Here is a 72,089-nt window from a genome sequence, read left to right as displayed (position 1 = left end):
AATATTCCGCTATTTCATAAAAAAAAATTAGGTGGTCTGTCCATTTCCAGTTTTGCCTTCTGGTTTCCTACATTCAGTGTTGCCTATTTGAGATAAATGTTAAATTCGTATTGGCTATCTAACTTCACATAGATGCAGTGTAATATTCTTAAAAATGTTCTTATCCTCTTGTCAAAATGTTGTCATACGATATGAGATTAAGTATCATGGGAGATGGATATGGAATCTATGGTGAGACTATCTGACCTGCACATGTATTGGTCATATAACATAATACTGATAAGGACATGCCTTTCTTCAAGGCACAGGGTGAATGACCCTGTCACTATAAGACAAATGGCTGACCCATACAGCTAATAGAAGATCGAGAACAGGCATGTGCGCATGCATATGCTCTTATATAGTGACACATTGGATTAGTGGACCTGTTAGACAGGAGTTATGAGGGGCTTTTTTCTGCATGAACAACCAGAAGTTCCCTCTGGACTGGTTAGTTGGCCTTCAATTCTGTCCTGTCTCTTAAATATAGGGTCAGCATAAATAGGGTCAGCTTTCAGAATGGTAAAAAAAAAAAAAAAGCATTAAATTGTATATGGTGAGATGTATGTTGTGGTATAAACATGTTGCAAGGACATTATAGAGACCCTTCTCACGTATATTAAGGATAATGCATTTAGGTGTCAGCCAGGCATGCATAACACAATTTTGGGCCCATTTTTTTACTTGCAGACAATTTCTGGAGATCACCTAACAAAACCTGAGATTTGAGGCAAATCTGTGCTCATTTATGTCTGAGAGAAGGGCCGATGAGAGAGCAATGAGAGAGCGAGAGACAAGGCAAGGGCAATTTCAGGGGCAGGAGTCTTACATCACTTCTCATGAATGTTTTAGGAAATTGTTCTCTTATTAAAAACAAATTCATAATACTCAAAACAGTTGTGCAGTGTGAAAGGAACAGCGATCCAACAACTTTGAAAATCGTATAGTGTAGACCAGGCATAAATTGCGTTGTTTTTCTAATGATGTAAATTATACCTCGTAACCTATTAACTTAACATTACAAAATATTACGCTAATTTTATTTATATATAAATATATATTAATATACAGTCACGTGCACACATAGACATCACAGGGGACTTGAGCACCTGCCCTTTTTCTACCTCGAAAAAAGGTGCCCTTTTTTCTGGGGAGAGTTACAATATATATATATATTGTGACGAGTGGGGCGAGGCCGAGAGACGTGGGAACAGGAGCGAGGCCGGTGGAGTGATTGGAGATGAGCGACACCTGCTCGACCCACCGGTCTCGAGTCCCATGGAGGAGATGGAGGGATATACAGTACAGGCCTCCTGTAGCAAATCGATGCATTTTTGTAAGAAAAATAACCATATTCAAAACATAATAATCACTTTTATGTAGCTTGTGCTCATTGTTGTACACAGAAGCAGCTTTGGGAGGATGACGTATGAGTTTGGCTTTTTACGAATGTCTGTGCACATCACTGTTAATATATGTATAAAACAAATGGCTAATTACTTTAAATGAATTTCTATTTAAATGTTTTATCTCTGAAAGTCACTCTTTAGATTTTATAAATAAATATTGAGAATGTTCAAATTAAGATTGCAATTGTTTAGAAAATCAATATTTTTAACTAGCCCATCACATCTTCTAGTTTTAGTAAATAATATATATTTTTTTTTACTTTATTTTTGATGATTATTATTGAGATACACTATTTGCAAGTTAAGATATACTATTCATTTTAATTAAGCACTGTGGTACTATAAGAAAACATTGCTCTTTGTTTTTTTGAGCAAAATTGGCTCAACCATTGGTATAAGTTTGAGACGGGACTATCTGTTTGTCCAACCAATGTCTCCACCTACCCTCAAAAATATTATAAATATAAAGTTTTATGCATAACATATTTTCCAGGGCAACAATAAAAATGCCCTGGAAAAATATATTCAGTATTCCCTTGTGTCCATGTTTTTTTGCTTATCTCATAACTTTGATGAAAGCTGGAACAGGCTTTTATTTTATTAGCTGTGTTCTCACGTTTTTGTTTCATAGATAATATTTGCAATCCAATGAAATATTCATGATGAGTCTCTATATCTCGTTCCTTTAAATGGTGCTCCAGCATAGCTAATGTCAAAAACATATTTGCCTCCTTTGATAAATATTAGATCTAGTCTTGTGCTGATTATATCATGCAAATTTGCATAGCGCCCTCACCGCAGGCTACATTGTCCAAACGGTCAGATAAGGTGCGTTGCATCAAGCCACAGTGTTTGGATAGTATATCTCGCACTGGTCTCTGGCTGAGAGCACAGTGAGCCAAAAATCAGACAGATAGTCCACAAGTGTGGCTGTGCATATGGAGTCAAAACTCATCCCACCTTGCAGACAGCCATCTGGTCGGCACAGAAAGATCTGCTTCAAATTTAATGGTCATTAAGCTTATCCAGTTGTCTATCCCTCTATCCTTCCAATCCTTGTGAAAACCACTGTCCTTGTTAAAGTGAGAGTTTCAACTCTTTTACAGTTGGCTGTTAATAATTAATTTGCAATTAATTCAGCTGTGGTTTAATGGAGTTGTCAAACCATGTTAAGTGTCTATTTTTGGAAACTAGACCACCAGGTAGTGTGTGTGTACCTACAGAGTGCAGAACAGTCATGATTATGAAAAATGTATGAGGACAAAAGATACTTTCATGCTTTTTGCCCCCCTGTGTGTTTACTTATCCCACTGGAGATCTCTGTTTCTTTTCTTTGCAGACCACTTAAAGTTGTCGATTTTCCTTTTAGCTCCCATGTGAATACCACTCTTTCTTCTCCCGTTTGTCATGTAAGAGCAGCAATACAGTAAGAGCACCAATACAGTGTGTGCAGATTCATTCAGACAGGACAACCCTGAAATATGTGCTATAGTCTCTATAAGCTAAAGGCTCAATATAAATAACATTCATTGTGAATTTAAATGAAGGGACATGAGCTTGCTCTCTCTCTCAGACAGAAGAGCACTTGTGTTGTCGACATGTAGACCTTCTCTCTCAAACTTACGAGTGAATAGTTTCCATGCAAATTTGGAGTGTCTTTCAAAAAGACGTGTCTGTTATAATTGTGCATTTATAAGTAAGTCATTCATTGTCATTTTTTCCTTTATGATTATAGAAGGGTTTGACTCCTTAAAAAGAGCATGAGTTGATGTGGCTTAAAAAAAATATGCATAATGCATAATGTTAAGAACTTTAGCATTTTGATTTGTAATGATGTAATGACTGGTAAGGATGAGGATTTCAAGTTAAATAACTTGCAGATGCTATAGCTATTCCAAATGCCCCTTTGTAAATGGGAGATTAAAGAAACGATTAAGTATGGTCTGACAACACCTATGATTGATACCATTACTTTAAAAAAGGAATGAAATATAATGGCAGAATATGCTTTAGCGCTGTTCTTTATTCAAAAACAAAATTCGATATTTTGAGGATTGTTGGGAACCAAACAACATTGGAGCCATTAACTTAAATATTGTATACAGTACAATAAAACAAAAAAGCTGACAGGTTTCTCAAAATATCTCCTTTTATGTGCCAAACAGAAGAATGACAATCCAGTTTTGGACATTCTACAGTTTTGCAAGGTGAGTAATTGATGATAGAATTTGATTTATTTGCATGGAGTATCCATTTAACTTTGAGCATATTCAAACTTTGTATACCATCATATAAAATACCTTTTCTGGTTTGATACCTGGACAAGTATAGTTTAGCATTTCTATTTATGTCCCATGTGTATCATTTTTGTCAAATCACACTTTTGAGTAATTGCAAATGTACATACTATAAATAACTTTTCTGTATTTCTGGTTGTCACTGAAATATTATGCTGTCATGTGGAACATTTAAGAGGAGCTTTAGGAGATTTTCTCCAGATGTACTGTATCTAAATGAGTGTAATATCAAAACTTGTCTAGTCTGTTAATAAGACATTTATAAGATGTTGCCATGTGTTGAAGTCTTGAAGCAAAGTCACGGTCAGAATCAAGAATCTTTTGATTTCTTCCAGTTGCTTCTCAGGGGAGTTTTGCATCAAAGTTTACCCTGCCACATGTTTCCTTCTCATTTTCAGGCTTCTCTTAGTAAAGTCTATCTAAAAATAGCCAGCGGCACAGCTAAAAAAAATCAGAAATGTCACATTTCATAGATGAAAGACAAAAGATTGTATTTATTTATATGCATGGCAATATTTGTTTATTTCCACAATGTTGCAGTGGAGATCTGGCAGTTTTCTGCCTTTGGCATGTTAGCTGCTGATGGACAAGCAGCCTCCACCTGAGCCCTTAGGGGACACTTGACCACATTACATTTCCACCCCAGGATCTGGCATGGCTACCAGCTGAGCTTGGGAAAACTAATGCATCTGCATTTCCGTTTACACCTCCAACCAACATTTTGACAAGTGAATGAACAAGAGATTATGTGTTGTTACACACACGATCCATACAAAGCAACTCGATAGCCCATTTTACTACAATTACAGTTCAAGGCTATTATTCTACAAGTGTAAGCACTATGATAAAGGAATTTACTTCATTTAACTTATATAGCGGACTGAATTGCTGAAGACCCTTATTATAAGTAGAAGTACAGCACAACACTAACTCAGCTGAGTTTATTTTCTCAGATGCTGTAAGGGTTGAAAAATCAACAGTACTGACATTTAAGCAAAACTTGAGAACAGATTAATTTAATAAAAGTCAGTCTGACATTCCAGGTATATCTCAGTACTACAGACTCACACAGTCCATAGATTTCTTTACTCTTTTTACATCAAAGTTTTCACCATTGATTATGCTACTTTCCCGTTTAATTCTGTGAAGCTGCTTCAAAGCACTCTTAAAAGAAAGTTTGAAGATTTATTTAAATGCTAATGACACTGTTTTCTCTAGTATTTTTATTATAGTGGAATTGTGATCTAATGTCTTTTAAATCGCATGCCTTACATCGATCATCACAAACTAGGACAAACATTTATTCTTTTTTGTTTTTGTTTTGTTGGAATGGACAATCATGAGCTTGGTTGAGGGAAGTCAATGTAAAAAAGTCATTTTTTGTTCCATTTCTCAGCCTCAAAAAATTAATTGCAGCTTTGAATCTCACAATATGACTTTAAATCTCACAATGTTACTTAATATCTTGCATTGGGACTTTATATCTTGCAAATGCAATTTTATTTCACTTAAATTCTAATTTTATATCTCAGACTGTGACTTTTCTGTAAATTCTAGCATGTAGCTTTGTCACAATGTAACTTTATTTCTTAAACTTTTTCTAATTATTACTTTTGTTTTTGCTCCTAGGCAGGAAAGGGCTTCCAAATGGAGTACCGCTGTCATACACTGTCAGAAAACATTATGCATCAGGTCCTATTTAAAACTAAAATGTTCTCTCTTTATTTGTCAAGAGTGTTTAAACCCATTTGCTTCCCTTAAAGACAGGTGATCATGTATTGTAAGTGGTTTCCAGTGTGTCAAAATGCACAAAATGTTTGTGCAGTTCGACTGGAACATGTTTGAAGAGTCACACTGGTTTTTCCTTCTGTCAGTATGCCTCATCACCTGGCCTGCTCTAAAATAGCACTATGGTATTTTTAGTTTCTGAAAAGCTGCCATGTGCACAAAGTGATTTAGACAATTTAGAGAGTTCCTTTTGAGCAGACAGAAAATGAGAGGAGGCAGCAGATCTTTAAAGCTGCATGAGACAAAAAAAAGACTGATTTTTATTTTATTTTTTCAAATATTGTAGTATATATTTAGTTTTGCACATGCTGTACATGTGCAAAAGACATGTTTATATAATAAATATGTCTGCAATCAAAGAACAAGAAGCTGTGTGTAGTTTATAGCATTGATTTAACACGCATATTATTATTAGTCTACTTCAGCTGAAACACCAGGGTTCTGCTATTTAATTCTCTCATGAATGGGAAATCCAGTATGTTTTTAGCCTGGATTATGGGTTACAGTAGGGGTAAGACATGTGGAATTGTCTCCTTACAAGTGGAAAGTGTAATTTGCACTGTCAGGTGAACAAAACTCAACTAGATTCTTTTTTTACAAATTAAATTCAAATCAAATCTTAAAATGAACTTTCCACTTTCATCTTTTAACTGATTTAAAGTGTCAAATGAAACTCTTCTGTTCTTTGCTACTCAAGGTATATCCTCCGTGACCACTTGATTGAATCTTTCTAATATATTAAGAAAAAAAGGGGGGAAACGGATATAATTTAACTCTCACTTTCATCTCTGTTCTAGTCTTTTCTCTTCAGGGTGTATCGCTTATGCTTTATTTTTAATCTTTAAGGCTTTTGTAAATCACTTTGGGTAACAGCGTATAATAATAGGAAATAAATGTAAATATGCACATACTTATGTTTTCAACAGCCATCAATTTAATGCATCCTTGCTGAAGAAAAGTATTAACTTAACAACAACAACAAAAAATGTTTCTGACTCCAACCTTGAAATACAGTGTGTTCATATATGAATATACAAAATTATTATAAAACCTACATTGTCCCCAATGAGAAAAAAAAGCTTATAAACAAATAAATAATCTAGAAAGGTCTGTGTAAAGGTAGGTTTAGGATTAGGGGATAGAAAATGTAATTTGCTTAGTATTAAATCAAATGAAATGAAAAACAAACATCGTATAGAGGACGTGGATGGATTTGGTAATAGACGGCTGACAAAAAAGGGACAAATCTGTATTCGTAATAACATCATACCTGAAGGACAAGCAAGGCTGAAGTGTCTAGAAGGACAAGCAAACTTGTCTGTCAGACCTGCTCATCTCAGAATGACTGGAATGCAGGAGGGCTTGTAAAGAAAGAGCATTTAAATTGCAGCAGGACAATAATGACAAAGACGGTGGGAAAGACAGACAGAAGCAGGAGTAATAGAAGTAGAGAGAACAAACAGGACAGGACAGTGAAGTGAAAATCCGACATGGTGAGAAAGGACTCTGGATGGAGAGAGAGAGGGAGAATAAAAACATGAGAGAATGAGGAGGGGGGAGGCAGGGTAAATCTGTACAGCATTAGGTATCAGAAGCTTGTTCTGTGGTCTGGAGAGCAGAAGGCAGATGACATCAAACAGATGAGACGCTCAGCACATCTGCTCAACAAACTGGACAAACATCATTTGTGAATTTGCATTTATGTATGTGCTTATTCAGGATTGCTTTCGTGCTCTTCTCAGCCAACACTACAAAAACTCCAAACTTTCTGCAACCCGATTAAATCCAAAAGCAACGCCTGTGGATATAAAAGATTCTGAAGAGAAGCAACACATTTCGACTAACTGAGAAGCATCTTCATGGACTTCCTGCTCAAAATCAGCAGACTACAACTCCAGAGACGGAAAAGGTCAGATACACAGCTCCAGTCATTTGAATCTATTTTAATCAGCAGTGCTCAGTTCCCAGCATCCGTCTCATTTCATCATGATTATTCCCCAAGGTTGGGGAACTAGGTTGGTCGTGATGGAGCGGGTGGAGGCTATGGACGGGTGGTTTGATTGAAGACGAAGGGTTAGTCAATTGCCAAAAACTCAATTTTTTTTGACTGATACACACTTTCAATACTTTATTCAGCTTCTGTTTCACATGCTACAACTTTAGGCATAGGTAAACAAGACCCACTTGAGATTTATTCAAGATTTATAGCGTAGGACACCACCTCACGCATTCGCACGCCAATCCATGAGCGCAGGGAGTCGCCACCACTCAGCTCCCCACCTGCTCTCGCACCTTTCCTCAGTCAAGAGACCACATTTGCAACTCTCCAGCTGTCTCTCGTCGGCGTCACAAGCCGACAAAGCTACTAACAGCTGTTTCTCCTCTTTTTTGGATACTCGTCTCTCTATTTCTCTCTAATTCCTTCCATCTTTTTCCTCACCGTGTCACTGACACCGCATTCAGTTTGACCCTCTTTGCCAGGAAAAGTGAGAGAGAGCGAGAGGGAGAGAAATGCCATCACCACAGCAGGGTCTTCAGCTGCCACACAAGTAGACTCACACAAGTGTTGAGAGAACGAGAGAGAGACAGTGCAAAAGATAGAAAAGGCCAAAAGGAGGTGAGAGGAAGCAAATGCGAGAAGAGGAAACAAGAGGAGGCGGAGACGCACAGCTGAAAATGTACAGCTTGGGGTCGGGCTCGGTTGCATCTAGCCGGCACAGGTAAGGAAACTCTTTTTCATTCAATCTGCTGTTGACAGCAAACATACTGCTTCGCTCGACCTTTGTGCATGTGGCCATGGAGAGTGGCTTTCCGTCTCTGGGTCTTGCATGTGTGATGGGGGAAAATGCCTGCGGGGCTAAAGCTGCTGTAGTTAACAGGTGGAGCGCTGCTTTCTCTCGTGGCTGCTTGCTCACGGAGTGCATAAACAGTCCTCGAAAGCGTAACCGGCAGAGTGAATGGGATTCTGGAGACCTGGATGCTTTCTGATACACATACCAGCACTGGGACTTTCTTGGCAATGGGAATGTCAGATGTACATATATCAGCTCACAGTCTGTGCGAGTGACGCTGGACTAATTGACACACATTTGCAACAGGAGAAAGACAAATTGGGTTAAAAAAACACTTGTTTTTAATACTAACATCTTTTATTTTGTAGTAAAAAGCTAGCAAGGGTGGTTAGAAGGCTTTTTAAACTCAGTAATCAATCTTGAATATTACAAACATATATACAAATTGGAGACAGGAATTTGTCAAGGTCAAAGAAGGGAAATTGATTTTCTTATGCTCTTGATGTTTTCCTTATGATTTATTTCCCTCACAAATGGAATGTGACACATGTGAATGTGTCCTGTTTGAGTTTGACAGACAAAATTAGGTTTGCCTGTGACGTATGTGCAGTATGCGCATATTTATTTATTCATACATTTCAGTTTGTCATAAATAGATTAGAAGTGATAGAAAGTGAGAGATAGTGTCAAAGTATGTCCATTCATAAACATCTTGAGTCATGTATCACTCAAGTGTCATCTCCGATAATCCTGTTATAGGTATGCTGTTGTTGATGTGTGGTTTTGTCTAGAGAAAATGAGAGCCTACTTAAAGGGTCTAACATGTTATTTGGATTTATTTATTACAGACACTCTGGCCCTTCTTAGCATTCATAAGACAGAGCCATTGATTGTTGCTGAAATGCTCATCTGTTAATGTCCAATCGCAACTGTTTGGAGTGTGACTAATACATCACTATTAACATCCGATTCTGTACGCGCCGCCACACAGGATACAAATGCTGGCAATGGTGAAACTACCATCTGTATTTCAACGTCATAATCTGTTTTTGTTTTATAGCAGACTCACTGAAACCTGTATGATTATGGCTGAACTGGCGAGATCACAGAGGTTTTGAAAAGCCAGCTGATATGCAATGCATGCAGGTTTGGCGAACACTAATGTGTGCTTTGACCATGACATGCTGAGCTCTTTCACCTTGGAGCACTATTAAAAAAACGTATACAGCACGCTGTGGGTTTGTGTGGAATACTAGATAAGGATGTGATCTGTTTTTAAAAGAGTTGCTCTATGGCCACACTGACCATGAGTCATCACTGTAAACGAGTAATACATGGAGTTTCAGTACACCTGTGTAGTTTAGAATTAGCTTTGTGTGTGACAACTGCTTCTTAAATACTTTCAAAATACAAAATACTTTGAAAGTAATGTCAAGAGTGCTTTGTGTGTGTGTGTGTGGGGGGGGGGGTGGGTGTCTAGGGTCCATTGAGTTTGTTTGATTAGCCATTGCTCAGTGGTTAAAGCAGCTGGTAACATCTGGACGTTTGGGATTCTGTCGTAATCTTTGCGGCCGGACCTTAAAAGGGAAACTTACCATGGTCCTGCTCTTCTCCTGTATGATTGATGGCTCGTGTCCCACATTACAGAAAGCAGACAGATCGCTCATCGAAAGCCACCAGGAATTAGCTTTGTTAACATCATTCATGTGAGAATGTGTTTGCGATTGTTGCTATAAATAACAGCGATAGTGTAACTCCAAATGTAATTCAGCTTTAAACTTGGTAACACTCTCGCTTGTGGCGGGATTTTAACTCAGAGACACATACGTCGACGGAGCGTGCAAGATGTTAATTCAGTGCTAATATAACACACCATCTGGATGCTGTGTATGACAATCTGTGTATGTTTTACAGCTCTTTGTTTGTCATTTTTGATGGTCGCAGATGTCAGTCTAACCACAAATGCAACCAATTCAGCAAATGTCTAGTTTGTTGGAGCGAAGCCCAATCTACAAGCATTTCAAGCTGTGCAGAACGGGACGTAACCCTATACACTGCTTTACCAGATGAGACCAGTTTTTTTTTTCTTTCTTTCAGCTATTTTAATATTTTCAGATGATTATTTTGTGGTGAGGAAAAATTACTGTAACTATTATTATTTCTGTCCAACCAAAAAAGTTTTGATGCATCAGAAATGGTTTTCTCTTTCAAATAAACCCATTCTTATTATGGATGTCTGTTTATTTGACTGCTAGTTAAATTACAGTTTATTTTATGATCTAAACTCAATGGCGGATGTGAAGGTTGTAGTTGTAGATGTAAATGTATTAAAAGCCATTGTGCTTAAATCAGCTTCACCTATCAGATGCCGTGTGGACAGCTGGCACCCACAGCTGGTGTTTTACTTTGAAAATATTTCTATCTGCGATTATCTACATGGAAGGTGCAGATTAAATTTTGCAACAAGTCGTTTTTATGTGTAATGCTGTGAATCCAGGCAAGTGCCTGTTTTTTTCTGATATTGATAAACTCTTTTAGTTTCATTCTTTTGTTTTGTTTGAAATAAGAACACATGCTCTAGGTGTGTGATGTGATTGTCCATAGGATCTATGGTCAAACACATATCAAAGTGTCCATTTTTAAAGAGATCTGAGGACTTGAAAAGGACATGAGAAGAACACATACAGCAGATCTAACAGCCTGAAAGCTGGAGTGTGAATATATTATCGTGCAGCAACCTGTGTGTGTGTGTGTGTAAATGGAGTGTTCCATTTGCTGACATCAAAGCAAGGCTGCAGGTGTCTCACTGCTGTTCACAGCATCACGTGCAGTATACACACACTCAGTCTGAAGACATCAAATATAGGGGTGTTTCTTCATCTATCGCCACTTGTGTCGCAGGGGCACATTGCTATTAAAAGTAATATTTGTATTTATAATTTAGTAATTTATAATATATAATTAATAATGTATTTATTTATTTATATATTGTCGTCGCAATATTTCTCTATGTTTATCATGTAATTTACACCACAGAATGATAACTAATGAAAGTATGCAAAGTCTGTCTTAAGACACTCCACAAGACCAGAAGTACCTACTTGAAGAAACACCCCTATATATATATATATATATATATATATATATATATATTTTATGAAAGGTGCTCTTTTTTCACTCCTCTGTGTCATATTCCCTAGAAACTGGCACAGCTGTTGCTATGTTAACTCCACTGCTTGGCTAGGTGTGAGGATTGTGTTGAGTTACAAGCATACAAATATGCTCATTGATGCTTTACCAGTATTGAGTGGAGTTTGAACAGTCTCTTTTTAATGAGGATTTTAAAAAAAATACAGACAGAGAGAGAGAGCGAGAGAGAGGGGAAAAAAGAGAAAGGAACCGAGACCATGACAGCTTTAACTCTCTCTGAGCGTCTGGGTTTCTCATTGCAAGTCTTTTGTTTGGTTTTGTTGCTTTACCAACTGTAATGCATATCTCATGTCTTACTTTACCATCTGTCTTCCACTTGTGCAGAAAGTACTTCCACATTGGGTAAGGAGTGTTACTTATAAAGTCTATAGGAAAACAATGCAGTACAAACCATCAGACTGAACAAACAAATCCACATGCATTCTTACAGTATTATATCCTTAATGTAGTAATTAGGTTTATTAGAAGCCAGGTGTATTTTAAGGAACATGATAGCCATCACAATGTGAGTGTTTCATTTATCATGCACAGTAATTACAGTTCATGGCCCAACAGCTAGCTCTGATAGTTTAACCGGCTGCGGTATTCGTAAGATGCAGGCATGGATGGATGAGCCTAACCTTTAAGATTCCAATTCAAGTGCATCTCATCAGATTCTGATTTACTCTGCTGTTGAAAAGAAAGTCCTCTCTCTGTTCTACGAGCCAGTTTTATATGTCTCTACTGTTATACACTTGGTAGCCTTATGGTTAAAGTTTAGCTCTGGCAGTAGCTGGGACCCAGAAACCAGAGAGTTATTGAGATCTCTATCATGCTCTATTACTATGGATACCAGTAATGCACTTGACCTGAGGTGCTCCAAGGGGCCTGTGTTTGAAATGACTAGACTTTAAGGTCTATATGGACACTTGTAAGATCTAGACAAGCAACATATGCAGTAGACTTGTGCACTATGTGGTTCACAAAATGTCAGTGGTGTGAATTGGAATTATTAAACAAGCATACATCAGTTGTTGATTTTTTCTCACTAAAGGTGAGCTTTCGATGACCCACACCATCTGCAAGTTGAGAGATCAGGGACCAGGCCATGTGAAGTGTTTAGAGCTGAGTTTAGACATGGTTTCCTGCTGGATTCATTGTAAACCTCCCACTCAGCCTGCTAATGGCCTGTTGTGTCACAAAGGCACTTGCATACTGTGACCAGAACACACGCAATCTGAGATTATGAGTGACAGAAATAGACATTTAGAGCACGTGTATGGTTTTTAAACACAGGATTACTATGCATTAAACACATTTGTACATTTGACTATGTACAATTTCATATTTCAATTGTGTATACGTCAATTGTCCTCAGTAAGATAAATAAAAATGAAATAAATTACATTTTTAATTTTAAAATCAGGGCTGTAAATCCTCAAAAATATCAGTTTATTTGTAATTAATGTGTTTATTTGTATTTGTATTTATATATTTTTTTGGATTATTTGTTTTATTTTTTTTTTATTTTTTTTATCAACTAAAATATAGTTTTATTTGTGTAACTATTGAGCTTGGAATTTTTGTGTGGATGAGACTTGAGGCATATTAAATATGTATATGAATAACACTAGACTGAGGTAGATTTCTGTAGCAGATCTTTTTATTTGTCACTCCCGCTTCTCTCTTGCTCACAGCAATGCAATACTGTGTCCTATTTTCATCTCCTCACATCTGAACACACAGAATCAATATTGCTAAATAATCACTGCTGCTTGACACTCATTTGCAAGTCTCCCCTGATAAAAATATAAAAATAATGTAAATGTACACTACGGTTCAAAAGTTTGGGCCTGGTGAGTTTATTTATTGTTTTTGAAAGCAGTCTCTAAAGCTCAAGGCAGCATTTATTTGATCAAAAATAAAATAACAGTAATAACAAAAAAACAGTAATACTGTGAAATATTTTTACAGTTTTCCACTTTAATATATTTTAACATATAATTTATAGCTCTCTGTGATGGCAAAGTGATTACAAGATTTTCAGCAGCCATTACTCAATTCTGATTTCCCTCACTGATTTAGTTCTTATTATCATCAATTTCAAAAACAATTGTGCTGCTTTATAGTTTTTGAGGAAACAGTGACATTTTTTCAGGATTCTTTTAATTGTTGAAAGCTATGCACATTCTGTATATACTAAACTGTATAAAAAGTATTGAATCTCAATCACATATCAACGTTACTCTGACGGTAATTAAAAAATAAAAATTAAATCGAAATAACTTTCCCAACACTTTATCGACTTGTTACTTTATGGTTTTTACTGACCAATGGCAGTGAACATTTTTGGAAAACCTGTAAATGATACACACTTAACAGAGAAGACAAATCTGACATTCTCCAAACTGACAAACAACTCTGAAATGTTCTTTCTCTCTCTCTCTCAGGCTCTAGGAGGCCGAAATGGCCACTCCTCGAGGGTTTTGTGGTCCCTCTCTTCAGCCCATACTCTTCTTTCATCTATTACTCAATGTAGTGCCTCCCTGCCAGGGACGTCCATTCTTCGGCCCTCCTTCAGTCAACGTGGCTGTGGTTTTCAGTGGTTTGGCCCACCACAGTGAGATCAAGGGCCGTCTGAGTCCAGAAAACTTCCTAGACATGCCCCTGGAAGTGAACCCCATCACGGTGCTGGTGAATGACACTAACCCCAGGGCTTTACTCACACGTCTCTGTCAGACTATGGCAGCAGAGAGCCTCCACGGAGTGGTGTTCGAAGATGATGTGGACTCAGAAGCTGTGGCACAAATCCTAGACTTTATCTCTTCTCAGACGTCCATCCCCATCATAGGCATCAGTGGAGGTTCTGCAGTAGTCATCACACATAAAGTAAGTGTTTGAAAGGAGGTAGTGGTAGATCTTGGGGATCTGTCAGCTGAAAGGAAGCTGGTTTAACAAGCAGTGGGAATTTTCTGAGATCACAATTCACTGCACACTTATGTTTCTACAAAATAATTTTCCTTGCATCTAGGTAGAACCTTTGGATCAATTAAAAACATATTTTAATTACATTTATTCAATATTTTTATATTAAACTATTTTCAGAAAATATTATTTACTGGGTCACATTCATGAAACATAAGCAGATCAAATGATTCAAAAAGCTTTCATAAAGATGATGCATTTATAAAATTATCATTGATCATTAAATGCATCTGAAAATTATGTGATTGTGAATTGCAAAAAGTTGTTCAAGGTTGATTTTCTTTGGAACAAACAATCTATGTAAATCATTCATAAAAGCTTTTGTTTATAAGTTTTGGCAATTTTGTGCAGAAACAAAATTTATGATATACACCGAAATGTGCAGAAAAATATATTTGAAATAATTTATATTCACACAATCCACACTCAAAAATCGAATGATTTACAAAATGTTTTTGTTACACAGAAAATAATTTGTCAAAACCTTTTGTCCATAAATCTCACATATAGTCAAATGCAGTAATTGGGCATACAAAACATTTTACAAATGATTTACAGAGAAATTGGCTTGTTTCATGCATGAGGTTTAATGTATGTGCCAGTTACAACAGTTATAACAATTAAGGTTCACATATACAACAAATATTTTAGAGTTATTATAATACAACATCAAAATCCCCTGAGCTTTACTCAGATATACAATTAAACATACAAACCATATATACATCAAAGCATGAAAGAAGAATATAATATGTATTTCAGATATCAAATCGAGATTTATTCTTGGAGAACGCTGTTGTCACAGCTCTTATTAGACACAGCAAGTCAAAAATAACTGCTGACAGGACAAGAACCAAAGCATGTTCATGTGGTTTGTGTGTGTATTTTGCAGCCAGCCCCCTGCTATGATTTACTATTGAACAGCTGCATGGAAAAGTGATTTTGTAGGGTGTGAAAATCAATAGTTGTTATGATGTGTATAACCAGCAACCAAAAGTTGTGTCCGATTTTCCTCTGATTACTGAGGTGTGGAAACTTCTGAATAACATCAAGAAATAATATAAAATTACAGAAGATAAATACCCATCTTTTAAGGTAACCGCATATAAGAATTTCCCATGACAGTAGTTTAACATTCAGGGTGTAGTGAAGGCATTTTGTGTACTTTTATGTCTGGTGGCAGCTTAAACTGTGAATGAAATAAAAACGTATCTGTTATTGGGAAGGAACAAACACAAAGCAATCTGAACAATCAAACAAATATCATGATTTCCGCTTTTGAGAAACCTTCATTATTCCATCTCTACTAGAAAATAGCCATAAAAGTTTGCAACAGCATGAGGTTGAGAAAATGATGACAGAATGTTCATTTTTGGCTTAATTTATCCTTTAATTTGAACAATTATTACTAAAGGCATGTGCAGTTTTGTTGAGTTTTTACTATTAGAGCACGCTGTGTGGATTTTGCAGCATCTGATATGGGAAATCCACATTGTTCAAAATATACGCTTTTTAGACAGTAAAACAATGATTACACATGCAGACTGGCTAAAGATGGATATCTTTAAATGAGAAACACAATAGCCCTTGTTTTAATGGGACAGATGAGTATCTTCAATACAAGCTGTAGAGTGGAGGACTCCTTCCTGCCCAGCTGTCATTTTTCGAATGCCTTTCAGACTTGCACGAAGTGCAGAAAAATGTTGATAAGGTGGTGGTGGTGGTGGGGGGGTGGAACAGAAAGCCAAAAATATGCATTTGTCTCCAATGCCAGATCATTGTTTAAGAACTGGATTAAAATGAAGCATTCTGGCAGGGATTAATTTTTCGAGACTTTAACCATAGAGCGTGAAATATAAAGATCCTGAATAATTTGCCAAATCTTTTGAACAGCCCAGTGACCGTGTTCTTATATTTAATAGATCTCTTGCTTCATTCATATTTATTGTTTCAAATTCTCATTTATCTAATAGAGTTATAATATTTTCGACAAAAAAAAAAAGAATAGAAAATGTATCAATACTGACTTTAATGTCAGTTATATCAAATCAATTAAGCTGCCACAAGCATATAGCTGTGAACCATATTTCATGGCTCTCTGAACAACCACACTTTCAGATTATAAAACAGGCATTTAATCTCCTTTGAGAAATGCATGCATATCATATCATATCATATAAATTTGATGCTATTATACAATTCCTTTGTATAGGCATGTGGTGGGTGGAGTCAGAGACATGTGACAGCCTGTTCTACTTTATTCGAATCTAGACATTTTACAGCAAGATAAACCAATGTATAATGCACATGTAAATCCCATGCAATTGAATAAGCCGTTCCTGATTATTTTTTCTAGCATGAGGAATTGGACTGGAGGTCACAAACATCTGGTATGGGATTTCTCATGAAATCCCAGTAGCATGAAAGACATGTCAATGGCCAAATGCCTTGCAAATAAATAAAGTCCTTTCAGGACAGAGCTTCCCTTTTTGATGAGTGCTCAGCTCCAGACATTAGCCTAAACATAGCCTGGAATTTAATTTAATAGCATTAAATAATATTTGTATTTATTTTAATATTATTTAATGATATCTCTCTCAGGATTTCACCGAAAAATGAACACAAGAGTAGATATTCTGCATATTCTAGCCAAATGGTTTTACTTTGGTTTGTTTGGACTTTCTTTGGATAAAAAATACTAACACTGTATGTGACAATAAGTGTACAAAAAAGTGTATATGTAATATCTATTACCAAAATCCTGAAGGGAATGGTCTTGTCAAGGCTTGTGAGTCCTAATCACAAGAGAGCTTGTTCTGGGTTAAAGAACGAAATCTGTCGGAAAAGGAGGACCCGGTGAGTCCCAGAGCACCTGACTTTCACAAGCCCTTTCTCTCTCTCCAAGAGGTAGCCTACTTCAACCACAGAAGTTATTTAAAGGACAACGGATCAGTCTGTCAGGAAAGAGGAAAGCTCTAGTCAGAGAGGAGTCTTGGGACAATGTCTCTTGGCTCCTGACACCCCCAAGCCTCCACACCTATTTTCCTCTATTTGAACTTAATTGGATACCTCCTCCTCCGGTACCTTTGAGTCGTCTCATGCTGTGCGGTGGAAGTAAATGCATTTGTCAGTGTAGGGCATTAGGACACTTGCTCAGTTAAAGTTAAATAAGTGCAGGTGAAATTACAACAGCACTTAATAGTACTCACTGTTTTTTTCATGCACAATTGTGACTTGATATTGACAATAAGTGTAATGATTCACACATTTTATATATAAATATAGTTTATATAGACAGAGAGAGAGAGCGAGCTTTTTTCAAAGAGTGCATCATACCTGCATGGATAAACTAGTATTTGGTGTCAAGTGTAAAGTGGGTTTACAGAAAGAGGAATAATGGTTGAAAGTCAGGCAATAAATCAAGTCTACTACGCGTGGCTGTGGTACAGATAAGATCAATAATCTAGTGAATTGTCTTTGTGTTGTAAATCCAATTCTCGTATCTCATACTTTGGAACACATTCAAGGTTAATGTTGCTCAGTAATGCATGTTATTTCAATGTTATGAGAAAGTCATGTACCATGATTAAGTTACTATGGATCTCCTGTATATGTTCAGCAACCTGTAAAACTGAAATTCAAAAAATTTAAAGGCTGTGTGAGTTATGGTCGCTATCAGAAGCTCATTCATTGACAATTTAAAACATACATAGACTACCTTTAAATATTTTGGGGTTGGTAAGATTTTTTACAAATGGTTTTGAAATAAGTTTTTGTGGTAACCAAGGCTTTATTTATTAACAAACAACAAAAACAGTAAAATTTGATAAATATTATTACAATTTAAAATAACTCAGTGTTACATTCTTATTAAAATTCTTTGATCAATGGAAAGTTTAAAATAAACTCTAATTGTCTTTACTGTCACTTTTGATTAGTTCAATGTTTTTTTGTATTCATATCTATGAAAATTAGTGACCCCAAACTTTTCACCAGTGGAGTACATAAATAAGTATGTATTTAAATACATTTGACCAAATTTAAAGTGTGGTGTTGTGGAAGCTAAGTTAGATTTTAAAATATAAAATATAAAACTCTATAGTATACACACTGTAATTTCTTTCATTTCAAGGTCACTGCTTAGTCCTATTTAACGTTTTCCTAACAGGAGTAGAAGGGCAGTTTTTTTAAGCATATTTCATAATTTAATTGTATTCTGAATCACATTATAACTTAAATGAGATATTTGAAAAATAAGAGAACATTTACAGATACCTCCAAATTATTGGTGTTAATCTGGCACCTGGTGCTAATTTCACCAATTATATGATGAACCCTGTTTAACTGACAACTTTCCTCTAATTCTCACTGAGATTGCAAGATGATGAGACGATCTAGTGTGGCTGAAACTCTGGGACAGGAGGTTGTCCAGATGAAGACCAAAAGGATGACCCTTTCTGACATTGCAAGAGAAGCTGGTTATTCCACATCTATGATTTCTAGAATATTGTGGTTTTACAATGACACTAGTTCATTCAAGTCCTCCACAAGGGCTGGTCGTCCACGTAAGACACGAATCATTCAACACTGCAGGTGGAATTGCTCACCAGTTCAGCGATGCACAGAGTATGGATCTCTCTCGGCACGTTCAAGAAAGTCAGACTGAAAGAGCACTGAACATTGAAATGAAATAATGAAATGGCCGGCTCTGATTTAAACCCAACTAAAAAATTTTGGAAAATCCTTTGCAACAATGTAATGGCTAAAACCCCCACTACAGTAACCGTACTATGGTAGCGATTGGAAGAAGAGTGGACCCAGATCACAGTCTGAGAAACTAGCAATGTCCTGCGGCTGCAGATGTGCTGAAGTCATTCAAAGCAAGGGCCTCTACAATTTCGAATAATTTCTGACAGCTGCAACCCTCGAAATGTTTACTTGCAATCTTCTATCATGCTACAGTGGTTACTGTATTTTGATTTTGATTTCTAAATAAATCAGAGTAGATGAAATCTACTGTATCTTCTCTCTTGATTCTACAGGCTGAAGGCTCTACCTTTCTCCAGATGGGAGCTTCTATAGAGCAGCAGATAAATGCAATGTTCAAAGTGATGGAGGAGTACAACTGGGGTAGTTTTGTAGTGATCACCAGCTTGTATCCTGGCTACGAGAACTTTGTGGACTACATCCGCTCCTTCACGGACACCAGTTACTTCCTGTGGGAGCTTCAGGATGTGCTGAGCTTCGAGATGTCCGTGGGGGCCAATGACATCCGCACACGTAGACTACTACAGCAGGTGAACTCGCAAGTATATCTTGTGTACTCTTCCCATGAGGAGGCACAGTACTTGTTCAGAATGGCCTCCGATGTAGGGCTGCTAGGCCCCGGATACATCTGGATCATTCCCAGTCTGGCTGTGGGAAACCCAGAAGTGTCCCCTCCTGACAGTTTCCCAGTGGGCGTCATCAGTATTATCACAGACCGCTGGAGGAAAACACTACGCCAGAGGGTTCGAGAAGGAGTCTCAGTCATAGTAAAAGGGGTGCACAGTTTCCACAAGTACAGAGGATTCATTCCCGAGGGTCACAGTGACTGCAATAGTCCGGTCAAATCGTACACCAACAATTCTCTCTTCAGGTAAGACTTTTACAGATGCTTTTTTTGTAAAGATACACTATAAAAAATGCTGGGTTGTTTCAACCCAACTTTGGGTCAAATATGGACTATCCCAGCTGTTCGGTTACATTTTTTAATTACATTTTTAACCCAAAAGTTGATTTAGTCCATATCTTATTCCCAAGGTTGAGTTGAACCAAAGTTGTATTTTTGAAAAACACCTTTAGATTTGTTTGTTCAAGAGAAGGATATAAAATCATGTCTTCCCTTGTGAGAGTATAGTAATTTTTAGTATACTTTTTAAAAACTTATTAAGGAAAGAATGTACTTCAAATATTCTTAAAAAAATTTACTTATGTGCAAACTGAATTTAATGTTTTTGGACACTTAATTGTAGTTTAATATAGTGTAAATTTATAATAGTAAACACAGTTGTGCTTTTTTTGACCCACCGAAGTACATCTTTATAAATAATTTCAGAATTACTTTGAAATAGCCCATGGTTAAGTGTACTGCTGAGTAAAGGTACGGACAAGCATTTATGGTAAACGAAAATATAATTTAATGTCATTTTTTTTCTATTGAAAATGTATTCAATGTTGTTTTCTGATCATTTTTACCCAGAATGGATTTTCTTTTCCCTGAAAATGCAAATGTTACCACATTGGTCTAAAACTTACTGCCCACACAGGATAAACACCCCAAAAATAGTTTATCTTTTTTGGTATTTCTGACATAATAATTGAATCAAAGATTTAGTGAAAGGTGGCATAATGAGAGATCATTTTTGACTGGGAACAGGTTTCAGAACCGCATAAGGGTTAAATATATTTATAACGATCAAGTTGAAGTTTAGTCCACACGACTAAAGAAATGTACTTCTTTAAAGCATTTCAAAAGATTATTATAACATAATGATATAAAATGTACTTTAAAGTTAAAATTTTAATTTGACATAACTACTGTTCAGTTAAAAATGTTTTTTTACTTAAATGCAGTGCTTTAAGTGGGCTGGTAAGCACCAGTACTCAGTACAGTCACTTCCAAATCTAGCTCTTGAGCGTACCGCCACCTCTCCGTGTGCCCAGAACGTGCTTTTAGCGTACCGGTACGCTCATTTGGACATCTGTTTTAATAGAGGTTTTAATCCTTTGCCTTCGCTGCCGCTTTTCAGAGCGCCCTTCACAATGCACGCTTCCTAATTCGTCCCACCGAGAGCAGAGACTACATTACCCATATACCCTTGAGTTTTACAAGTGAAAAGCGCATGTGTAGCTTTTGCCGCTCTCAGTGTCAACAACTCAACGTGGCCGGAGAAAGTGTGTGAAAGCACACACTCGGCTAGGTAAAAATACAAATACAGTGAACAACACTTAATATTCTCTCCTGGCTTCAGACTCTGAGTACTAAAACAACACGGCCAGAATCAGATGACTCGCTGGCTGACACCCCACCAAGCCTGAATGATATCGCTGCAGGTCAGACACAAGCTAATGAAGTAATGCAGAAGCTCTTTCTAAGTGTATTTTTTCAAAATCCTTTTGCACATTTTATTTATGTTCAGTAGCTCTTTCTAAGGGTATTTTTTTCAAAATCCTTTTGCACATTTTATTTATGTTAAGTAGCTCTTTCTAGCTCAAGCAAACCCACAAACTAATAAAAGGATTTATTATTTTTTATAAGGTCGTCTGTTGACTGCTCTATAAAAAAAAACCTTCAATATAGTTGTTGTTACTTCAGGGGATGAGGGGAATCATCCCAAAAAAAAAAGAAAAAAAAAAAAAAAAAAAAAAAATATATATATATATATATATATATATATATATATATATATATATATATATATATATATATATATATATATATATTTATTTTTCTTCTTTTTATGTAGGTATATATAAATATACCTTTTTTCTGTTTTTTGTTTTTCTTTCAACTATTTTTTTTTTTTTTTTTTGTCAAAATGTGAAGACATTTAATTCAACAGAAAAGTGGAACAAATCCTCAAAATCCTAAAAAATTATTATTCTCGCAGCATACTGTAGTTTGCCTCTGGAGATTCATAAACATCTTTCCAGACAAAACATTGCGTTCTTGCACTTTTTCTTGCGGTCTTCCTCTGTTGTAATGAGACTGGGAGATTCTCCAGATTTCCTTGTTAAATCTGCCGTTCACCCGGGAGTCACCGTTCTCATTAAATAGTGTTCCAATTGCCTCTCCAAGCTTTCTGTGATCAAGCGTATCAGAGACACATGAGTGACTGGGTCTTCCATCCAGAATGTTCCCAGGCTTCAGTGCTGTTCAGGTGTCTGCACATCTCTCTAGCATAAAAAGAAACGTCTGTCAGAAGACAGTTTAGAAATCTTTAAAGAACTGGCTTTGAGACAGGACACGGACCTTCTTTTCAAACATGGTGACTGGTTGGGCAGTATCAAAGGATTCATCAGTTGGCAAGAAAAAAATATTGTCTTAGAAAAGGGTTTTATCAGTAGAATGGTCTGAAGTGAAATGGTACAATGGGTAGAGGAATAAATTAAAATTACATCTACTCACCTTCATGTTATTTCATGTATCTTCACATGGTTCTTGTCAATAATGTGAAAACCAACAATGAAAAAAGGGACGTAAAAGTAAGATGTTAACTTAAGTCAGTGAGAACTAAATCATTGAATTAATCCTTTTCAATTAATTTTGTGTATAAATCGCACTGATTTGTTCTCAAATCAAAATTCAACTAACTGACTTGATAAAATCTCAGCATGTGTCAAATTAAAAGTTCAGAAGAAGGGCAGATTATCAGTAAATAATTTAAAATTTCTGTCTGTTTATCATGCTTTGTCAGATCATACTTCTTCAGAAATGTTGGAATATTTAATACAAATAGTTGGACTACTTTTGTGTTTTTTTTTTATTTATTATTATTTATCATTGTCATATTTTCAGACGTTTATACATTTTTATATTGCAAATTTTAATACAACAGAGCATTTACTAAAGTGCTGTACAAACTCAACACAGTTTAAAAACACATCTACACCATAACACAAACACGAATAAAAACCAATATTTCAACACTGCTGGGATGCTAAGGAAAGAAGATGAGATTTTAGGTGATTCTTAAAAACATTTAGGGTTGGAACATGTCTAATATGAGGCGGAAGCCTATTACAATGCTTTGGAGCAGCAACTGCAAAGGCCTGATCGCCCCTTTTGCTTATACCTAGTCTTCTGTACAATTAACGTAGATTGATCAGAAGATCTTTAAAAAACGTAAACTTCAAATCAATCCTAAATTTGACTGGCAACCAGCCCATTGAAGACAGAATAGGAGATATATGCTCTCGCTTACGAGTCCCTGAAAAGAGCCTCACAGCCACATTCTGAACTAATTGCAATCTGTTTAAAGCAAATTAGCAGAAACCCACATACAAGAATTGCAATAATCAAGTCTCACCGTGATAAACGCATGAATTGCCTCATCAAGATCACTAAAAGAGAGAAACGACTTATCCTTTGACAACAGTTGTAAGTGAAAGAAACTTGATTTAACAACTTAGCTAATCTGTTTATCAAAATTCAGATCATTATCAAACAAAAGTTTTTGACAACAGGTTTACAATAAGTGGTCAGCTCACCTAAATTTAATAGATCGGGAAGTGCAGGGTCCCCAAACCAGACAAGCTCTGTTTTACTTTCATAAAAAAAAAAAAAAAAAAAAAAAAAATGGACACCAACCAGGTCTTAAACTCAATTAAACAATTCATAATAGAATTAAGGGCATTTCTGTCATTTTTCTTATAGGGGATATAAATCTGGGTGTCATCAGCATAAAAATGGAAAGCAATTCAATATTTATGAAACATTGACCCTAAAGGTAAAATATATAATGAAATTAAAATAGGGCAGAGAATAGACCTTTGAGGAACCCCGCCTGTCAGTGGAACAGAGGATAAAAAAAGTCTGACCAGTGTTGACAAAAAAAACAAAAAACAATCAGGGGCAGAACCCTGAATGCCAACCACCTACTCAAGGTGAGAGATAAGAATCCCATGATTTATTGTGTTGAATGCTGCACTAAGGTCTGAAAGCATAAGAACCACAGACTGTCCAGAGTCCCTTGATAATAAAATATTGTTTAGTACGCTTAACAGCACAGACTCGATACTATGGTAGCCCTTAAAACCTGATTGAAAAAACCTCATAAACAGCATTCTGATCCAAAGAGCTCTGCAATTGAGTTAGAACAATCTTCTCTAAGATCTTAGACAAAAAAGGAAGTTTTGAAATAAGTCTATGATTGGACAACACGGCTTTATCCAAATTTGGCTTTTTTTTTAAAAAAAGAGGCTGCACAACAGCATGTTTTAACGGTGATGGCACCACACCAGAAACAAGGCTACCATTAATAATATACAAAATACTATGACCAATAATATAAAATACTGTCTTAAAGTGCCTCAATGGAAAAATATCCAACAGACAGTTAGTAGGTTTCATCTAAACTCTAAAATCTCATGGTGAACTTTGCACTGTCATTAAATGAAAATTATCTGTGAGAAGTGATTTTTTTTTCTCCAGACATTGTTACTCAAATTTTAAATGATATGAGGGTGAATAAACGGTGACAACGTTTTCATTATGGTAGGAATATTGCTGTTAAAGTAATTAACATTCATATTTAGAGCATATTTGTCCAGTATAAAACACTGAGATTGAATGTTTATGAGCTTTGTTGTTTACAAAGTAGCTAAATCTCATTGATGATGGATAATATGGATATAGAGCTGTGTATATGAACTTCTGTCAAGATTTATTTGTTGATAGTTGTTAGTCATGTCAGGATTTCTGTATAATGCTAGCTGCTGCTGCATTTGCATCAGTAAAATTGAATGACAATGTTAAATCCTGTTCTATTCCACCCGTAGTTAGTCCTATAAGTGAACAATTCGTTTAGGAAAAATGTTCAGGTCTATGAGACAAAGAGGATTAAAGGGAGAGAATGAATACTGTAAATGTATTAGTATCTGTACACTCTGATTTATTTTCATTTGACTTAGTGAAAGAAAAAAAAATAGAGGATGTTTTTGAAATGTCCTCCTTGCTGTGCTTGATAGTCTTCTGTTTCATTTCGGAGATGGATAAAATCCAGGCAATTGTACAATCACTTATAATCAAATCTACTTTTTTTTGGTCTACTAATTTAAAGCTGCTACATTTGTTCTACAGACATATGCTAAATGTGTCATGGGAGCATAAGGACCTCTCCTTCAATGCTGATGGCTATCTCACTAAACCTTCCATGGTGATCATTGCTTTGGATCGAGAGAGACATTGGGACAAGGTAAGTCTTACAAGATGTAACGATAAAAGTAATAATGTTGAAACATTTCAGAGGTCACCACACAAAGCTAGTAGAGGGAACACACAGCTGGAGATAGTCTTCCTTATTGCAGCCCCTAAAGTGTTTTATCTTTTATCTTCCTTATGTGGTTGAAAGTCATATCTATCTACTGTATTTCTGGAACATATATTAAAATAACACTACAATATAACGATTTCGTAATTACAATTCACTACATTGTACTGAAGTTGCACTGGGTGATAGAGCATAACACTAGTGATGCCAAGATTATGGATTTGTTTGCTAGGAAATACACAACTTTTTGGGAATGCACAACTGTTTTCAACATTTTTAGAATGCTAGAATTTTTTTTTTTTTTTTTGCTGCTTATGGTGTTTGTGAAATCGGAGATACATTTTTTTTTTCAGGATTCTTGGATAAATAGACATTTCAAAAGCACAGCATTTATTTGAAATATAAATATTTTGGAACATTATACAGTAGATGACCTTACTGTCACTTTTGATAAATTTAATGAAAAAAAAAATGAAAAAAGATTCTTGTTGTATTAATATGAAAATCTCTGATCAATAAAAGCTAAAAGTTAGTATATGTTGGACCGTTTCAATAACTTTTAGCCTTTATTGATCACAGATTTTTACATTAATACAACAAGAATCATAAAAGCCAGCTTCACAGGCTCTATCAATGCTAGAGATTTATTACCATACACACCAGGTCATGATGCAATTACACTTGGCTCTCTGAAATAGTCCTTTCTTACTCACATGGCCAGCACTCCAGCACTCCAGCACTCCAGCACTTTGGCCTCTGTGATAGGGACATGTGTAGGCCGTCTGGCAATGTGTGAACACCACCTGACTACAAAAAGAGATTAGGGGAATAAATAGAGATCAAACTGACATCCAAATTTACATCCGGTCATCACACCCTCCTCTAGGTGGATTAGAGGAAATGGATATTAGAGGATGTGTGTTGTCGTCTAAAATGCGCACATATTCTCAGACTTGTTAATGACAAGAAGATGGAGACACATTTTAAGCAAAGACAAATTGTAACCTTGTTTTGAAAATAGGTTTTAAAAAGTTATGAACCTGTAAATAAAACCTGTTTCTGTAAATTTCTGTGGCTTTTCCTTTTTCCCCAATATTATAAGTAACATTTCCACAATCCAGTTGTACCAGCTGAATTTGCTGCAATTTAAATTAATTAATTAAAATAGATAAATGTCACTGTTTTCGGCACAAACAACCCCTTTTTTCTATTTAAATTAGACTCATTGTGCCTTGTTCACAAAAAATCATTGTTTTTTGCACAGCTCAGTTAACATTGCACTATTAGCCGACATACTATATGTGGGAATTTAATTTAAAAGAGATGTTGGAGTACATTTTCTATTGAACATGACATGACTGCATGCAATTCATCAAATGACAAGCAAATGATGGAGAAAACTGTTATAACTGGGCAATATCCAGCCACGTGTTGTCGACAAGTGAATTTTGCGCTTTTATAGAGTTGAATCAGTCATCTGGATCGCAGTGGTGGAGCGATACTGTGCAGTTCCAGCATAGTATGCCAGAGTCTGCTCTATTCAGTGTGAAATACAAATAGCATTCAGCATAGATTTTGCAGGTGTGTTTGCTAATTTGCATAATTCATTTAGTAAATTAAGCACTAAAACATTGCAGACAGCGTGTGCACATAAACTATGCAATTAGTGAGAGTAATTTGTTCTGCTGTTAAGAAGTGCGCAACAAGTAGAGTTTTTTCTAAGGTTTTTTTCATTATTTTTGAAAAGTATTGATAGATTTATTTTATTTTAAAGTGTTTAGTTTTAACTCCCTCCTCTGGCCTTCACGGCTCACCTGACTCCCCTCTGTGTGACATAACAGTTTATCTATATCTGTTCACATTGCTCTGTGGCCCCTCTCACGCTCCCATTGACACTCTCTGCACCACCTCACTTTCTCATGCTGTGCACACTCTGTTCATGTTTTGTGCTGAAGTCATTAGTGAGATGAATCATTGCTTCCCTCTTTTAAAGTACAGGCATACTGACTGCACCGAGACTGTGTTTCTCTGCTGGTACCATGTTAGTATCTCCAAGAAAGACAAAGCCCAAATGACGCAGAAGGAAATGTGAGAACATTGGTATCACTTAACTATCACATGCTTTGCAGACACAGGCTGAAACAATATAAAGCTTATTTGTTGTCCAAAAGTCAACAAAAACAATGTTGTCATCTGAGAATTCTGCCTAATTTGCCTTGCTTCTGACAAACATGTAGCACTTAATGAGATGCTCTGCCTTTGACAACAACAACCAAGCATACAGGAAGTGTTATAATCCTATTTTCTACTTGTATTAAAAGGTAATACGGTAATTTTGCTGTTTAATTTCACACAATTAAATGGGTAGTTGCACTTTATATTTGCACTAAATGATTTTTACTTCCTATTTTGCAAGTTACTGAGCACTAAAAGCTAGTAGTCCATATATCTGAAAAGTAAATAAATAAAGTAAATAAAGTTCTCCAACTTATATAAGACAAGTAAATAATCAGAACAAAGACACAAAGGACAAGGAATAGAACAAATAAATACAACTGAATACAACAAACCTAACATACTGTCTAACAGCATTCATGTAAGAAATATTACAGAAATTAAAGGAATCAAATTTAAAATACACTGCATGAATAAAATATACATTTATTTTTTTATTCAAGCTTAATGTACTTTGAATGTACTTAAATGCTGCTGTAGTTTAAATACTGTACACGATGACTTGGTTTAATATTTGGACAGACATTGGCTTTTGAAAAACTCTTCTGAAGCATCCCAGGTATGCTAGGCAGCTGTAAAACACAATAGGCTATTCCAAATAACAGATATCTGACCAAAATCTGGTTTGCACTTCATAACAAGAATAGAAAACCCTGCTTTTACAGCCATTATATTCTGCTGCATCACTATACTTTTCACTTTCCCCACACAGCCTATTTCAGTCGCTGGTCTGAAATTTAGTGGTCGCTGCTCACTAAACAGCCAGAAATAACTGCTGGGCTTTGTCTCGATTCATTCTTCACGTGTGAAGAACAATTTCAGAACACCTTCATTTAATGTGCAAATAAGATGTTCTTTAGTGCTCTTGTCATCATTGCTAATGTTCAGATGTGATGTGCCACCAGGCTGTCACACCTGGAGTCCTGAGATTGAATCTATTTGTTCTGCTGAAGTTTATGAATGATTCCTCAATAAATCCCTGTTACCGAGGCTTATCACGCTCACTTCCCCTCACAGCTAATACCATAACCAAACATGGATTACAATTCCCAATCCGAAAAGCATCCACTGCATTTGGGAAAGGCTGTCAAACAGCTGCTGCACAATTATTGGCAACACTTTCCCGAGCTTTCCTGTCTTTTGTGGTAAAAGGATACGCAACAGTGGACTCTTTTTAGAGTACAAATAGAGGAGCTGCGGTCACACATTCAAGAAGTAGTCAGGTAATAACAACACCAGTTAATTGACTGCAGCTTTTAAATTTTAGGAGTGTATGTTCTTCTCTCATGTACCTTTAAAACAGGGTCCCATGGATGGACAGTATTTGTACTTCTCCCCCTTGGTATTTGGGTGTGACGCATGGATTCTTGGGAAATTTTAGCATAAGCAGCTCTGAAGCTAACTCTCCATAGTCTTTTTTATGCTGAGCTAGACCAATGGGTTGAGTTCTCTCTGGATAACAGGGCTTTTCCACAGTCTACAAACAGCTATGTTAAGATTCCCCGTGAGCCTCTGAGCCCTGGTAGATTTACGGCTTTGTGCAATACCTTCATTACTGGAGTAGTATAAATTCTAACCATTATTACGAATTCATTCCAAGTTCAGAGGAAAAATCTAAAATAACAGCAATAAAAGAGAATAACATAAGAAAGCTTTTGGATATTTGGTTATACACACTGTTGGGAACGTTACTTTAAAAAAGTAATTAGTTATAGTTACTCACTACTTGTTCCAAAAAGTAACTGAGTTAGTAACTGAATTACTCTATAATAAAAGTAACTCGTTACCAGGGAAAGTAACTATTTGCGTTACTGTAAAAAAAAAAAAAAAAAAAAAAGTTGCTATATGTCAAATATATATATATATTTTTTTACAGTTTTCACAAGTCAGTTAAAATGAGTAGAACAGACAGGTGTTCGTACATAACTTTCGATATTTATTGCACGTTAACAGACAGTTTTATCCTGCACTTCAAGTACCTCCCAGATGCCACAGGGCTAAGCTGAAGGAAAGGAATCCTCCAGTGTCTAGAGAGTGTCCAGCTCCAATCCAGAAACAGCGCGTCGTCAAGCCCGCCAGCCGCTCTGAATTCTCCAGCCCCTGAATCCACTCCAGTGTCGGCTCCAGTCCCCACATTCAGCCCAAGGAGGACTCCAGTCCCCACGTCAAGCCCAAGGAGGGCTCCAGTCCCCACGTCAAGCCCAAGGAGGGCTCCAGTCCCCACGTCCAGCCCAAGGAGGGCTCCAGTCCCCACGTCCAGCCCAAGGAGGGCTCCAGTCCCCACGTCCAGCCCAAGGAGGGCTCCAGTCCCCACGTCCAGCCCAAGGAGGACTCCAGTCCCCACGTCAAGCCCAAGGAGGGCTCCAGTCCCCACGTTCAGCCCAAGGAGGGCTTCAGTCCCCACGTCCAGCCCAAGGAGGGCTCCAGTCCCCACGTCCAGCCCAAGGAGGGCTCCAGTCCCCACGTCCAGCCCAAGGAGGACTCCAGTCCCCACGTTCAGCCCAAGGAGGACTCCAGTCCCCACGTCCAGCCCAAGGAGGACTCCAGTCCCCATGTTCAGCCCAAGGAGGGCTCCAGTCCCAACGTTCAGCCCAAGATGGGGAACAGTGTTCTATGCTGTTATTAATATTTTATTGATTTACATTATTAGCTCAGAATTTCGTCTTACTTTATGGCCATACAAACATCAGCAACTTTGCATATTTTTGCAAAATTTTGGAATCCAAATGAATATTTTTCCTCAAGTAGGAGCTCTATATTCTGTTATATCATAAGAGCCATAATAACCTGATGTAAATAAATATATTCAATATATATATATATATATATATATTTTTTTTTTTTTTTTTTTTTTTAAGGTTCAATAAACTTTACCATTAAAAAGGAAAGATTTTCTGACTATTATATCACTTTCAGGTTTACTGACAATATAACAATGCAGGGTTAGCTTTGGGTCAATGAAAGTCAATGAAAAGCACCTTTGCTTTGTTTGCATTTGCATTTAATCCACATTTATCCTTGTTCTAAACCCCTCCACAGGTAGGAAATTTTGAGGGAGGGATTCTGCAGATGCGATACCCTGTATGGCCCCGTTATGGAAGCTTCCTGGAGCCCGTGTCTGACAACCGCCACCTGACTGTAGCCACGTTGGAGGAGAGGCCTTTTGTCATCGTGGAGAGTGTTGATCCTGCCACGGGCACTTGTGTGCGCAATACCGTGCCGTGTCGTCGGCAGTCCAACAGGACTGAAAGGTACATCTGTGCATGTGACTTCAAAAGGTCAACATCTGTAGCTCTTGTTTATGAAGAGATTCCTTCAATGGGCTTGTTTATGAGACCAATATCTAGAAAATGTAATAAAGAGCACAGGCTCCAAATTAGATCATCCTCTCTCTGCTGCAAATGCAAAAGGACTCATTTGATTGCATTTATCCTAAAAATGAATGGTCTCTTAAGGAGAGCAATAAAGATTGTCCTCTGGATATATTGTCCCCACTACAATTATAATAGGTACCCATTAATAATTTGAAAATAAGAGACAGCAACCTTTTCACTTTCTAGAATGAGTCACAGTACAAACACAAAGAAGAACATCTGAAACAAGGGACAAGAAAGAGTTTCACTAAACTTTATGTAAAAACATCCAACATTATATGATATTTGCCAGCTTTTGATATTATAAAACAAGGAAAAACAGGTCTGCTAATTAAAAAGAAAAATCTAATAAAGCCTACACAAATTTGGCAAACATTCCCTTTTAGCAATATGCTGTGAGAGTCACTTAGCTATGCAACTTGTTACAGTCCAACAAGCTTATTACACATTATTGTGTTGTTGCATCTGCGAGATTGTAGAGAGTTCAAGATGCAGCTAATTACCTTACTGGAGTATTATTTAAAGATGTAGTCACCCCCCAAAAATGTATTTGCATGACTTATCTTAATGCAGACACAATTATTATGCTCCAAAATATTGACAAACCTTGAGAAACAGTATAATCAGATCATTAAGTATATATATATATATATATGTATATATATATCTACACACACACATATATACATATATATACATATATATATATATATATATATATATATATATATATATATATATATATATATATATATATATGACACCTGTTTAACAGCCTTGCGCCATACTTAGTTATATTGAAACATCACCTAAGAGCAAAAGCCTGTTAAGAATTCTTACTCACTTGGATTTTTTTGTGGGTCCTAAAAATGGAAATGAGACCCAAGTTAAGCACCTTGGAGGCTCCCAAACTTGGCTACTAAATTTTTGTGTGCTTGTGAATGCCACCAAGTCTTACCGGAGGGCTTAATGATTTAAACAGAAGCTCACTTTATTGAAGACCCAAAAACCTATTATTAGGAATAGTTTTGCTCATTCCATGAATTAATCCCTCAACTCTCATTGCCCTAGGCATAAACTTGGAATAAAATAGTGCAATTCCAAAAGTTTTGTCTTTGGTTCCCCCAGGTAAATGAAAGTAGGTTCAGTGAATTGTGCAGCTCTGGAGGTAAAACCTGGTGAGTGAGGAGTGTGCCGTGCCCTGAGAGAGAGATGACAGGCTCGTTATGGCTCCATGCTGAGGGGAGAGAGTGTAAATAAATCATAAAGCAGAGTAATCACCCCTTAGGTAGCATGTGATGGCTGAGGAGGAAACAATGATCTATAACCATAATGGTGTCATTCTGCTGTGGGCCCATCACACACCTTCATGCTAATTGGCACTGGTGTTCAGGAAGTTCTGGAAAGCGTGACAACTCCTTTTAATTGGACTTAAGGTAACAATAGGCATTTCATGTGTGAATGTGAGTTTATGAGCTTATTATGGTCGGGTAGAGCAGGGCTTGTTGCCACAAACAGTTTATCATGGTAACTTGAATTTCTTCATCATAATTTCTGGTGCCAGTTTAATGTTACCTTTTTCATATGTTCTATTTCATAAACTTTAAATATAATAAAATATAATTGTAATTACAGTTCATTTATAATTTATCAATTGAAAATAAAGCCTATATACTGTATATTGTAAATACACACCGTATAAAAGTTTGGGGTCGGTAAGATTTTTTTCTTTAACTTTAACTTTTATTTAGCAAGGAGTGAACTTCTTATTCATCAAAGAATCCTGTAGTCAAGTATCATGGTTTCTCCAAAAATAATAAACAGCACAACGTTGATAATTAATAATGTTAATCATTTTGAGCAACAAATTAGCATCTTTGATTTCTGAAGGGTCATGTGAAACAACTGACTGAAATAATAGCTGCTGTGCCATCATGGGAACTAATTACATTTCAAAATATATTAAAATAGAAACGTTTTTTATTGTAATACAATTTCACAATATAACTAATAGTTTTTACTGTATTTTTGTAATAAACACAGCCTTGGTAAGCAAAATACATATTTCTTACTGACCCCAAACTACTAAATGATAGCGTGAACTAGGTCTCCTGTATATTGTATATTGTATGCTCGTATTTTTCTAATGTCAGCACCACCAGAGCATCCAGTGCAGTTGATGACACTTATGATGCCACATATATCAAGGTCAGCAGACGGTGGCAATAACGTTGCACTGTGTTTGGATATAAAATGCATTAGTCCACTACAACCAGATCGATGTGCTACACCCATTTCTGCAATAGATAGGTCAAGCCACTGTCTCATCCAGTTGCAATGGTTTCACAATAACTGACTGTACACCAATGATAACAAAGAACCATTTTACTCAATGTACTATAATTAACTTTGTTTAAAGGAGAACTCATTGATTGGCACTCACTAGGCACCCAGTGTGTTTGTGGGCCTGTGTCCATTATGCCAGGAAATAGACCAATGCTCTTTGACGCCAACTTTCTCAGTCACTTGTGCTTCGTGTCTGTGACAGTGTTTGACTGATTAAACAACTCATCCTCAATTCACAGCCCACTTAACCCAAAGCGCCAGCACCGTTGGCAGGTGGTGAGATACAGGTACATTGCCTTTTGAGACAGTATTTATCTACTTTTATTTATGGAAGCTTATTTCCACCACTGAATAAAAATTAAAAAGGGTAATTGTGACTTTTTTCCCCCTCACTATTCTGACTTTTTTCTTGCCATTCTGAGTAATATCTCACAATTCATACTTTTTTTTCTCATAATTGTGAGTTTACAGAGATATAAATGCAAAATTGCAAGATATATAAACATAATTCATGTAGTTTTTTCTCGCAATGCTTTTTTCCTGAAATTCAGATTTTATGTCTCACAATTTAAACTTTTTCTCGCAATTCTAACATATAAACATATATGAAAAAATAATGGTGAGATTTAATCTAGAAGTTTGAGACATAAACTCTGAGAACTATGAGATATGGATTCACAATTCTGTTTATAGCTTACAATTCTGCAAGAAAACATGAGATAAATAAAATGTGACCGCTTCGATAAATATGTGCTTAAGGATACGAGTAAACATAATTCTGTAGACTATTTACTGTTCTTCTCAGGTCAGTAAGAGAAAAGCCCTCAGACATACAGTACTGTATATGGCATTTTACATCTGTATATGAAGTTTTCTGATGTTTTTCATATCCTCTTATGGCAGCACAGATCTTTTCCTCTTTCCTTATTTCAGTTATAATTAATTATTCTTTCTGTCAGTAGTCTTTCTTTCAGATGTGTGTCACACCATATGTTTTGCCCTAGAACCATAAACTTTGATCTTCTTCACCAAATGTTCAATAGACACACATGAGACCTAACCTTTTGAACTGTGGTTCCTGATTGGGTTAAAGGAATAGTCACCCAAAACAAAGAACAAAGTTACAAGGAACATGGTCTGAACTATTCAAGCTTTAAAAAGGACACTCAGGACTCAAATTTGAGCATTTTTTGATTGTTACATATTTCTTTATGTGCAGTGTAACGGGACACACTGAGCCTTACACCAAACTCTGCTGCAAAGGTTTCTGCATAGACATCCTAAAGAAGCTCTCACGCACCATCAAGTTTTCATACGACCTTTATCTGGTCACCAATGGGAAACATGGCAAGATGGTCCGTGGCGTCTGGAATGGGATGATTGGAGAGGTATGAAATGGCACATTCTCTCTCTCTTTCTCACATAAACGCACTCACACTTCGAACATGTCAACAGTTCAGAGCTCATGGGAAATGAGCTAAATTAACATCTGAGAATACAAAAATAAAGCCGTTTACAGCGTGATAGGAAAAAATAAATCCGCTTCCTATGACAGTGTCAAAACGCTTTTCCTAACATTACTCACACCCTGTTTTCTTTCTGTATTTAACAGATCTCCTGAACCCTCCAATTATTGCAGCTAATGCTGTTAAGGGCATTCATGGAGCATAACTGACTTTAAAATGCGATCTTGACACATTTCATCCTGTGACCTCCTTCTGTGTCTATAATCCGGTGGTTAAGTGTCTTCCACAGCTGCTGATCACTTCATCGGTTCTCATCACCTGCATCTGCTCACATGCTGATGAGTTTAAAGATAGCAAACCCTCGCCCCACATACAAGGCTTAAAAGCGTGAGAAATAGATCATTAAATGAGATTAATAATGATTATATAATAGCTAGATAGTAATTCCGGACTGACATGAGTGTTAAATAAGGAATTTTCATTTATCAGGCTAATTGTGGGTGATGACAAAACCAATCTGTTAAGACTGATTTGCGATGTTACAAGTTGTGTGATGACAGGGCTGGTGGTACATGTCCATTTCTATTCCTTGAAGAAATTGGTATATATATACACACACACGCTTGTTTGTTTTTGAAAGAAGTATTTTATTCTCATCAAAGCTGAATCTGTTTGATCAAATGCACAGTAAAATCATATTGTGGCAATTTATTCAAATATTTTCTATTTTATTATACTGTAAGATTTCATTAATTCTTGTGATGGCAGCAGCCATTACTTCAGTCTTCAGTGTCATATGGTCATTCTAATAAAATCATTAAAATGTGTTGATTTGGTGCTCGAGTAACATTTCTTATTAATATCAATGTAAAAAGGTGCGCTGCTTAATATTTGTATTTATAGTAAGTTCAAAAGAACAGCATTCATTTTAAATATATATGTTTCATTTGAAACAATATATATACTTTTCCTTCAATAAACTGCTAATTACTGTGTATTAATAGTTTGCAAGGTAGTAGATAAGTTTAGGTATTTAGTAGGATTAAGAATGATGTGGAAAATGGTCAATGAGAATAAGGCATTAGTATGTGCTTTATGAGTTCTAATAAACATATAATCTCCTAGTTATATGCATGCTGATAAACAACTAGTGAGAATTGCTCCAAAAACTAAATGTTGCCAATTTTTGTAATAATGTAAATTTCTTTACTGTCGCTTTTCACCAGTTTAATGGATGCTTGTTGAATAAATAAATAAATACTTAACTTTCCCAAAACATTTTAAATTTGTACTTACTTCAAATTGGCTAATGTATAGGTCATTGCTTATACTTGGCTTTAATGCTGCATGGAGGCATTCTTTATGCTCAAATATGCCTATAATATGGCATGTGAAATGCATCATGTCAAATTAGTATTATGTATGAATATGCAGTATGCAAAACATACCCATGTATCCTACTCTTTCCACTGAAATTCTGAAGTGCTCATTCATGGAACACTATACACTATACACTATTCCATATGGCCACGGCAGAGTCATTGTAATTGTAAATGGCAGATAGTATGTCTGGATTGTATTCATGCTACTAGAAAGTACTTTACTAATGGTCTAAAGTAAGTAAAGTAAGTTCTCTGTTGAACATAGACCTTACTTTTGATCGTGTCACTCCCAAATTCATGATATCACCATTTGTAGGAGGGTCCTGTCTCACAATTCAGGGGGACCTTCATTATTTCATTATGCCACTGATGGCTGTCTAAAGTTTTCACTCACTTTCTCCTTGTTCAAGGTCTTCTACAAGCGTGCAGATATGGCAATTGGCTCTCTTACCATCAATGAGGAGCGATCGGAGATTGTTGACTTTTCAGTGCCGTTCGTGGAGACTGGGATTAGTGTTATGGTGGCCAGAAGCAATGGAACAGTCTCACCCTCTGCCTTCCTGGGTGAGAAGTCATCATTAGCTGTCTTTTTCCAAGGCCTCCCTCATATACTTCTGTGAGCCGAAACGTGTCTTTCTCTCTGTCTTGCAGAGCCTTACAGTCCAGCCGTGTGGGTTATGATGTTTGTAATGTGCCTGACTGTTGTGGCAGTCACCGTGTTCGTGTTTGAGTACTTCAGCCCTGTTGGGTACAACCGGAGCCTTGTCAGTGCCAAAGGTGAGAGCCTTGTTTTTTCAAACAGTATTCTTTCTATCAGGCACAAAGCTCTGGGAGAGGAAGAATAGTTGTGGAAGCAGCCTAATCAATCCATATAAACTGAGCTGACAGGGTGTGTACTTGTCTCCTAGTGTAAAAGGTCATTTTTCGGAGGTTTAATTAACGTGTGTCGCTTTGCTAATTTGACTTTGATTGATTGCTTGGCTTTTCTATGGCTGTGTGTGAGACACAAGAACCACATTAAGAACTGCTGTCAAGGTAGAACTAAAAAACTAAAGTTTACTCATGTGGACTGACCTGTGACTAACTATATTTAGTTATATTTGATACATAGATGTGTATTATATTAATCATTCTAATAAGATGATTTGGTGATCAAGAAATATTTATTGTAATCAATGTTGAAAAAAAGTTGTGTTGCTCTTTTTTATGGAAATATTTTGTTCAATCACCTTTGTTTTACTGTATAAAGGCATTCACCCCCCCCCCCCCCCCCCCCCCCCAAAAAAAAGCTATTGATTATATATAATTTAATCATATTTAGATAAATGATTATAATTACATTTTATTTTATATATACTATGAATTTATCTCTCTTATAGCCCCGGGGGGTCCAACCTTCACCATTGGGAAGTCTGTCTGGCTCCTGTGGGGAATCGTCTTCAATAACTCTGTTCCTATTGAAAACCCCAAAGGCACGACCAGCAAAATTATGGTCCTGGTCTGGGCTTTTTTTGCTGTCATCTTCCTCGCCAGCTACACAGCCAATTTAGCTGCCTTCATGATCCAAGAGCAGTACATTGACACTGTGTCTGGACTTAGTGACAAAAAGGTAAACTGTATATGTACATTGTAAATGAGTCGTAACAACAGATTAAACGTTCACAGATTAAAAAAAAAAAATACAAATAAAGTACATGGAGCTATTCTATTAGATGCTAAAAGAAACATAATATATAGTGTTATATAAGGTGTATTTATGTGTTCTTGAACATACTGACTTTAAAATGTACTCCTAAACCTCATGCATTGTGACCAAGAACTCAGACCATATTATTGTATCCCTTTATCGTTTGCATTAATATGGATTAATATGGATAAGCTGTTGCCAAATGTCCAAATGCATGAATCAGTGAGTAGAAGAAAAACTAACAAACAAACAGTACTTTTTATATCCTTTTCCAAGGTCACCACCACCCGGGTAGTTGGTAATTCTGTGTGAAGTCCATGTAATCTGTGTTGATCTATACTATTAAGGTTAAGCCGCAACCTGCCTCAGCTAAACAATTGAATTGCCATCTATTCCTTTTTGTTTCAGTTTCAAAAACCCCAGGAACATTATCCTCCTTTTCGCTTCGGGACGGTCCCAAATGGCAGCACAGAGAGAAATATTCGGAGCAATTACCCTGACATGCACACCCACATGATAAAATACAACCAAAAGGGAGTGGAGGAAGCTCTCAACAGCCTTAAGACAGGGTGGGCTTCAGCAATAACACTTTATGTGTGTGTGGTTGTGTGATAGAGCTCTGATTGCTAAAAAACAACAACAAAAACAACAACAAAAAAACGATGTACTATGGTGGTACCATTTAGGTGCTTCAAAGAAAATTAGATTTATTCCATTGGTAATTACAGGCATCATTTATAAGCAATTTTGTTAGATATTTTCGAGTTGCAGAGATCTAGGGGTCAGTGAAACACTGGTGGGAAACACCCAAGCAAAAATAATGTAACATTTACCATTTGTCAAGGAAAAGAAGGAGTATAAATTAACAAGTGTTAATTATTTACTTGACAAAATTACGTGTAATTATTAGGCCATTTGACTTGGGATAATTTCTGTCCTCTGTGTAGGAAGTTGGACGCCTTCATATATGATGCAGCAGTTCTTAATTATATGGCTGGCAAGGACGAGGGCTGCAAGCTGGTCACCATTGGTAGTGGGAAGGTGTTTGCTACCACAGGCTACGGCATTGCTCTGCAGAAGGACTCCCGCTGGAAGCGCCCCATAGACCTAGCCCTCCTCCAGTTCCTGGGAGATGGTAAATTGCACTTGGGGGACCGGAACTGGTCCACACTTAATATCCTCTGCCCCAGCATGGAAGCTATCACATTCCCCTTTTACTGTAAGAAACTGAATGTGCTGAGAATTGAGAGGTTACGTATGAAATATAAGAGGTTATTTCTGAAATGCAAGCTACAGGCATATTAAAGACTCCATTAAACAGTAGAAACTAAATGCTAGTGCCTTGCTGCCTAGTGCATTTATTTTTTATTCTATTTATAACACAATGTATTCTGAAATGGACCTACACCTTGCTCAAACTAGGTAGCAGCTTTCACACTGGGAGCACACATATGATGAAATTATATCTAGGCAGACAGGTAGCCTTAAGGTCTTGGAGCAGAGCACATACAGTATATTGTTCTTATAGTATCCACTTGTTTCTATCATAGTTGAGGAGTCTTTGACTGCCGCTGTTTCTGGCAATGTTCCTGACCCAGTTTTCTTTCATGCAGGGGACACACAGAGACTGGAGACAGTATGGCTGTCTGGAATATGCCAGAATGAGAAAAACGAGGTCATGAGCTCCAAACTAGACATAGACAACATGGCAGGTGTTTTCTACATGTTGCTCGTGGCTATGGGTCTCAGCCTGCTGGTCTTCGCTTGGGAACATTTACTTTACTGGAAACTGAGGCACTCTGTCCACAAGTCTGATCATTTAGACTTCCTGCTGGCCATTAGCAGGGTAAGACTGCATTGCTAATTTAAATTTCAAAACAGTTTTTTTTTTTTTTTTTACATTTAGAGAATGCAGTGATAATTAGGGATGGGTATCGATACAGATTCCAACTCTATTCCGTTCCAATTTTGATTTGGTTTCATTCCAGTTAATTTGAGTACATTTCTATATATCAATTTTGCTTACATACACTACCATTCAAAAGTGTTTTTTTTTTCAATAAAGAGAAAAAATTTTACAGTATTTTTTTTAAGATTTTTAATCTGCAAGGATACATTAAATTGACAATAAAGACATTTTTAATGCTATTAAAGATTTCCATTTCACATAAATTCTGCTCTTTTGAACTTTAATTTCATCAAACATAGATTATAATAAAAAAAAATCTTGAATTTGAGTGTTTTCTGATTAAGAAATTATCTCTGCAAATGTCTGCACATTGTGAATGGCAGTGTTTCAGATTGATTAAAAACTCATCTTTTTGAACAACTTATTAAAAGAACGGACTCATTAGTCATTTGTTTTAAGAATTGGGCTACAGTGGCATTTTAAACTGGTAAAATACTTTTACCCACCCCTAATAAAAACCTCTTATTATTATTTTTGTAAAAATCATCAATTAATTCACCATAAGGAAGCATATTAAACTTTTACATGAAACACTGAACTGATCTTTGTCTCTCACAAAAACATCATCTGGTTTATTATTCATTATAATGGAGAAAAAACTGCTGTGACATGAATGAATTCCAATGAAATGCCCAAAAAATAAAATTTCTCTGTAGGAATTCACAATCTCTGTTCATTGGACAATATGATGCTTTCCATTTCAGGGCGTATACAGCTGCTTTAATGGTGTTGAAGATATTGGCAGATCTACCAGCATACAAAATCCAGATATCACAGCCAATTACGCCCAGGCCAACATGCTGAAAATGCTGCAGACAGCTAAGGACATTGTCTCCTCAGCCAAAGTGGAAAACTCATTGGATAATGCTACCAAGACCATTGAGAACTGGAGCAGACACAGTGGCAGCCTGCCAGCACGTATCCCACTGGGGACCACAACTGAAAAAGTTCCTGGTCACTTCTCTTATATCACTAACCTCACAGAGAACCACATACCTCACATGCAGCGTTCCATAACTCCACCTTTCATGCAACACATCAAAACCACTAGCCCACCACCAATGGTAAACCACAGAGTCTTAACACGGCCCACTCCTCTTCGCTACACCCTTCCCCCCAGGACTAGGGGTCTCTATGATGGTATGCTTCCAGTATCCAGTCTGAGCACACCTCATCTAGCCATGCATGAACCTCCATCCGACCTTGCATCTTCCTTTGTTCCATATAGGGACTTCTACTCTGAACACCATAAGCCTTGTCACAGCGATTTTTCAGATGCCATCAAGCGAAAAAAGAGACCCCAGAATCTCATGGTGGAGTCCATGGATCTGAGGGGGCTTCACGATTATAAAGACCAATCAACGTGTCATAACGATGCAAACAGTTTTGCTGAAAACCACATATCCTCATCCTACAGCGAAAATCCTTTCGTAGTAGCGGACACAGCTTGTAATCCCTGTGTCAAAACGTACTTTGACTCCGCATTCGATGATATACCTTGGATAGGGAAAAGGAAGCTTCATCGCAGACCTTCATTCCTGAAAGCCACTTGGGGCCCTGACAGAGTCCGGTTACCAGGTGACGGACCCACCGCGACAACCTCCCCACAAGTAACTATACCTGATCTGTTCCCTTGTGTGGATGTACATGGACGGGTGAGGAACACCCTGTGTTACAGCCAACCGATGGATCACAACTACCTTCACGCCGTCCGGCGAAACTCAAGGAAAAGTCCGAAGTTCAGACACAGTCAGTCCACAAGGCTTCCCTCCTACAAGGAGGCAATTTTCCACAACATGGCAGCTGTCAGAAGGGCATCCACTTTGGTACACAGACCCTACTCCTACCCAGAGCTGCCAGTCTACCAGAGCCCACTGTCATATGGACCTGCCGAATTATGCAACATCTTTCCCTGCATGGGACATCCCAGTGACAGTGTATATGGAGGGTATAGGGCGCCCACACACCTACACGATGACCATCTAGTGCCTGTTCCAGGCAGCAGGTTGGTTCATAGCAGTCCTGTTGTGCCCATGACATGGGGCAGAATTTCCAGTTTGGAATCAGAGGTGTGAACTTATCGTTCCATGTGCCAATTATGAACTTTTTGCCCTACGAGTTTCTATTGACCAATAAAATGACTTTGCCTTTAAATAAAGCAGAAACACAAATCATGTTAATATTTTTCCTTGGTTTTTTAATTATTCATTTAAAATTAATTTAATATTTTTTACTTTTTGTAAGTGCAATAATGTAATAATTAAGGGAAGTATTTAAAGAAATAGTCAAATCCATTCAGAATTCAGAATGAATGGACATGTAGAATTGTAAATTATTATCCATTCTTATCTCTTTAGTCCACAGAATGCAATATATTGCTTATATGTATTGGACTGGATGAAAGTTTTTTTTTCTTCAAAGACTGTCATAGAGAACTCAAACTGTGACACTAAACTATATGAAGTGTTCATTTTGAAATATATTTGGTATTATATTATATTATATATGTAATTCTCTATGATGCTGAATTTTGTAAACACCTTAGACATATTGACCAATATTTATTTTAACAGCAGGGCTATATAAGTGGATTTTCAGGCTCTTTCATTCCCTTTCTGTCTCTTGTTCAATATCCAATCTCCTCTTGCTCTCTCTCTCTCTCTCTCTCTCTCTCTCCCTCTCTGCTGTAAGCGGGTTTTTGAAGAAGAGCAAATTAAATGGTACTCTAATATTAGCATCATCAAGGATCTTCACACTTTAATAGATCACAAAGGATCATCAGTTAGTCCTTTGTAACTGCTGTCTTCTTTAGATGGCTGATGGATATAACTCTTTGAACACTGGCTTTTATATGCAGAGCCATGTCGTATTTCTAATAGGGATTGGCTGTTTGCAGTTGTGACACTACAGAAAGATGCATTACTTTAATAATAATATAAAAAAAAGTCTGCTGCCTGCCACCCATAAGATCAGGTTTAGGGAAATTTCACTGTTGGCAGTTTCGCTGTTGGACAACTTCTACAAGTCTGTTTGACCTGCATACTGAACCTCACATACCCACGAGGAAATCTGTCTGTGCCTCAAAATAAACTTGCCATTCGCCAGAGTGTAAAAGAGCGAGAGAAGGATGGCGCAATGGATAGAAAAGAAGAGAAACAACAAGGAAATGAGAAACCACACTTCCTTCAGTTGGGATTTAAGCTAAAATATCTGAATGTTTATGAGCTCATGAGGCTCATTTGAGGTTGTCATAAGAGTCTCATTAAAGCAACTCTGTGGAGTTATTATACAGGAGGACGTGTTACCAAAAAGTGTCCTTTACTCTAGGATTTCATTATGTTGGCTGTCTCCACTGCACGGCATTCTCGTGATGCCCAAGGTGACCTAGGCTGGGGCAATTATGCTGTAAGGCTTTTGTTATCTCCTGATAAGGAGCCTTCTTTTCAAGTGGCGAGCGAGGAGCATTTGAGAATCGAAACATTGAGAAACTTAATTTTTCATCACAATCTTTTCTTTGTTATTGCCACATTACAGTTCATAGTGTGACAGCAGTGATTTAATCTACAATACTTCCAGCATGCACAGATATATTTATGTGCAACAGGATTATTTTACTTCTTTAATAATGTTTATGCCAGTTCCGTAAAATCTAAAAGAGGCCTGCTGCAGAACGACATACATTTCATTTTCATAAAAAAAAACAGGCACAAGGAAAAGCAGGCTAAAGTCATCATCATCATCATCATCCCAGCAAAGTCTTATTTCTCAGTGTTCCTGAAAAGCATATTATTGAATTATCCTGTGAGTTGATAAATGATTCAATACATGCATATAAAATATCAAGGGAGGCTAGGGATCGCCCTGTTGGTAGAAATAAGCAGCAATATATCAAGGCCACAGGTAGCTGTGTTGAAAAATTCAATGCATTTAAAAGTCAAGAGGGCTTGGTCTCATCCAGCCATGAAAAAGATGCAATGGAATGACTAGGCAGACATGTGTTTTTGGAACATTAATATTTCATGTTCATTTGAATAGGTTTCATAATTTCAAGAATTTGCTTGCCATACAGCCCCCTTGGAATCACCCAGGGCATCCATTTCCACTGAAGTGATGATACGAGTTATATTTTTATGATTTTGTCATAGACACTACACAAAAAAATAAAAAATAATAGTGAAACATTTTCACTCAGAATTAGCAAATAAATTTTGCTAATTCAAATTCAAATTATTAGGGATGTAACTATTAACTGCGAGTTGGTTAAAAATCGATTCAAATATGTGACGATTCAAATCGGTCGACCAATCGTGATTCAATTAGATGTAGGAGTTTATATGAATATATGCCTGAGGGGAGCTTTCTGTCTTTAGAAAACTTAAGATGATTGTTTTTTCATCTTGCCCCTGTATAATGCATATTAAAGTTCATAAGTGCGGCACTGCTTTGTTTACAGCAGAAACCAAGGAAACGCTTTAAGCGCCACCTGCCGTCTCAGTCAGCTCGTCTGCTGTTTCATGCAGATATTTTATTTATAGTTTCACAAAACTGAAGACAAATCATTCTGTTTTTGCTTTAAATTTTGAAATGATATATATTTTTTTTTTAAATGCATGTATGCAGTATCTTTATTTCCATTAAAATGCAGTTTTTGCCTCTAATTTTAAATGGAAAGACCACAGACAAAGCCTTATTTTGTTTATATGAAGAGGCTTTCTTTTGTGTTAATATTTATTAGATTTTTTAAAATTTCAATGTAGTCTTGTTATTTACATTTACATTATATTTCAATTTTGTTATTTAGCAGATGCTTTTATTGAACGCAACTTACAAATGAGGACCATAGAAGCAATCAAAACCAACTAAAGAGCAATAATATCCAAGTGCTATATTAGTATAATATTATAGTGTTATATTTCAATTTCACAAAGAAACATGCAGCATTTTGTATAAGCAATGATAAAAGGACACATTTAATTTATAATTTGTCTTAAATCTCATTTTGTAAAAAAAAAAAAGTGATTTAAAAGGGTCATATGATGTTTTTTAAAAAAGATCATTATTTTGTGTATTTGGTGTAACAGAATGTAATAATGTTTTAATGTTCAAAAAACACATTATTTTTCAAATACTGTACATTAGGCCCTCTATGCCCCACCTCTCTCAAATACATCGTTTTCTACAAAGTCCTTCCTTCCGATAAGCATAGTCTGCTCTGATTGGCCAACTGACCCAGTGCATTGTTATTGGCCGAAGAGCGCAAGCACTCGTCAGAAATGCAACACCCCTTTCCATAGTTTCCGAGCTTCATCTTTCAAAATAAATGTAAAGACTGTTAATAATGTCCATAGTTTTACCATAGGTTCAAGCCTGAAAGGGGAACAGAGTCGCGTGTCACAGTGATGAAGCTTGTATGTGTTTGCAGTACACAAGCAACTGATGGTTAAGACAGCTGTCACTGTGTGACCCTGTCTCTTTCTCTCTCTCACACACACACACACAGAACACACACACTCACACGCAGTAATCACAGAAGCTGATTCAGAAGCACCAGATTGTTGTAGCAATGTCAGAATGACCTCCTCTCCTAGGTTCATGAAACAGTCGTCCATAAAATATGTTGCTGTTCTGTTGTAAGTAATCTTAAAGATTCCTAAATCCATCTACTTTCTGAAGGCCAAATAAAGAGCTTTTGCTTCTGCCTAGATACACACAGGATCTCCCTAACATGGCTGCTTCAACACTAACTGTGTGCGTTTACTAAAATCATGCCTTCTTTCTTTGAGTGAACATTTGGGCGCCATTACCCAAATATTTCCAAATAGTGACGTAGACGTGGGGTGTGTTTGAATGAGCCATTTTTGGAGGGCGTGGCAGAGTCTTAACTTTGATAAAGAATATCTCTTTGGATTTGAGACTTTAGTCTGCATCAAGAGCTTGTAACACTCTAAAGCGAAAGAAAATTTGGAAATCGCATCATATGACCCCTTTAACTGAATCATTACATCCCTACAATTAATTACAAGGAAACAGATTTTTCATACTTGATGTTTCTTCATTGGAACAGATAACTTTATATTTTATATTTATATTAATTTGCTCTGATTTAAACATCACAACAATCCACTAATAATCAAAACATTTTCAGTGAAGTGATAATATAATTAATATGTTTTGACTTTAAACATTTGCTTCTGACTAAAATATGTCTTCTATCCATAATATTGCATTCTCTTGTGAAAAAAGCACATCCCCTTTTGTCCTCTCACAACAAATTCCTCTGACATATTTGTTTGTTTTGGACAGTTTTTGCTTGTAAATGTGCTTGATCTTTGCATATTTCTCTCCTGATTCAGACGAGATGTCTTGAGCGAGAAATTGTTTGGGTAGAGGACTCATATTTTGGTCTGAAGGAACAGTAAGTTAAAAATGTCTTAATTGTTGATTTGTTTATTGCAAACATAAAGATTTTTGCTTCACAAGACTGGAAAATAATAATTACTTGTGGATTATTACGATGTTTTTATCTGCTGTTTGGACTCTTATTCTGACGGCACCTATTCACTGCAGTGGATCTTTAGGTGAGCAAGTGATCTTATGTTCACCGTGATGTAGTTGGATCATCAATTAAATTTTTCTCCTTGGGTAAACGATTTCTTTAAATGTGATATTTGAAGTAGGGAGACTGAAATAGTATTTCAGTAATTTTTTTTACAGTGTATTAAAACTGTGCCATTATTGCAATAAAGAGAATCAAAGGAAAGGACTGGAGAGAAGGAAGGAAATGCAGACATTTACAGAGACACAATAAAACAATTACTCAAACCTGCGCTGTCATGCCTTCATATCATTGTATTTCTGTGAAGCATCATTTCGGGGCTGCAAATTATCCCAGATGCTGCTGGTCACCTTGAGCCAAGGGCTTCACACCCTGGCAGGAGAGGGGAAAGGCGATGGAGAAAGACACCACAGAGAGGCTGGCAGTCTGAAATTCCATCAATTAACAACTGGACAGGCTAATAAACATGTTAAATCGCTAACCGCAAACAACAATGAACAACTGAAAAAATATATATATATATGTTTTTATATTCTGTATTCTCTTGCAAGGCTATTGGTGCGGTACTCAATGTGGTTACAACATGAACGAATGTAGGTTAATGTAGGTTAACACGCAATCACAAGTACATTGTCTGCACTGAGCATATCTAAATCAAATGAGGTGATTTTATCAAGTTGCTAGTGCAATTGTTAATTAACCTATAAGCATTATGTGTACTATACTGTTCTGTCTATTTTATCTTATCGAAGTGCATTGAAGAGTAGGAATCCAGGGTCTGTTCTAATCTATCAAATCTATAATTGAAGCGCTGTAACTAAATGTTGCACATTACAGATGATTAATCAAAATATATATATTCTTATTAATGTGAATCACTACTTGGAAATGGGTTCTGATGGTATATAATCAGGATTTGTTTTTTGGCATTCATTGTAAAGATGAACTGGTTGTGTTGTTTTAAAAGTTTACATGTGTCAATTTTAATTGGGTCTAGCTTTACAAATGTTTTGTCTTCTGACTGTCATATCAGACTTATGGAGAGACCTAGTGCTCACTGTTTTAATTAAAGGAACCCTGTGCTGTGTGAAGTAACAGTTCCCAACCTTTGTACTTATCATCTTTTACAGCATTCATCTCTGCCCAAAGGGATCTCATGATATGACAGCGGGTCACAAGCACTCATTTCTTACCGACCTGATTCGCTGTCCTCCTGAGCCTTCAGCCCAAACTCATGGGAGAGGTTGTGGGGTTATTTAGCTTTGGTTAAATGTCTCTTTTGAGATCGCTCCACTGAATCAAAGGTACGCGACACTGGCTAATTATTTAAAAGCGTTGTTTGAATGACAGCTCTGTGATAATAAAGCAATGTTCTTGTCATAAGAGTTTGGTTATCTTTGTCCCTTCCTAATTAAACAGGCTGTGGCTTATCTTAAAAGACAGAAACTCATTGCAGAGAAATATTACGGTGTACGTGTAGACTGATCCATTTATCTGAAGACTTTTTTTTGGCGAAGACCAATTTCATCTTGTGTCAGGAATGGGCTGACTAGGGCCATATAAGCAATAGATCATCGGTTGTATGGCCAGTGGAGAATGAAGCAATATAGTACGTGTTTTTGCCTCCGGACACGAAATTTGAACATATGGATGAATGGCAAAGTTAAAAAAAAAATCATTTTCCCTCCTAACTTCATACATTTTACAGAAGACAGCAGCACTGTACACTCAAAAGAAATCATTTTTGCTGTTTGTCAAATTTTATTTAAAATTAGCTACTGAATTTTTGTCACAGTTCAGTTTAAAGTACTGTTGAATATAATTTACACAACTCAGTTGTACATTTTTCTTATTTAAATATGTAAATAATAAGTATACTTGTGTTTTTGCCTCTGGATGAACAGCAAAGTCTGAAACCTTTTAATTCTTTCCCCAGTATACATTTTACTCATGATAGCGGCAACGTACACTCAACTTGCTAGTTGCCCAATTTATTTATTATGTATTAAAATGCTAATGCAGCACAATACTTTTTTGTCACAACTTTTATAATAAAAAACTTTACATTTATCCACAAAACCATACATTCTACTCATGAAAGCTGTAATGCACACAAAAAACGTACTTAAACTACTTGCTCAATTTATTTAAAATAGGCTAATGCAACGCAATTATTGAATTTCTGCTACAATTTTCTTTAGAAAACTACTGTTTAAAATACCTTATCTAAATATACATATTTCTATTTAAATGTTAATTTCAATGTTTAGTTCACTTCACACTGATGTACTTGTCAAAAAAGTTTTTTTGTTTTTTGTTTTTTTATGTGTTACATTAGAATGTAGCAATTTCCAATGACAGACAAACAAATGGCAGACAAATGTCAGTGTGTATTCCTGTCAAAAGGTTAAAGTAAAAGCGGACGGAATAAATCCTGCATTGTTTATCATTGTTCATTTTGTCCTTCCAAGGTGACAGTCCCAGCAGTAAGCTTGGCTCATAACATGGCAGCAAATTAACATCCCTTAGGCTGCCATGCCATAGGGCCCGGTATGAGTGAGACTACACTTTATCAGCTTGCCAGTGAGCACTTGGATACATATTCGTTCATTTAGAAAAGGTTTGAGTCTGAACCACCGACAGAGTTTACAATAAAAGCCTTTCTTTAAGCAGCAAATGCATTTACTCACCCTCATACCGTTTCGAAACTCATGTGACTTGATGCCCTCTGTGAAACAAATAATGAGAAATATTGAAATATATCCTGGCACTATGAATGTTTAAAGAAATAGTTGTATGTACTTTCACCCTTTGCTCCTTCATCCATAATATTGCTTTTTCCAGTGAAACATCAATCTTACCTGAATCAGGAGAGAAATACGCAAAGATCAAGTACTGTTTACAATTAAATGGTCCAAAACAGTTCTAAACAAATATGTTTGTGGATTTTGATGTAAGAGGACAACAGGAGATGGACTTTTATTATGAATAAAAGCGTTATTGTGAATTATGGACTCTATTTTGGCCAGAAGCAACCATTTAAAGATTAAATGCCTAACTTACAAACATGCAGCTTTTTGCTTCACAAGATGTTATTTGAAAGATTGAAGTCATTTGGATCACTGTGATGTTTTTATCAGCTGTTTGAATTCTCAATCTAACGGCACCCATTCACTGCAGAGGATCCACTGGTGGTAAATTTCTCCAGATCTACATCTTTTCAGTTTTGGGTGAACCATCTCTTTAATACATTATAACCCAAGAGATGTTTGAAGCCATACAATAGTTTTGTGTAGAACAGGCCAAGATTGAAATCATTATTCTCTTTAAATCTCCCATTATTTATCTACAACACACATAATCAGGTCACATTGACAACACTACTCTTTAAAAAGGAAAAATAATTACAGTCAGTCCTGTCTAATTTTAGGATGTATTTCTTTCACACCTAATTTAAACCGTGTGGCTGGAAGAAGGAATGAGTGACTGAAATACTAAATAATATGCGAGACACTCGGAGTGGAAACAAGAAACCCACAGCACATCTATTGAGGGTCTTAATTTCTAGAATCACAGAGATGACTCAGCTGTCCTAAGGAAATCAGTTTTGGAGGCTGGATTCATTAGAACTGGCCAGCACTGCCTATTGTAGAAATTATCTATGAAATCAAGTTAGGTCATCCATGTCCTTGACAGAACAAAGGCAGTATAACCTTTGGTCAATATATATCCATCTCTCAGAGAACAGAAAGCTCTAATGGATTTTGATATGGCTTTGTATATTAGGATCATACAATGCCCTACTGTACTTGTATGTGGCCTGAACCAGTCATATTAATATATGTATGGTAATTTCCACACCACATCAATTGCATTCAGTCTTGACTTACGTATCACATTCACATAAAAAAAAATATAGTGCTATTACCAAGCCAGACCAATCACCATGATTTGTGATTGTGATACTAAGTATAGTATGTGTTTCTGGTTATAGATTCAGAGCAATAAAAGTCAATCTTGAGTTTTGAAAGCAATATATTAAAAAGGATATGTTTGCATGCCTTTGCATATGCCTACATCAAGCTCTACACCAAAAATACTCTAATTTATGAGATAATTATAATCATATAGTCTGACGAAAGAGTTGCTATTGCTAATTGCTACATGCAATTTGTTGCCGCTGTCCCATCTTATCAGTTGGTCAGGATGATGTTTCTAATGAACTAGGTCTTGAATGATCACTTAATTGACTCTGTGGTGCATAAAATCGGCCAAAGATGTAACACTTTAGAAATATTTCACTATTCTGCTTAATAAATTAGAATTAGATTAGATAAACTATATGACACTTGCGGGGACGTTGGCCCCAATAGCTTATATTCATGATCTGGTCCATGACATTTATGTTAGAAATTGTAATACGATCTGTTCTATTAGAGAAGAATGCATGCTGGGTAGTTGGTACAGTGAGGGTCGAAATTCTCAAACCACAAGGGAAAATGCTACAAATTCTATATTGATTTTTTTTTTCTATTTAAACTGTAAATGATTTTATCAGTATAAAAAGTTACAAATTAAATAATTTAAAAAAAAAATGCACTCACAGAATGTCCAGAATGTTTTAATCCTAAATTTAGAAATAATTCTGCGAAGAAATTCAGTGAATTTGTTTATTTATTTATTTTTATTCTTAAAATGTAAATACAATTAAAATTTCCAGATTTTCAATATGGTCTCAGAATTCGGATCCCACTGTGTTGTAGCACAGAGGTACTAAGAAACTTCATTCATTTTTATCTAATTTGGGTGGTGCTAATCAGGTTTCATCTTAGCTGTGGTACATCAGACTTTATATGGTTTATGTAAGGTTAATGAAAAGATTTGTCCAGTACCAGTGTGTTTCAAGATGGCAAGATCTCTCTTTCTGTTTTAATTAATACCCATTCACATGCTCTTTGTGTTGACGTGGACTTCAGAGGCTTCCATTCATCTTGGCCTGCTATTGATAGACTTCCTTTGATTACTGTTCAGCTGAGAGATGGAAAAGGGAGGTGGAGGCGAACAAAAAATACACACAGAGTAGCCGTTCCTCAACCCCAACATCTCTCTTTCTCCCTTTAATTCACTGTTTCACTATTTGTTTTTCATATCTCCTCAATTAATCACTTTCTATCACTTTTGCTGTCCCATTTCTCTTCTTCAGTTTTGTCAAATCTGTCTGTGCAACCAGACAATTCAACTCTATGAATGCAGTCATCTATTGGTTTAAGAACTGGTACATTACTCTTGCTATAGTGCCATTGTTTGCGTTTCTGTACGAGTCAGTCTTTTTACAATAGTTACATTAATGATGATGTTATCAATGAATTTGATTCATTTTGTGATTCTACAATTTCTCTTTTTTTTTTTAAAGAGCAATTACAGAGATGAAATGAATGCTGTGTAATTCTCTCTGAACAGTCTGTCTGATATGAGAAAGGCCCTTTCAGAATGCTTTTTTCCTCAGACTGTACAAGTGAAGTACAAGTGAGCCAGAAAGGGCACAGAAGTCTGACTAAAGGCATCTATCATATACTTTTGCCCTCTCAGTGCCTAAATAACACACAAGTACAATGTTTCCCCGAATGGACTAAATAATTACTATATGACCACAGAGACAGCCCCAACTGCACTATTTGCCTGCAGCATAGTCATAAAAGATATAGAGTCCAGGAATAATTTTGATCCAGTCATGCTCCACAAATCTGACCCATTTTCCGGCGTTGTAAAACCCTGTGGAACTACATGTAGACGAACAATCCTGGGTCACGAGAGTGAAAAATTCCACCTGGTCACTGACAGAAATGCAGGGATAGGTGGATTAATGTGACAATACAAATATATGTCAGCAATTGTTTACAGTTGCCAGAGCAAAGTTCTGGAATGGCTGGGTGATTATATTTAGATATTATATGATAGATAAATATTATATAGCATATTATAAAATATAATGATATTAGCAGTAATATTATCAACAACAAAGTCAAAATTATAATATTCATAACAATTATTATTATTATTATTATTATTATTATTATTTAAGAGATTCAATTATAATAATAATAGCAGTATTATACTGTTATTATTACTGCTTATTTATAAGATTTTAGTTTTTACTGCATACTCATGCCACTTGCCTCACACAGCCTACCCAGGAGAGACCCTGTGCTGTCCCATTTAGGGAAATTCAGGAGATGTGCAAAAAGCAAGGTGCGGTCCAAAGCCTCTCAGCAGATTTTTCATTATCGTGATAAAGTGCACAAGGCTCTGATGGCCTGAGCCCTTGCCAGGTCTAATACACTATATAATAATAGACTGTGCAGCTTAAGATCCATTCGCTCCTGCCATACGGCTATATATCCCAGGGAAAATTGCACCACCCCCAACACAATATTAGATTGCATTTGTGGCAAGGAGGCATTCCCAAAAAGGTAATGTATATCTGTGGGCCCAATCAGCAATACTGTCCCAAAACAGAGCATGGTGTTCAGGTGAGACTGGACTAGAGATACAAAGATAGAAGGCAGGGCAAATGAAGAGGAGTGAAGATGGCGAGAAAAATTGCACTTGCTGATACTGTTGTTTATTTGCACACACTATCTAAAATAATCACTCGCAATTCACTAAAGGAATTATGCAAATCAGGAAACAGTGCAGACACACACACGTCATGAAACATTTAGCATTGAATGCAATTAGCACAGGGCACAATCCATAATAAATCTGATTTACTGAAAGCAGAAAATAATAACAATAACTTCTTTTAAGTATGTCAGAGCAGTTAGCATTTATTTTAACTGGATTGCTGGTGGCCAGTGATTAGCATTTTGCCCTGAAAGACTACATGTGAAAGGAAAGGAATCTTAAAGGGATAGTTTACCCAAATTATTTTCTTGTGAAGGAAAAAATTGTGTCCATCATCAAGACGTTTTTACATTTAAGCTATTGCTTCCAGCTAAAATATGAGTAGCAATTCCAACAATTCATTATATTGCTTTTTCCAGTGAAAAAGTCATCTGAATCAGGAGAGAAATATTCAAAGACCAAGTACTGTTTACAAGCATAAACAGTCAAAACTGGATTTTGATGGAAGCATTTTTATGGATTGTGGGCTGTTTTAATTACAGTTTAAAGTTGAAAAGTCATAAAGACAGATTGTTTTCTTACAAACAAACCTTCGCACTTCGCAAGACGTTAATTGATAGACTGGAGTCAACATCATTGTGATGTTTTAATCAGCTGTCTGGGCTCTCATTCTGACAGCACCCATTCAGTGTAGAAGATCATTGATGAAAAACTGATGTAGTGTTAATTTTCTCTAAATCTGTTCTATTGAAGAAACAAAATCTTGAACGGACTGAAAGTTAACACATTTTCAGTTGGGTGAACTAATTCTTAAACTGTATGACTGAGAAAGGTAACCTTAAAGGTACAATTTGTAAGATATTTGCAGTAAAATATCCAAAAACCACTAGGCTATTGTCATATATTTTGTCCAGCTGATTACTAACAATATCTCTAATGTTTTCAACTACTTTGTAAATCATGAGAAAATACCCATTCTAAACAATGACACGGGCAGGAGACTTAGGTCTCTGCAGAGCAAAAGTGGGCGTTTATCACCTTGTGGGTGTTTTCAAACTGCTGGGTGTTTCTAAATCATGCAATCTAAATGATCCCTCTTACCCAACCCCACCCCTAAACCTAACGTTACTATGACGTCAGCCAATCAGGTATCATGATGTAAAAACACCCTGATTTGGTAAGTCCCATTACTTTCCTGCAGAGACCTATACTTGGAGAAGACCTATACTTGCAGGGCAGTGCAGTCGCCTGTCAATGACATTAGTCACCCTTTGTTACCGCCTTTACTGATGTAGAAACCACATGACAACAGTGTTGTGGACAAATGCTGAAGTAGCTTCATGACAAACTTTAACTAGAAGGATATGCCGATCTCGCTTGTGTTTTACTTGACAGGTGAGTTGTTTTGATTCGTATCTTTACAGAAAACATATGCTATTATAATGATCAACAAGTTTAGTATTATGGGGCATACATGCCAAACGCAGGGCATTACGTCTCTAGACCCACGCGAGGACTCATCTGATCCATAGTCTGATCGCGTCTTTGCATTGACTTTGTATGTAATCTACTTGCGCAAATCGTTGAACTTGCGTTAAATCCATGATTTATCTTTCCGTCTGATTGATGGCCGTCAGCGGTTGGGTAGAAGACAACAAATCCCACCATTCCACGCTCCTTCTTAGCGTCATCAAACCACGCGATTGTTATTGTTCTGGTAGTGCCCATAGTGGCAGGTCCTACAACCTGTACCTTTAAGGGATGACAACATGCAATCATTTCTTTCTGACAGGTTTATGCACTTTGTAACAGCACAGCATGACTGATAGAAGCAGTTTAGTAAATAGCCACTAGGAATTAACTAAAGAGAAGTCAATTGTCCTTTTACAAATGGACTAGTGTTATCCCTAATTGTTCTGGAGGACCAAGAGCGTCTTGCTTGATATTCATTTATTCAGTTACTTGAAAAAATAATGAGCCATTACATTATGAACAGAATAGATGTATTACTTAAACTGGTAGCTGAGACCAGAGGATTAGTGTGGGCTTTCAATTAATGCAAAGTAACAGTTTTGAAGATGTGAAAATCTCAATTGCTCTTACCCTGACAGACAAAAGATTAGACCATGATAAATTTGTGTTTTACTATGGTGGGTAAAGTGACTAAAATAGTATTTTTTAGTTTTAAGTTTGGAGCCTGACTGAGCAAATTTTTTGGCTTTGCCCTCTGCCGTCTCTTTTTCAAAGGAACATCAAAATAAATCAAACTGAGCCTTTTGCCAGCTGTCAATTAGCCACATACTGAAGATAATGGTTTAACAATAAATGTACTAGATCTGTGCTGTTTGGATTCAGCACAGTTGTCTTACTATTGTACATATTGTCTCACTCTTAATTTAATAGCTAAAATTAGAACTACAATTAAATAATGTTCACATTTTAAATTCTTTAAGCTTTAACTTAACTACAACTTCACTGGAAATGTCTCTCTCTCTCTCACACACACACACACACACACACACACACAAGTTTTTACCATGATTTTTCTTTTCTTCAAAATTTGCATCTCATATTTATATTTCTTAATAACCAAGTAAACTAAGTTTTTTTGAAGGCATATTTGTCGGTCATTATGCAAATTACAGAAAAACTAAAGCACAATGCATTTTTGGGGAAAATCTTTATAATTAATTTCACATTCACACAATGAATAATAGAGCATCTTGAATTAATTTCACTCTTTAAATTAAGAGTTTTAAAAAGTGTAGATCAAATTTGATATATTTGCTATATTTACATATAACTTTGTTTTTTCCCTTGTCCCAGACCCAGACTTTCCATCTTAAAAATATGTACGTTTCAGATATATTAATTACAAATACTGAGGGGAAAAAAGTAGCAAAAATACAGGAAGGCACAAAAAGCTAAAAGAATAAATTATTTCAAAAACAGTTTTATTGTGACCTTGCAAAAAAAAGTAAAATAAACCCTGACTATGAAACACCTATTTATTTTGATTAATATTTATTCTAGCTCCACTGAGCCAAAATGGGTGACAAAAACTAAATATTGGGTTGTTGAGGTATACCACAAACATTCGCCATTTCAGGATGAAAGGCAAAATTTGATTTGGCACCTGAACACCCCTCTAACCCAGTTATTCAGAAAGTGGAAATGAACTGTGTTGTTTGTGCTGGACCTCTGAACTGCTTTGCCAGTCATACACACAGACTGTCTAAATAGGCTGTAATGACTGTGTCACCCGACAGACAGAGAGCAGACTGTAGATGCAGTGGACTATTATAATATTAATAAAGAATTTGAGGAGCGCGTCCTGCGGCAGCCTTTGCCCATGCCGTCGTTGAGCATAGGGCAATGCATGGTGGATGTGGTTATGTCACACAGGATCTAATTAAATGTGAAAACATCAGCCGGCAATCAATTTTCAAATTTGACACGAGAGGACAGGGAACAAGATGGTGAAAGCACTGTGAATGATAGAGAAGGACAAGGACTAAGAGTCCACTAGACTGCTAACCTCTAGCCTAACCTGAAGGAGACTGCAGTGAAAGAGATGCCCCATTGAAGTCAAATCGATCTTTTAGCAATGGTTCACTCACAAATGATTTACTCGCACGTCTTTCAAAGCCTGTGACTTTCCATCATATGGAACAAAAAAGTTATTTGTATTTAATGTCCAAGCTTCTCTTTTCCCTACAATGAAACTTTTCTCCGAACTTAAATACAATGGTCAAGCAATAAAGACTGCTTTTATTAAACCTCTATGTTGCTTTTTGCAGCTTAATGGCACCTGGTCCCCTTTTATTTCTATTTCAACTCATACTTTCTGCGTCTTTTTGTATTTTTTGAAAGAAAGACATTCTTTGACTTGAATTACAATTTTTTTGCCTGAACTATCAATTCAAAAGAGAGTCTGTTGTAAGGTATGCACATAAGACTGGCCATCTCAGAAGGTTTTGTCCACCGAGCTAAAATCATCCAGGCGGTTTTGATGTATGAAGTGCCAGCGTAGGCAGACAGTATCCCTAAAGTCCCTAAAGCACAGGCAAAAAATAGACCTGCTGTGTCTGTCAGTGATGTGATTGAGACTGCACAGATCAATGAGTGTGGTATCAGCCAAGTGCCCAGTGCACCAATGAGAGAAAAGCGGGCCTGTCATATGTGGGACATGAGAAATCAATGAATCTCTGAACAGCTTTGTAATTCGGAGACAAGTTCAACTGGATCACTGTCAGAGTGGGTGATGTTCTGAACAGCATACTGTATTCAACTAGAATATGTGTTTTTTTTGTGGAACATACAAGACATTAGAATTATATACTTCAGTATTATACTGTTGAGAGAACTCTCATACGCTCACCTCGGCTGCATTTCCATCATGAGAACTCTTGGAAGATAAAGGTAATGGATATGACCATGTTAATGTATTTGATCTTGGTGGAACAGATCTGCTACGCTACTGCTGCTGTTGTTATTGCTGTAATAGTAGATTATTTCTGCTGCAAGCAAGTACAGGAGCTTGATACTGTCAATACATAAGCCGATTGTAATAATATAAAACTCCATAATCACGGGAAGAAGGAGGCGGGAACCGGCAGACAATCAAAATGAGGCTTTAATGATAAAATAAATACAAACCAGCGCAAAAGCACCAAAAATCGTGCATAAACAACACAAAATAAAATCCAGGCCTGGTCCTCTCTCGTCGTTCACTGTCGTCGCTCTCTTTTGTATCCCTCCAATCTCCTCCGTGGGACTCGAGACCGGTGAGTGTCGCAGGTGTCGCTCATTTCCAGTCACTCCACCGACCTCGCTCTGTTCCCACGGCTCTCGGTCCAGCCCCACACACCGATATGGTGCTGTGAGTATTTAAGACATACTGCTGCTGCACACACAGCATATAAAAGAACCTGTAGCAGATCTATAGAGTTGGAGCTGGGGAAGGTGGAGGATTTCAAAAGGAATTCTGAAAGCACATTGGAATGCTCAAGCGAATGCTAATCGGCTATTTAAATGTAAAGCAGTAAGCTCATTGGCTGCGTATGCAGCATGAACCAATCAGATTGTGACAAGTTGTTTAATGTTAAGAATAACATCAGTTTTTTAAAGGTCATTTAAATTCTGTCATAATTTTCTTACCCTCTTCTTATTCCAAATATATATTTTTTTCTTTCTGTGGAACACAAAAAGATACATTTTATCATGATCTTTATGGTTACCTTTTGCATACAGTGACTATAGACAAATATTGCAAGCTCATAATAGGACAAAAATATAGAGAATGAATCACTGTGTTGCCTTTATTTACTATGGAACAACACGAATGCGAGTAAATTATGTCAAATATAAACATTTTGAGTAAAACTATCCCTTTAACTTGTAATTGTCAACATAATGTGAAGCGTATGAGCAGCCATCTATAGCACAATGATTTAAATAAGGAATTCAAATTCATCAGCAACCCTTAAAGCATCATTTTCCCCGAGAAACCCATTCATACCCACTCATTGTGTCTGTGTCTGTCTCCATCACCCATGTCTGTCATTTTATATCATCATCAAGTCAAGTGGCACTCTGTATTCAGATCATTCCCCCTATCTGCCTAAAGACTCTCAGTTAATTCTGCTCTAACACATCAAACAACTCACTCCGGAGCTTCACCAGATGGGAGCCCATATCAAAACATATCCCCTAATACGCACACCTTTGTTCCTTGGACATTTTATGATGTGTTATTAAAACAGATGAGTAGTCCACAGGGAACCTGATAGCAAACTGAATTCAAGAGCTTATGTAGAAGTGCACAGATAAGTAGATCACAGCATAACCCAAACTGCATATCCTGTTTTTCATTTCCAACAGGCCCACCTACAGAACAGCCGCAGGTGCGATATTTGCCATTTTTACAGATATACATGAGACAGAGCTCATTTTGGCCATTGCATACATACAGAATATACCAAAAAGATAAAATACGGCAAAGATTTCATGGTCATGATACGCAATCTATAATAAAACTCACGTCTGTGAAATCAGAGATGTTACTATCAATTTGGACTAAGAGTGGATGTTATATTGAATAGTCTTCCCTATGTTTCTAATATCTCTTTCATTTATTAGACAGGTTGATGTTTTGATTTAGTGGATTTCACCTGGTACTTGGCATCAAACATTCATATTTTATATTTTATGAGTAGCTCAGGATTGTTTTGCCTAGAGTCCCTTTGAATCAGATCAGTGAAGAGAGAATGCACTGTAATGGATGGACAGGTGCAAATTATCAAATTTAACTTTTAACTTTGTGCACAGTGTCTTATTGCCTCATAATGTACTTACTAGATACAAAAAAAAGGAAAAAAAAGGAAAAAGAAAAATGTCGTTTTTAACTGAATTGCTTATGGTATGGACTGGTACTTATGTTTCTAAAATAATGGATAATGGACACGGTTTCTGAAATAAATAAATAAATAAATAGCAGTTTGCACTAAATAAATAAATAAATAAATAAATAAATAAATAATAAAAAATAATTACAATTAAGTAAAATAAATTACTGAGTCACTCAAATACCCATGCTGAATATTACCATACGGATATCTGCTTTTATTTTTGTGAGTAAAAAGTGTAATGAGAGAAATTCAGACAAAAAAGTGGCATAGTCATGTGATTGGTCTGGCAGACCTCTCATCTGTCATGGTTGAGATTTGTTCACAAGTTTACAAGTTTCTCCCTATAAACAGTCATAAAAAGAAGGATAAAGAAAGTATCTGATTATAAATGGAAGAAAAAAGAAAGTTATATTTAAAGGAAATGGAAAAGGCGGAGATGGGCAGACCAGAGTGAGATTGAGAAGAGATGATGCATAAAACATGCATAAAACAAGAAGAGATGCATAAAACAAGAGTGGAAAACTATTTTAAAAAATGCAGAATTTTTTATTATTAAAATAAGCAAATCCATTTCAGAAAGTAACTGTTATTTATCTAACTGAGGTCTTCAGCAGGAAGTCCGCAAATGTGGCATTTCAGGCAAGTGTTTTCTGTTGGAGTAATTCTAATGTTTTCGTCAGGACTTTTGTAAGATCATTACATGCACATACAGCTATATTACACTCTAAAGGAAAAGATTCAATTAAAAGAGGTGCCCTAAATTCACAGTTTAAAGATGTATCCATGTAAGACAAAAATTATACAGTTAGTTCAGCCATTGTGTTATGTGATTATGTGTGAACACAACATACACAAAAATAAAAAGTGAATTTCACATGATAATGTCACTTTTTTTGGAGTATTCTTGGGCATATATGCCGAAAAGCGCATGCTATCCCTAAACAAAGCCTGTCTGCCTCATCACATCACAAATGAGGTTGTTCAAAGGAAAGATGTGAAAAGCAACCTGAGGTGCAGACAGTTGAAAATAATCTTGCTCCAGGAAGAGAGGCTTCTGAATGTGGGTGAGTCAGGAAAGCTGTGGTTGGTATGCAGGCCTGTCGCACCTCTAGTAAGGACAGGTGACAACCTGATAATCACCTTCCAATTAGGACATTTCCATCCACAAGCCTGCGGGAGCACGGGCATGGCTGTGTTTAGCATTGTGACAGATAAAAATTATAACTAATTGAGTCCCCTTCAGCCCTCGTGGTTAGATTACACCTTGAAGTTTATTTTACAGTCCTGTTGTCGCTTCAGGTTAATTTTGTGTTGCTCTTCTTTTTTTTTTCTTTTTTTCAAATGAAGAGATAAATAGTTTTACTACTGAACTATATCATTTAAAACCACTCACCACGTTTAAAAAGGAAGAAGTGTCCTTCTCTAGAAAGAAAAGCAAACCCTTGAAGTTCAGCGGAGCTGAAAATAGAAAAAACCCTGAGGTTCATTCAGCCATGCAACAAGCACATGACCAAAAGTCTCGCCAAAGTCTCCTAAAAAAAAAAAAAAACAAGGGAAAATAAAATCATTCCTCAAAAGGCAAAGAAGAAGAGATGGGAAGAGTGGGGAAACTGCATCTGAGACAGAACTCTGCCAAATGCTGGTCCCGGCCTCGATGCCTGTCTGGCAGATGGGACACACTGTTTGGGTGTCATGAGAAAGATGGCTTGCCAAATGCCGCTCCTCTCTTTTGCGCTCTGCCCTGCTGCTGACAGATTGAAAGCAAATAGGTGGGCGCAATAAACACTGCCACCTGAGAAACTGCAAGAGGGCTGCACTGCCCCAAGCCGGTCACGTCTGCTGGCTACGCCTCAGAACCAAATTAAAAGACCAATTAAAGTAACATTACAGCCTAATGAGGCAACATCCACAGGTTGGGGATCCACACTAAATATTTGGAGGAATGAGACAGCATAATAAAGTTTGGTTTGAGCTTTTTTCAGTGACGCAGCTTACACATTGTTCTTATAATATTTGATCAATTGCCTATTGATAAGCATTATTAATATCTAATCACTATTAAAGAGGTATTGTACATTGACATTTCAATCCTTTTTTATTCATTTTGCAGAATAATTATCAGATCTTAGTACACTGTATTGATAAGCACTGTGCGACTAAGACTAACACTTACCCTTAATATTGTTTAGTAGTACTAGTAGTAGTAGTAGTAGTAGTAGTAGTAAAATTGTATAATTTAATAGTAATAGTAAAAGAATGTATTATTACAATTTAAAAGGCAAGCACTCTACAAATCTGATTATTTTTACACTAAAATAATTATTCTAATAAACATTATATTTCAATGTTTGATTTTAAGGACATTGTTGTTTACGCAAATCTGAGGCAGCATTGGGTCAAACATTGATGTCTAGTATAAAACGAAGGCAACAGTGTTCATTTATCTCAGAGAAATCATTAACAGGCCGTATTTTCCCAACAGGCCACTAGATGACCGGCCTTGCCATTATATATATATTCACAGGCAGGGTCACCATCAGGGCAGAATGACAACAAGGAATGCTATTCTGGGATCCGTAGATATTTGCAGACCTCTTTTTTAGGCCTCCAAACATTCTTTCACCAAAATGTTGAAAATGAAAACTCTAGCTACTGAAAACTGATTGGGCAGGGGTCCAGACAGCCAAAACATATTGTAGGACTGGCATTAGAAACAGTCAGACAGACGGAGTGTGCATGTCCAGAATGGATTAGACCAAGAAGCCAGTTATAACACCACAAAAGTGAAGTACTACACTGAACAGATACTCGATGATAAGAGAGGGATAAAGCACAGACCACTCCTTTCTCTGTCTCACCTTCTGCTCTCACACGTAGGTGAGACTGAGCCTTATAGAAAAACTCATCCAAAAAAAGATGAGATAAAAGCTTAAGCATCACATCAAAGTCAGACTGTGCAGTTTCGATATTATGTCTGCAGTCCTAAGCCACTGGCCAACAATGGAGTGCATTTTATGCTGACAATCATTAGATTCTGGGATTTGAAATAAGTAGAGTCTGTCTGTGGTCCCACATAGGGTTTGAGTATTATTTATGAACTTTTATCATATTTATTCATATTCTTATTCATTTGTTATGTTCTTTTGGCATTTTTATCATTTTTTATCAGTTTAAATATTTCTTTTAGATTTTATTTCAGTTTTAGCCATTTGAGAACTTAAAGAGCCAGTAAGATGAAAATTCTAAGCTTCCTATCACTGTTTATAAGTCCTGTACATTAGGTTTAAATCCATCCAAGGTTAAAAAATATTGTCATTTTGTCAAAATATCATTTTAAAATTACCTCAATTCTCAGAGATCCCCAAACGGTTCGCGCGAAGCTGTTCAAAAGATTCAGTTTCCTTAAACCCCACCTTTCGCATACTGTGTTCTGATTGGTCAACTAACATAGTCAGGTTTGATTGGTTGTTCCGCACACACCTCCACGGTAAACTATGCGTTAGCATCTGTTTGGGGTGAATTATGTCTTATTCCTCTCATCGCGAAGCAAACAGTAAAATAAAAAACTTGAACAGTCTCGCTGCTTTTTCTTTTGTGTGGGTGTATTCAAGCCGCGCGCTTCAGTTTGAATCTGAATAGCGCGGGGGCGTGGTCACATATAACGAAGGGAGACATGAAAAACAGACATCACGTTGTTTTCATATGGATTACTTTATCACAGAATATCTGTTTTCGGCAGCACTTTAGTTTTAAAGTAGACATGTCAAGCTTTCTATAGATACCTCTCTCATGTCTCTTCGTTGAGTATTCACGGAGTTACACTTCATTTTAATGACGTGTTTGTACATGACGATCAGCGGAGAGAAAGGCTGCAGACAGCACACATACTGATAAGATGCTCGGGAGAAAACAGACACATAACTTCATAATCATACTTCACGTTGTGATTCGGAGATGCTCGTTGTTCTAAATAAAGTTGGCAATGAACCCTCTTTTATGTCCAAACGCTTTGAAAATCCCGCCTTGTACTCACCGAGATTAGAAAAGCAGTCATCAGTGAAATGTTGTGAACACAACAAGGATTTGTTGTACTGCTCTGTTATGGTGGTAAAAATGAATTTTAGCCATTGGTTCTTCTGATCTTCATTCTTTGGCAGTGAAAATAAAACAAACTTGCCTTTACAATTAAAAACACACTGTCTCCTCGACATGATGCTATCACACCAACCAGAGCGTCTGTGTGTGTGTGTGTGTGTGGGGGGGGGTGGGGGGGGGCAGGTCAGAGTTCCGTTTCTCCCAAGACGGTAGGCGGAGATTATTATGCAAAGTGTTCCTAGTGACGTACATAGAGATACAAAAGATTTGAAATCTATAACGACTCGTTTCAGTGATTCAGAGTCGACTCCTTACTTTAGAAGCCAATAACTTTATAAATCGTGTACTTTTTGGTTTAATTACTTTGCACATTGTTTACACTGATGGACAGCTACATCATACACTGTAATACAGCTAATTCTTGATTTCCCATCTGTGTGGCTCTTTAAGAACATTTATTTCAATTGGTTACCAAGGCAACATTTCTAAATTCTACATTTCTAAAAAAAAAAAATAGCAAATCATATATATTTATAATTGAATAAATATCTATATATTTAGTAACCATTAAACAACACTTGTATAGAACTACTTCCTGTGACTTTTCACTGTTTTCCCGCTGTGTTTTAGTGATGATTTATCAGTGATTTATCAACTGTAGGTGGCTTTAGCCAAATCCACTGATTCATTCAGGAACGAAACAAGTGACTCTCAAATGAGTGAGTCATTGAATCATTCACTCAACTGATTTGTTAAAAGATGCTCATTCGTTCAGAAACATCACTACTAGGTGATGCTTAAAGTTGATTTTGCTTTGAGTTCATTTGGAATTATTCTCACTGGCGGACCAAAATGAGACAAGTAACTTGTCAAATTAATACAAGTTACTCAGTTGTTGTTTACTGAACTCATGTATTAAAAGCAATATTATGCTTGCAATTGCACTACTGACTGACAGCTATGCTTTACTTAACAGGTGGCTGGAGGATAGTGGATAAAAAATAAAAAGAACTGGTTATGTCAGAGGCCGAAATTGAAGATTACGAAGATTTTTTGTAATAATGTTCTGATTTTATGCTTTGGTAGTAAGTTGATGTTGAAGACTCGTGATATATTTTGAGCTGAGAAAAAGACAAAAGTTCTGTTTTAAAGTTATAAATCTTCAAAGCTTACCACCAGAAATAAAAGCATGTCACTAGGGTTAGACAAGCTCAACCTTAAATCCAGGAAGAAAGTGAAGCATCCTCAGACATCGAGCCATTAGCAAAAAAGAGAACAATCACAAAGGGACACTTAACTGCTGTCTTCCCATTTTGGAAAGAAAGACAAAACATTATGCCCAAATATCTCTATTACAGGAGGACTCTTCTGTACCTGTAACACCTGATTGTCAAAACATAATTATCTATGCAGCGGTTTTGTCATTCCTCCATTATTTTATTGAGGATTCTGATGAGGATTTTTGCTCGTCTGGTCTTGGTCATTGAGTTAATTAAAGAGAGACCTCACTGGATGCTCCTTCATATGCCAGAGGCTGCTCATCAACCATGACGGACACACCAAGGACTTTAATCACAGAGCTGTTGGATCAACTCACCCTTGGAAGAAAAGACTTAAAACAGCAGACTGGAACATTTCTGTGTGGACATTCACTATTGCCCACCAAAGCAATTAGATTAAGGAAGTTAAGACTATAAACATCAAAACTTCACCTCCAGTTAACTTGCCCATTTTGAGACCTTAACAGCTACATAATGTGTCTCTAATTCTGTTAATTCCTATGAAAATATTTTTGATTATTAAAAATATCCTCAAGAAAATATTTAGCAAGAAAAGAAATCTGGCAGACATGTTTGCTTGCTATGTTCTCATTGGGTCAGCCCCTGACATGGATGAAGACAAATGTGACTGAAGAAAAGCACACCTCTGGAAACATGAGTTTGGCTTTCCAGATAAAAATCAATATGCCAAAAGATAAGTGTAATACATTGCCTCTCAAATATTGGACACCTTTACTTTGATCCCAAAGGCTGACATGACATGACTGATACTTTATATTGCATCAGAGCGCTAGATTTCTCTCACACTCTCCAGTGTTTTGATTCTTGCACCCAAAGAAAACATGCAGCTTACGTTCTGCTTGCTGATAGACTGTTGTGACTGTATTAAATGGCGTGCTTGTTTCTCTACTACACCAAAGCATATACATGAGTTTAAAAAGATTAAAAGTTGAAAGTATGTTAAAGATAGAATCCCATTTCTGCCTCAGATTTAAAAAATAAAAACGGGTAATTGTGACTACACAGTATAACTAATTGCAATTTGTACAACTATTTCTCACAATTTTCAACTTTTCTTCACTTTGTTCCTCATATTTGCTCATAAGGTAAATACCTAAGAATTAAAAAATAAATTAACTGCCTCATAATTGTGATCTTGTATCTCACAGTTTGTATATCTCAAAATGCCCATTTATTTCTTTCAACTTTACATAAAGTGTTAAAAAACTATATGGTTCAAAAGTTTGAGGTCAGTATGATTTTTTTTAAAGAAATTCATAATTTTATAATCAAGGACATTAAGTTTATCAAAAGTGACAGTAAAGAAAAAAAGTTATTTTAAATAAATGCTGTTCTATCGAAGTTTCTAGTTATCAAAAAATTAAAAAAAACACATGCACAGTTTCCACAGATACTTTATATTAAGCAACATAGACTATTTCAAATTTGAAAATAATAATAATTAAAAAAAAATGTTTCTTTAGCAGCAAATCAACATATTAGAATGATTTAGAATAGAATAAAAGGATTGTGTGAAATTGAACACTGGAGTAATGACTACTGAAAAATTATAAAAAATAAATAACATTTTAAAATATTTTAAATTAAAGAACATTATTTTACATTGTTATAGTATTTCAGACTGTTTTTACTATATGTTTGATCAAATTAAGGTAGCTTGATAAGCATAAGAGACTTCATCATCTAAAAGAATCTTACCAACCCCAAACTTTTTAACAGTATATACAGTCATTAAAGGTATTTTTAACCATAATAAAAATACAATTTATTCACAAACGAAAGTATCTAATAAAAGGTACATTGCCGAGACGAAATGAACAATATTTATCAGATTCTGTAATTAAATACAAATCCCTTTATAAATTCAAAAATTAACTCTAAAAACTGTATAAAAAAAAGGAAGCCAGAAATAATATATCCTTTCTACCATCAGTAGTGTGCCTTAGTTCACATTTGTTTAAATGTTCGTGCCATTCGTGATGTAAAACAGCATTTATAAGGCCTGTCACTTGTCATAATATTCCACATGGCGACTCAAGCTTCTCTGTCATGTAGCAGACATTTATATTATGATGTTGTGACGAACGAAAGTTGACATTCCATGGCATGTCTCATGACTACAGGGTTCAGGTAAAGCGTTAACTTCATTTTCCAGCTCTGCCACAGGATCTAATTATCATCAGCATTGCTTTAGGCCATTGCTGCAGTTTCTGGGGGCTTTCATAAAACTCCATCTCATTTCAGTCGACCCTCAATAAGCCGGCACAGTGGGTAGACTGCACCGAAGTAAGAGCTGCTGTCAATGAGTCTATAATTAACGTGGGTTGAGGCAATGCAGCTGAATTAGCTGAGCTTATGATAGCCTAGAGTGTGAAAGGAGCACAGCAGAGCACAAAAATCCATTTCACACATCGCTCATCCGCTCTAAAAGCAAAGTCATCACCTCTCCCCTCCACGGCCTCATGATCGCTCGTATGATCCTTTCAGACCTCATGATATAAAGACAAATGGCACTAAATGGTCATGGAGTCTTTCACACGTTAGTATTATAGGTTCATATGGAGGTGTCAGTTGTTCATAGATGGGTGATGATCTTGTTGAAAGTGATTTTGGTTAACATAGGTCATTACCGCATGGTGTATGCGACACCCGCCAAAAGGTGGCCTCCTTACAGCGTTATAATCCATGTTATATTATATTATGATTAAATTTGCATGTCTAGATTGATTCAGAACAGAACTCCAATCTAGGGAAGCCCAAAGAGGCCATGCATTTATATACATATGGGTTATATTAAGTATGAGCATGTACAGCACTCAATACTTAGTTGGGGCTCCTTTTGTCTGAATTACTGCAGCAATGTGGCATGGCATGGAGTCGATCAGTCTGTGGCACTGCTCAGGTGTTATGAGTGACCAGGTTGCTCTGATAGTGGCCTTCAGCTCTCCTGCATTCTTGGGTCTGGCATATCGCATCTTCCTCTTCACAATACCCCATGTTATTTTCTATGGGGTTAAGGTCAGGCAAGTTTGCTGGCCAATTAAGATTGGGATACCATGGTCCTTAAACAGGTAAGGGTAGCTTTGGCACTGTGTGCAGGTGCCAAGTCCTGTTGCAAAATTAAATCTGCATCTCCATAAAGTTGGTCAGCAGCAGGAAGCATGAAGTGCTCTAAAACTTCCTGGTATATGGCTGTGTGACCTTGGACCTCAGAAAACACAGTGGACCAACACCAGCAGATGACATGGCACCCCAAACCATCACTGACCGTGGAAACTTTACACTAGACCTCAAGCAACATGGATTGTGTGCCTCTCCTCTCTTCCTCCAGACTCTGGGAGCCTGATTTCCAAAGGAAATGTAAAATTTACTTTCATTAGAGAACATAACTGTGGACCACTCAGCAGCAGTCCAGTCCTTTTTGAAGCAAAACCCTTCTGACGCTGTCTGTTGTTCAAGAGTGGCTTGACACAAGGAATGCGACAGCTGAAACCCATGTCTTGCATACGTCTGTGCGCCGTGGTTCTTGAAGCACTGACTCCAACTGCAGTCCATCTTTGGGAATCTCCCCCACATTTTTGAATGTCCTTTCCAGGGTACGGTTATACCAATTGCTTGTACACTTTTTTTCTACCACATCTTTTCCTTCCCTTCGCCTCTCTATTAATGTGCTTGGACACAGAGCTCTGTGAACAGCCAGCCGCTTTTGCAATGACCTTTTGTGTCTTGCCCTTCTTGTGCAAGGTGTCAATGGTCGTCTTTTGGACAACTGTCAAGTCAGCAGTCTTCCCCATGATTGTGTAGCCTACAGAATCCATTTAAAGGCTTTGCAGGTGTTTTGGGTTAATTAGCTGATTAGAGTGTGGCACCAGGTGTTTTCAATATTGAACCTTTTCACAATATTCAAATTGTCTGAGATACTGAATTTGGGATTTTCCTTAGTTGTCAGTTATAAACATCAAAATTAAAAGAAATAAACATTTGAAATATATCAGGATGTGTGTAATGAACGAATATAATATACAAGTTTCACTTTTTGAATGGAATTAGTGAAATAAATCAACTAATTATATGACCAGCACTTGTATGTGTGTATATATATATATATATATATATATATATATATATATATATATATATATATATATATATATATATATATATATATTTTATTATTATTATTATTTTCCAGTGATCTTATCCTAGCAAAAATTTATTTTCACACAAGATTTACACAGAATTTGACCACATGGTCAAGAGTCACTATAGTGTCTATAATGATTAAGTTGTAGTTAGTTTGGACATTTGGTAGTGGTCTGTTTCTGACAGACATGGAGCCATTTCAGCTTGAGGGAGTGCCTGATCAAAATGTGATTTTTTATTTTGTTTTATCAAATAAACTTGGTGAGCGTTAGAGATTTCTTTCAAAAACATTTAAAAACCCTTACTAACCTCAAACTTTTGTGTATATTTCACACTAAATAGTTTTAGATCTTCAAAGAGAGAGAGACTTTAATGTTAAACTCTTTAAAAGAAGGCTAAATTGAAAACACCAAATTCAAAATTCAAAAAAAGCCATGTATGGCATCACCATTTGCGGGCGGAGCCTGACCACATGGTTTACAGGGAGCCCTGAAGATTTGCCATATTCTTGTCATTTGTCAACTTGTCTTTGCAACCTCCAGGGCACTTTGTTTTATTGAAATCTTTCTACAGGCTTCCTTTTGCCAGCTTCAGAGGTCTCTAAATTAGCCTTATTATCATTTTAAATGAATTCACAAATTCATTTTTAAATGAGTTCATGGAAATACATCAGAAAAAATATCCTTAAAGCACTGTAAGTGAGGTACCTTGCAAGCATCACTAATTTGTTTAAATCCAGAGGGCACTTTGCAGTATTACCAGTCTCTACGTCAAAACCCTGAATGGAGGCTGCACTTCTGTTAGGGGGAAAGATGTGACAGGGCATATTTGTCAAAATAAGTTTCCTTTTTTCCCTGATGATTAAAAGACACTAAGGATATACTTTTGTTTGAATCACACATAGCTCAGGATGACAGGCCCGCACTCAGACACCCATCACCTCTCATCACTGCAACGTTCACTGTGCCACACATGGACAAAGAGAACTAACAAATCTAACAGTGTTACACAATGCAAATTCTGTTCTGACTCATTTCAATCAAAGCAGGTGTTACATATAGATGTTCTGTTGGATGTTGAGAACCAAAATTGACACTGATATATATATATATTTTTTTTTTAATTACATTTATAAATTTAACACAGAGCAACAAATACAGAGGGGATTTTGGATATTGCTTTTTATTAGTCCACAAATAAAAAAAAAAACTGTCAATGGTCATGAAAAATAACTGCACTGTATTATTAGGAATAAAATGTTCAGGTGGATACAAACTCTGCTATAATAAAAAAAAATTGAATATAGACAGGAATAAAACAGACGTGTTTTACTCAGTGCAGAAAAAAAAAAGATGTGTATTGTATCTGAAATTTACAGATGCAAATATAAAACAAAGTAAACAATTAGATGTTTTTTAGACGTTTTGTTTCTACTAGTCTGAAAGAAGATCAAAATTGACCAGTGCATGAAGAAGAAGGGGAAAAAAAATTTCAGTGTCTTGCCTTAATTTGCAAAGAAATATGTTAAAAAGTACATAATAGACCTATTTATTACTAGTACAGTATGTAGCCTACTATAGCTGTAGCTTTTAAATATGAGTAATGTCCTCTCATAATTTCTTCTGGAGGGTGAAAGCATGCAGTGAGGGCTTCAGGCAGTGTTACCATGGAGAAATATCATCCCAGCCCATCCTAGAAATCCACTGACTTGGCAAGCGACAGGTATCAGCTGGACCTGATGGTTTAATCAGGGATAAATCCAGAGATAAACTGTCTTCACATTTGTACAAGGTCTGTGATGCTCACACAGGTGAGGTTAGAGGTCACATGCTGCTTGTAAACTGATTTCTCGGAGACCCAAACCTTAACACTGGCTAGATTCAGACTGAAATGCAATTATCATGCTTTTATGGACAACACATGAATATGTCATCAGTCATACATTGATGTTTTAGTTTTTTTGCATGGATGACATCATCTTTTATGTAACTAATTTGGCCCAAACCCCCTTCTGTACACATCATGAATAAAGTACTAAAGCAATCACATTGTTGACACAGAGATTGTCGTTAGTTCTGTTGATATTCAGTCACTGTGCCACAGGTATTGAGCCCATCGAGGTCTTTAATTCCTGTCAGTTGCCATGTTTAATCAGGGTTTCTCTCATCATCTAGGGAATATCATAGTAAATCTCACCATTTTTTGGAGTCAACAGCAAAGCTCACAGTGGGAACATAATTATGGTTGTTGACTCACTACTAGGCCCCAGATGATGTGCATCATTACCCATCTGTTATGACACCACTCTGGGCTGTTTCTGAAACTGATTTGGGAATTGATTTGCAATTTCTTCTTGTGATCAATTTCATATCACTGGCTAAAATTGACTGTTGATCATTAACATCAAAAGAACAACAAACGGTTATGAGCAAATGCAATTTAAATCCAATCTAAAATGCCAAAGAGACGCATAACAAATGCATAACAGGCTGAGAGACAGAAATGCTAGCAGCATAATACAGATCTCTTTGTAAAATACAGATTGTTTAACCTTTATCTGTTTTTTTACCTTTTGATTCGAGCAGCCAGAACCATTGTCATGCCATCAAACAAATACACAGAAAGAGTTGACTTTGCATTGTGCTATCTGCGGACTCTCCAGCTAACAGCAGAGGCAGGAAGGTGACATCTGGTATCTTTGCACGCAGCCATGTTGACCGCACTGGACTCTGACCAGTTTGGGGGGCTTCTGGGCACAAAACTGAACAATTTTCTATTTTCATCCCAGAATCACATTCATCAGAATCCCAAAAGCAGAACATCTAAGAGTTTCCAAACTTTTGATACATGGGTCTGCTTTCTGGGTCCGTATTGAGGGTTTTAAAACAACTAGTTTAACGTTTTTTTAATGTATTTTAATTTCGTCATTTTGTGGTCTTTATCATGATGTTTGACATATCATATGTTAT

At 36.5% G+C, this 72,089-nt stretch overlaps 1 protein-coding gene across 1 annotated transcript; it reads left to right on the top strand.

The window, feature by feature from the left end:
- The first annotated feature begins 13,980 nt into the window (after positions 1-13,980).
- On the top strand, positions 13,981-42,076 carry LOC113069512 (glutamate receptor ionotropic, NMDA 2C-like). The gene is made up of 12 exons (XM_026242641.1): positions 13,981-14,403; positions 19,542-20,137; positions 25,343-25,457; positions 30,807-31,018; positions 34,707-34,875; positions 36,746-36,899; positions 36,987-37,112; positions 37,715-37,944; positions 38,431-38,591; positions 38,970-39,157; positions 39,636-39,868; positions 40,696-42,076. The coding sequence occupies exons 1-12, from the start codon at positions 13,981-13,983 to the stop codon at positions 42,064-42,066; spliced, it is 3,978 nt and encodes a 1,325-aa protein (XP_026098426.1). The 3' UTR covers positions 42,067-42,076.
- Positions 42,077-72,089: the final 30,013 nt, after the last annotated feature.

Source organism: Carassius auratus, unplaced genomic scaffold (genome assembly GCF_003368295.1).
Source record: "Carassius auratus strain Wakin unplaced genomic scaffold, ASM336829v1 scaf_tig00001679, whole genome shotgun sequence".
In the NCBI taxonomy this organism is placed as follows: Eukaryota; Metazoa; Chordata; class Actinopteri; order Cypriniformes; family Cyprinidae; genus Carassius; species Carassius auratus.
The sequence above is the reverse complement of the archived record's forward strand: the minus strand, read 5'-3'. Positions and strand labels throughout refer to the sequence as shown.

What these genes read in the sequence shown, in the direction of transcription:
- LOC113069512 (XM_026242641.1), top strand. Translation starts at nt 13,981, where the DNA reads ATGGCCACTCCTCGAGGGTTTTGTGGTCCCTCTCTTCAGCCCATACTC. An exon ending in ACCAACAATTCTCTCTTCAG is followed by an intron (nt 20,138 to 25,342) that starts GTAAGACTTTTA and finishes TTTGTTCTACAG; the next exon opens with ACATATGCTAAATGTGTCAT. An exon ending in GAGCCTTGTCAGTGCCAAAG is followed by an intron (nt 37,113 to 37,714) that starts GTGAGAGCCTTG and finishes TCTCTCTTATAG; the next exon opens with CCCCGGGGGGTCCAACCTTC.